This window comes from Thalassophryne amazonica, chromosome 19 (genome assembly GCF_902500255.1).
Source record: "Thalassophryne amazonica chromosome 19, fThaAma1.1, whole genome shotgun sequence".
NCBI classification, from domain to species: Eukaryota; Metazoa; Chordata; class Actinopteri; order Batrachoidiformes; family Batrachoididae; genus Thalassophryne; species Thalassophryne amazonica.
The window spans coordinates 50449208-50521296 of NC_047121.1; the positions used below are offsets into that span (position 1 = coordinate 50449208).

The 72089-nt window shown below is 40.8% G+C and overlaps 1 protein-coding gene across 1 annotated transcript; it reads left to right on the forward strand.

The window, feature by feature from the left end:
- The first annotated feature begins 5177 nt into the window (after positions 1-5177).
- gnmt (glycine N-methyltransferase) lies at positions 5178-51061 on the forward strand. The gene is made up of 6 exons (XM_034159563.1): positions 5178-5447; positions 15161-15288; positions 15371-15484; positions 15712-15854; positions 23545-23663; positions 50874-51061. Exons 1-6 carry the CDS (start codon positions 5221-5223, stop codon positions 51043-51045), a joined length of 903 nt encoding a protein of 300 aa, XP_034015454.1. The 5' UTR covers positions 5178-5220; the 3' UTR covers positions 51046-51061.
- Positions 51062-72089: the final 21028 nt, after the last annotated feature.

Genomic DNA, 72089 nt, shown 5'->3' on the forward strand with positions numbered 1-72089 from the left:
TTACATTTCGCACTTCAGGGCCACTGTCTATTTCAATTATTACTGCTGACACCAGCATAGGTCTCCAGCAGTATAATGGCCATGAAGTGCAAAACACTTAAAAAATTTTGTTGAAACCTTCCAGAAAACTAGTTTCTGTATTTTCCAGAGTATAAGGCCCCATCCACACAGGAACAGATTTAGGTGTATCTGCATAAGGTTTGTATCGTTTTGGCATTCCATCCACAAGTAAACGGCATTTTGGGCAGCCGAAATCTACAGTATATAACATACATATATATATATATATATATATATAACATACTCTGCCAGTATGCTAGCCATACGAAAGGGAAAATAAGTGCATCTTAAGTCTGGACTTGACAAGAGTCTGCAGAATCTGACTGTTTTATCATTTAGATCATTCCACAGAACAGGGGCATGATAGGAGAAAGCTCTGTGAATGATCAAAGTTCTTTCATATTTGAAAGCATTATGTAGGATGGTATCCTTTATTAACTGACTAAGTTTGATCTGGATCTGATCTAGATTACAGATTTTATGGCCATTTAATTTTAACATTGAAAACCCCATTTGACGTATTTTACATAATATCTTAAACAAATGTGCCCCAATCACTCTCATATTTGAAAGTGAGGTGCAAACTGGCACTCGCTATGACCTGACAAAGTCTGATCCGGATCAGATCTGGATTGTGGATTTTGTGGACATTTGAATGTAATATTGAAAAGCCCATTTAATGTATATTTTACATTACATCTCAGTCAAAAGTGCCTCAATCACTCTCATATGTGACAATGAGGTGCAGACTGACACACTCAATGAATAGCGTTTGATTCACATCTGATCCGTATTGCGGATTTAGCAGATATTTGATTCTTTTTAACACTGAAAATCCCTTTTAATCTATATTTTGTGTTATATTTTAGCTTGTGGAAAGCCACTTATAACAGGGCTTTAACTTTGAAAATTTTTTCTAAGGTAAAGATTTGTGGAATTGGAAACTAGTGCTGGCGGAGGTTTGCGCTCTATGAGTGCAGTGTTCTAGTTTTGCTCTAAAATTCTTGATAAAGTAGTTTCACAGCAGTTTGTGGACCATCTTATTGAGAATAACCTCTTTGATATTTGTTGGGAAAAGTGTCGGTACACGGACCCACAACAGGGGGCGCAAAGGAACGGACAATGGAGTAGGTCAAATAACAACACTTTACTGTTGTGAATGTGCACAACAAATACAACAGATTACAACAATAGATCAGAATCAATTCACAAAGGTGTCGTGTGGGCAGGCTCGAAGATAGGAGACACCTGTCCAAAGCAGAACCGGAACCACACGATTTCCTCCGCCACCAGACCCCGGGAATACTGGAGCCGCCAAGTCCCGAATTCCCAGGTGGCCACTGCCTCCGCGTGTCGGACCTGGTACTGCTGGCGAGGAACAAAAACACAATTAAAGGTGGGCGCGTTTGCACCCAGTAATCCGCACGGCAGGAAAGCTACCTCCACCTCTCGTTGGAAAAAAGGTCTGTTATCACTCACAAAATCACAAAAGGTTACTGTCAAGCAGTCAGCTGAGAATATTACCTTCCAGGTAGAACGATATCTCGGCAAAGAGGTGGAGACGTCGTCCTGCTGATGTACCCCTGCTGATTGGTAACAGCTGTTGCAGGTGATGCGTGACAGCTGTCACCCTGGCTGCTCCTGTGAGGCGGCTGCGCCCTCTGGTGCCTGGAGCCCGCACTCCAGGCAGGGCGCCCTCTGGTGGTGGGCCAGCAGTACCTCCTCTTCTGGCGGCCCACACAACAATATTACTGGATAGGCTTGAGAACTGCTTTGGGATCACTGGAAATGCCCTCATGTGGTTAAAAACCTACTTGCACTCAGTGTCTCTTGGACAATAAGGTAGTGTCAGATCTTGTCCCAATGAAATACGGGGGCCCACAAGGGTCCGTGCTAGGCCCCCTGCTCGTCTCTCTTTATATAGCACCCCTTGGGTAGATACTGCGAAGCTGTGGAATTATTTTTCACTGTTATGCTGAGAAACAGTTAGCTGTACATAATGGTAGCTGAACGTTTTGCGGCCAGCCTAAGGCACACCTGTGCAATAATCATGCTGTCTAATCAGCATCTTGATATGCCACACCTGTGAGGTGGGATGGATTATCTCAGCAAAGGAGTGTGCTCACTAACACAGATTTAGACAGATTTGTGAACAATATTTGAGAGAAATAGGCCTTTTGTGTATATAAAAAATGTTTTAGATCTTTAAGTTCAGCTCATGAAAAAATGGGAGCAAAAGCAAAAGTATTGCACTTATATTTTTGCTCATTGTATTTAAGGAATGGGAATGTTCACATTCAAAATGATCCACTACAACAACAAGATCATCTGCAGCAGCTTTGCTCACAGGGACACACACAATATTTAGCAAATGCTGCTCTTTCACGTACACCCTCCCAGTCTTAGTCTGTTTATCAGAGGATTTGACCAGCGGCCACCTAGTCACAAACGTCATTTGTCTGAACTCAGCACTTCCATTGCTGTCCTGCTTGTCCTGTGTGCTGAACAGCTGGCCTGATGTAAAGTATCGTGTAGACAAAACTGGCTGGTACAACTCCGACCTGGATGACACTGGTTATGTCTGATGTAGACCTGCTGTTAATGCGCACCTCAGTGAAGATAATCAGCCAATCACAGCAGGAGGAGTTCACCTGTTGGGAGGAGACAAAAACTTCTGTATGACCTCTAGTTAACAGTACAGCCTTAAATAAATAATAAAAATAAATACAAAAAAACACAGTCTCCAGTTAGCAGTACTACCTATATCTGTATCATGGTTGTAGCTGTTGCATAAATCTCTCAGTACATGTTAGAAATTTTGGAGAACATATTTTACATGTACTGAATGTTCCTGCTTCAAGATGATGAAATATTTGCTTCACATACAGTCTAAAGGTGGAAAGCATTTTCCCTGAGCTTATTCTTGCAGGCAATGCATGCGTTGTCAAAATACAGGCTCCTACTAAAAATCATAATTTATCAGTGAACGTATTTGATTCTTGAATAGATACATGAATTTATATGTCCTGGTGGCCTCCCTAGGGAGGTCTTCCAGGCACATCCAACTGGGAGGAAGCAACGAGGAAGACCCAGAACATGCTGGAGGGACTATATTTCCCAGCTGGCTCGAATGCCTCAGGATTCCATGGGAAAAGTGGCAAGACTTGGCAAAGGATAGGGAAGTATGACCTGAGCTGCTTGGTCTGCTGCCACTGCGACCAGTAGAAAAAATAGAATGAATGAACCAAATTTAAATTGGTTAACATGAAATAACAGCTAACATACCAACCAAAGCAAATTCAAGAGTGCCAATATGTGTTCTGGGTGGAACAGGGACTTTATTGTTAAGGATGTATCGATATTATTGTTGTGAATTGTAGCTAAACCATGCAAGTTTTCTCAAAATATTTTGAATGTTCAAATTTCATGAAACTGACAAAATTTAGTTTCTACTGAAATGCAAGCATTATAATGTTGGCTTTTTTTTTTTAATTGTTTCAATAATACAGATCATTTTAATGAAGAGAACAAATTTATCAGGAATCAAATATTTTATTTTTCTTTTAACAGTGTCTAAAGGAGGACATACATGTGTGCATGCATAAGGTTTTGAAATTGTGTACACAAGGCTTGCACCCGAACATCCGTAAGAGGTCCTATGAATCACTTCAGAGGTGTTATCTGGTTCCAAAAATATTTATAGATTTAGAAGTTTTATTTCTCACAAAATTTTACAAAACATATCAGAAACAGATTTATACATAAATAAGCTGTTTTGGAACTTTTTCCGCATCTAATAATAATAATAACAATAATAACCTTTATTATATGGTTGTGACGTTACGCGGGCTCTGACTGGCTGAATTACTGATTGGATATTTTCCCACATCGGACCGGTTTCCATAACAATCAGTCCAAAACGTGTATTTTCTTTACAAACCAGAAGCTAAAAACGCGATTAGAAAAAGCAAGTCAGACATTAACATACTCCATAAATATCTAAACAGCATCTGAAAAAACACAGATTGAAAGCTTTTTACCAGCTAACAACCAGATCATCTGGTAGCAAGTTCTTCGTGGAGGTGAAGCGAACAAGTTGGACTACGAGCTGTCAGCAGCTTTCATATTCTGGAGATATTGTAAGTTTGCCTGTTTATATATATAAACTAATATATATAATAGCTGTATAATAAACAAATTATTAACCTCACTTGCTCAGTCTGGGGATATCAGAGCTCCATGTTGGTCTGATATTTCCCTGTACAGACCTCAGTCGGTTAATAATCCTTTATTATTTACCCGATGGAAGCCCACTGACGTCGAAACCTCTTTTAGAAAGGTTATCTGACCAACATAAATCTTGATTTATGTTGTTCAGATAAGCAGCCAGTTGATGTGCATCATGGATTGGATGTTGTGGTGTGCTTCCCAGCGTCCCTTGCGCAAGTCGGGGGAAGCCACCACATGATCTGATGTTGCTGTCAGACTCTATGTGTCACTACCAAACATAGTCTAAGGCCGTCTATTCTTTTGAATTTTTTCCCCATCAGGGAAACTTTCTTTTTTCCTGACAATGTGAATTTTGATTATATTGGCAATGTAAAAGGTTAATAAATAAAATTATAGTGGTGCCAAAGAAAATCCGTTTTATGACTTAAATCTTAAAAAAGTTTAAAAAAACAAAGGCAGTACAGCTTTAACGCTCATGGTGTATGATCCAAGACTGATTGACTGATTTTTATTTGTATAAAATGTAAACGTGTAAGATAATACAGTATAAAAATGTATTAAACACAAATGGATATATAAATATACTGGGTAACACAAAAAAGCATAAAGCACTTGTTTCCATTGTGGCCCAACTGGAAATAAAACACACATTAACATAACAAACAAAGACAAAACGTGACCGTAAAAAGGTCCAACAAACAAAGCACAAAATGCAGCTGGTATAAAAAAAAAAATAATAAAAATCTACAAGACAAAATTCAGGGTGAAATCACAGAAGCAGCGGCTGTCTGCGGCCGCTTGGACCAATCAGAAAGAAGGCGTCAGCTCGGAGCAGCGCGTCACTGACTAACCGTCTGACCGCCAGCTACCGTATAAATATAGACTGAATCTGTCCTCGCATGTAAACAGAACCTGTGTTCGTCGGGCAGAATGGCCGGAAGCAGCAATGTGTCGGTCGACAGCGTGTTTCGGACCCGGTCCCTCGGCGTGGCCGCGGAGGGACTTCCTGATCAGTACGCCGACGGAAGAGCGGCCAAAGTGTGGCAGCTGTACATCGGAGACACGCAGAGCCGCACGCAGGAGTATAAAAGCTGGCTGGTGTCCCTGCTGAGAGCGCACGGCGTGTGCACGGTGCTGGACGTCGCCTGCGGAACTGGGTAAAAGGAAAACTCAACACCCGCAGCCACAGGCCCCCAAGTCACTGTTTGCACAAAAAGACAAAGACAATTTTATTTATATAGCGCCAAATCACAACAACAGTTGCCCCAAGGCGCTTTAAGGCAAAAGCCAAACAATAATTACAGAAAACTCCAAAGGTCAAAACGACCCCCTATGTTAATTTATAATATACATATTGCAATGGATTGGTCAAACATTTTCATTCCTTCTTATGAGTTAGATAATGTATCAGTAAAATTATGTTAACATCTCTTCATAATCTAATTTGAGGTTCAGATGCCCTGCACTCAATGACAGATATTGTGTTTGTGAATAGGTTGCGCAATGTTCGTGACAAGTTCATGAAAGTGGCACAAAATTAATGCATGCCAGAAATTTTGAACACTTCAAAATTTTCTTTGCTCGCTGGCACATAGCAGCACACAGTTTACAAGAGTTTACACTGAGTTTACTGATCAAATTCATGCAAATGTCACGGTGGCTTAAGACATCTTCGGACAGCTTACATGGTGTTAAACTTAGGTGTCACTGGTGTTGGATGCACCGCAGTGCAGAGCAACCCCCATGTCAAAATGTATGAAGCTGACAGATTAAATAAGATGTCAACAGAACTTCTGTCGCATAAAAAAGCGCCAACCTTTTAAAATTGGGCATGAAACAAAACCGTCAAATAAACAGCCCGCTTTAAAAATGTTTTAAAATGTGACGAACACTTTTGTAGGCCAGTAACAGCACCTCAAAGTCCGATCTTAAAGAGACAGGAAGCCAGTGAAGAGATGCCAAACCCGGGTGTAATGTGGTCAAACCTGCTTTGTGTCAGAAGTCTGGCTGCAGCATTTTGAACCAGTTGAAGACCCCTAATGCTGAACTGCAGTAAACCAGAAAATAGAGCACTGCAATAGTCCAGTCTGGAAGAGATAAAGCATGAATCAGGGTCTCGGCATCAGCCGTAGACAGGATGGGATGAACCTTTCTATATTTCACAGATGAAATAAAGCAGTCCTTGTACTACATTACCCCAAGGTTCTTCACTTTGTCAGTGTGATGTATGACACACGAACCAAAGCTAAGCACCAGCTGATCAAATTGAGGGTGATGTCTTGCTGGGCCAAGAACCAACATTTCAGTCTTATCAGTGTTTAAAAGTAGAAAGTTACTCGACATCCAATCTTCAGTTCGCCTTTGTCATAGTATCTTCCAAACTGTCATGTTTTGACCCTGATCGGGGCTTTGATCCTATTTTTTTTCCCTCTTTCTTTTTCCACCATCTGCTCCCACTTTGAGTTTTTAGTTGTTTATTTTCATGTGTTTATTCCGTGTTCTATTTTTCTTTGCCACCTTGTTTCAGCCATGGTTCAGTTCCGTGATAGTTTTGTTTTGTAGTCTGTCAGTTTATGTGTTCATTATTGATCTTTTGTTCTTCATGTCTTTATTTTGCTCATCTCATTTGTGTTATCAGTTATGCTGTTATGTCTGGTTTTGTTTTTTGTTATCATGTAGTCACTGTTTTTCTTATAGTTTGTTCAACCACTTTGTTTTCTTAGTCAGTTCCTGTTTAGTTTAGCTTTAGTATTTATTTTCCATGCATCCTCTGATTAGTTCTCATGTTCATGCCCAGTTCATTGTTATATTTTATTCTGTCCTTGGTCTCTGTTTATAGTTCCCTGTTTCCGTCACACCCCTCTGATTATGTTCTCACTCCACTGCACCTGCCTCGTGTCTCTGCCTCGCCTTGCTGTGTACTGTGTTTTTGCTCTGTTCTCCTCGACCATGCCTCTTGCCTCATCCCGGATGTTTGTGTTTGCTCGTGCCTCTGACCCCTGCTCAACCATGACTGCATGTGTGCCTGATCCTGATTGTACCTCTGCTCCGCAGATTGACCAAATGTGTACCATACCTGAGCCTGGAATAAAGACCATGTTTTCTCTTGCACCTGCATCGCGGGTCCAGCCACGACGGTTGCCGGGTAGCAGCCCGCCCTGACACAAACAGACCTTATTACGACAATAAAATCTTATGTTACATCATGAACAGAAGAATTTGTCTCACCAAACTCCATTACATACAATCTAATGCAGTGGTCTTCAAACTGTGAGGTGCTCCCCCCCCGATCATTCACACATTCAATCCACCGACATCAATAGCCTTTTTGCTTAACGATTCCCTTATCGGTCCTTTAGAGCAGCCATTGTTTTTGAGGGTGTTTTATCAGGAAAATTATAATTTCTTTACATTTTTTACAGACCCTGCAGCAGGTCTGTAATCAACCGCTTTTGTAAGGGCTCCGCTTTGAAACAACGAAACAGTGCTCTGATCCACTGCTTCATTGGTTCATTGCTTTGCTGCTTTTCAGAAGCGACAAGTCTGCTTCTTAACCCCTCTCAAGGCCATTTAAAAATGACAATCGTGAGTCACTTTGGTGCAGATTAAAGTCACTAACTGGGATCCTTGTCTTGTTGCAGGAAAAAAAAAAAGAGAATCATCCTCCGTTCTGTTTGCACAGCTCCAAACACTGCGCCGCTCTCTGCCAAGACAGAGTCCAGTCGGAATTAATAACTTCAAAGTGAATCACCGTTTAAATCAAATGACACCTCTTACCAAATGTTGTAACACAGTCAACAGACTACAATGTTTTTTTACCTCCCAAAATGAGATGTCCTGCATTCTTTATGAATTACAATTGACTTCCAGCACAGCTGGCTGCAAGAGCTCAGCTCAGAGGTATGGAGTGACGTTCATGCCATTAATATCTGAAAGGAAATGCTTTTGAGAAAAACTACAGATTTTGTTTATTTTTATTTACGTCCAGAGATCAAGGATCTAGTGACCAATTTCATATTTATTTAAGACTCGTCAAAATGTTATTGATTTAGAAAACCTGTAAAGCCTACTTTTAGTACACCGAAAATTCACAGGAGGTGAATTGATAAGGAATCGGCTCGATAAGCGCAATCGATCCAGTGCTCAGTGTCATTTATGAGACAGAGAGAGAGAGATTCATTACAGTCTGTTTTCTGCTGTTGATAAAATGTCTGTAGTCAAGGCCAAGAGGAAAACTTTTTAAGTTTTACTCGCATCCAGATAGGGATTCGTTCCATTGAAAGAATGTTAAAAACATTCATTATTTGTTTTATATAACGGCTAAAATAGATCCTTGTCATTTGATATTTTATTAATTTAGAAACAACAGAAAAGGGACTTACACTTTGGTGTTCCACTGTAACGTGTAGTCCAGTGATGCTGTGCACTGACTTCAGACTTCCATAAAAAAAAGACTTTGTGTCGTTCCTCTGTCCAGCCAAAAATCACGTCAGCGATTCATGTGAACAGGTCTTAATGCATCCAGATGGCTTACAGCGGAGTGGATTTTGTGTGTGTGCATACAACCCCTGGCAAAAATTATGGAATCACCGGCCTCGGAGGATGTTCATTCAGTTGTTTAATTTTGTAGAAAAAAAGCAGATCACAGACATGACACAAAACTAAAGTCATTTCAAATGGCAACTTTCTGGCTTTAAGAAACACTATAAGAAATCAGGAAAAAAAATTGTGGCAGTCAGTAACGGTTACTTTTTTAGACCAAGCAGAGGGAAAAAAATATGGACTCACTCAAATCTGAGGAATAAATTATGGAATCACCCTGTAAATTTTCATCCCCAAAACTAACACCTGCATCAGATCAGATCTGCTTGTTAGTCTGCATCTAAAAAGGAGTGATCACACCTTGGAGAGCTGATGCACCAAGTGGACTGACATGAATCATGGCTCCAACACGAGAGATGTCAATTGAAACAAAGGAGAGGATTATCAAACTCTTAAAAGAAGGTAAATCATCAGGCAATGTTGCAAAAGATGTTGGTTGTTCACAGTCAGCTGTGTTTGGGGATGATGAAATCATTTTTCAAGATGATAATGCATCTTGCCATAGAGCAAAAACTGTGAAAACATTCCTTGCAAAAAGACACATAGGGTCAATGTCATGGCCTGCAAATAGTCCGGATCTTAATCCAATTGAAAATCTTTGGAAGTTGAAGAAAATGGTCCATGACAAGGCTCCAACCTACAAAGCTGATCTGGCAACAGCAATCACAGAAAGTTGGAGCCAGATTGATGAAGAGTACTGTTTGTCACTCATTAAGGCCATGCCTCAGAGACTGCAAACTGTTATAAAAGCCAGAGGTGGTGCAACAAAATACTAGTGATGTGTTGGAGCGTTCTTTTGTTTTTCATGATTCCATAATTTTTTCCTCAGAATTGAGTGATTCCATATTTTTTCCTCTGCTTGGTCTAAAAAAGTAACTGTTACTGACTGCCACAATTTTTTTTCCTGATTTCTTATAGTGTTTCTTAAAGCCAGAAAGTTGCCATTTGAAATGACTTTAGTTTTGTGTCATGTCTGTGATCTGCTTTTTTCTACAAAATTAAACAACTGAATGAACATCCTCCGAGGCCGGTGATTCCATAATTATTGCCAGGGGTTGTATGTTACAAGAATTTGCAGCATCAGTTAGCTCAATCAAATCATCGTGTTGTTGTCCCCCGCGTGCTCACACACAAACACACACACAACTGGGTTGGTCAACTGTGTACGTCCTCAGTGGAGTGGACAAAAAAATCACGTCAGAAATGACTCCAGCTTTTCAGTCTTTTTTTCCTGCTAACAGCCTCCCAGATAGCACAGTGGATTTGTTTTGTGCACACGTGTGTGCGCGATCACATGTGCGCACGAGGACATGCGCGCGTGTGTGCGAAGAGTGCAACGGTACCAAACATATGGAACCAAATTTACACTCTAAATGGAACCAAGCCGCACTCTAAATGCAATGCAACACAAATGGGATGAATGAATCCATGTCATGTGACATACAAAGCATCAATCAAATGACAAGGATCCACTCATATAATATTATTACTATTATATCCACTTATATAATAGTTAATTTTTTGTTGAATGGCACTTGCATGCTTCTGAAACATCATGTTTTTTTTTGTCATTAATATATTAGTGGTAGTAATACTACAGTCTCTAAGCCAGGGCTGTGAAATGAAAATTGTGAAATCCGAGGAAAATTTGTAGGGGGTCTGGGAGGGGGTGGGGTAGCGTCTAGGAGCTGGGGTCTAGGGCCCTGTGGGGCCCTAGAATTAAATTTTTATCTGATACTTTTTCAGCATCTCCTGGAAGAACAAATCTCTTAAATGATCCTACATCAACCTTTTATTTGACCTGTAGATGATGTTGAAATAACAGAATATGATGTGGAAGTAGGACCTGGAATGATTTTCCTTTTAACTGTAAACCAAATTATGCATGAGAATGAGAATATGCAGAGAAAAATTCTTACCGTGTTTTCCTGAGAGGACACAGTTCACTTTTCCCGTTTCTTTTATCTTTCAGGTGTGTTGATGAAGCCAGCGACGATTCCACGGATTCTTGTCCTTATAAGACTTGTTCAAACAGTCTTTCTCGCCATCTTCTCTTTGTGCGACGTCGGTCTGTGACAGACATGCTGCACAAATCTTCTTTTAAAATCTTGAAAGCTCTAAAAGTTTGGGATGTCCACATGCTAAGTTTTAGCCACACAGCGTCACCGCAGCAACCAACCAGTCCTGCTTTACAACAACTGTCGTAACAGCTACACTTTGAGTGGCATTTTTCCGCCGTGAAACTCTGCGGATCTGAGGAAACTGATTTGTATCTGTAACACACAGATCAGTGTTGGCGGACTTATAAAACTTACACGATGTCGTAAAAAAAGAGAACGCTTTGCGATAAGCATTTTAAAAACAAAGGGGTGACCCTCTGCTTGGGCCATGCTACAAACATAAATTACAGAACAATTCACGGATGAATATAAAAGAATTGCTGTTGTTGCACAGGACAGGAGGGTCGCAAACACAAATACAACTCCCATCTCTGGATGGAGCTGCACCTTAAAGAGAGAGAAAAAAAACAATCAGGCATCAGAAAGACAAAAAATACTGTATAATTTGCCAGCATTAATCAACAAGAAAAACAGAAGAAATACTAAGGTGATCGCCGGCCGCTAGCCCAAAATCATTGTTGATCAATGATCTAATTATTGATCATCACTTAGATATGACTGGGCTATGTGAAACCTGGCTTAAACCTACAGCTGTCCTCCCCTTAAATGAGGCCTGCCCACCGACATGCACATTTAGTCACGTCCCTCGTGATGTGTAGCAAGATGGGGGTGTTGCTCTTATTTATAAATCTAGGTTTAGTTTATGAGCTGTTGGAGGTCACAAATCTAATTTGTTTGAACATCTGATTCTCCGCTCTGCCCATGATGCTACGTATTGCCAAGGTCAGAAGAATAGAAATCAGCCATATTACTTTGTCACTGTATATAGGCCCCCTGGCCCATATTCTGAACTCTTAGATGAATTTGGTGCGTTCTACGAGTGCAGATAACATTCTGATTATTGGTGACTTCAACATTCACTCTCTTCAACATTGACTCTCTTCCACAGCATGTCTTTTTCCTGATTCTCTCCCCTCAGCCCCAACCAGTACCAGCAGAAGACTGCCCCTCCCTGAGCCTGGTTCTGCTGGAGGTTTCTTCCTGTTAAAAGGGAGTTTTTCCTTCCCACTGTCGCCAAGTGCTTGCTCACAGGGGGTCGTTTTGACCGTTGGGGTTTTTCTGTAATTACTGTATGGCTTTTGCCTTACAATATAAAGTGCCTTGGGGCAACTGTTTGTTGTGATTTGGCGCTATATAAATAAAATTGATTTGATATAAATAAGCCTTCTGATCCCTCTGCAAATCATTTATGGAAATTGTGGATGCATTAGGTTTTCAGCAATGCATTCAGGATTCAACGCACATTAGTGGAAATACCCTGGATTTGGTTGTCACACATGGTATTGCTGTCATGAAAATTGACATCATGCTTCTTGCATCGGTGTTCTCTGATCACTCATTAGGTTTACATTTTCGCTGCTGTTTAGTGGAACAACAATCGTATTTATCACTGAGGTGATGCATCAACACCTCAACTATGGCTGAACTCAAAGCTAGACTGCCTGATATCTTAGCTTCACATTTGGAAAATGCCCAATCAGTAGACAGTTTAAACTCAGCACGCAAAACTAGTCGACATAATTGCGCCACCTATATTAAAACCACCACCCCCAAAAAACAGTCACCTTGGCTCAGTGATTACTTGCATGACCTCAAGCATAAGGCTAGAGGTCTAGAATGGAAATGACGTAGTTCAAAATTAGAAGTATTCCACCTCGCATGGCGTGATGCGATTTCAGACTATAAGCATGCACTACTGGCTACAAAACAGACCTGTTACTCTGATTTGATCAACAAAAATAGGCATTACTCAAAGTTCTTGTTTGACATGGTGGCAACACTTATTCATGGACAACCACCTGTAAGTGGCTCTCCTTTTACAGCACAAGATTTCTCGGATTACTTCAAGAAGAAAATAGAAGACATTAGGTTGAGCATATCCCAGCATGCCTTAACCCAGCCACTACACTCTGCTATTAAGGTGGGTGCCATTACTGACATATTACGTAGATTTACAGAATTTGATAGTATCTCTCTAGGCATGCTGACGAAACACGTAACGTGTACGAAAAGCACAACCTGCTTATTTGCTCCTATACCAACAAAACTGTTTAAGGACCTGTGGTCCACTCCTGGGCTGACTGTACTGGAAATGATTAATATCTCATTAACTTCTGGATCTTTTCCTAAATGTTTCAAATCTGCAGTGATTAAACCATTACTTAAGAAATCTAATCTTGACCCTAGTATATTGAAAAAGTATAGGCCGATAGCAAATCTATCATTTTGCTCTAAAATTCTGGAAAAGGTGGTTTCACAGCAGCTATTGAACCACCTTACTGAGAATAATCTTTTTGAGCCACTGCAGTCTGCTTTTAGAATATATCATTCCACAGAGACGGCTGTCACTAAAGTGGTAAATGATCTGCGAGCAATGGATTCAGACACCACTACGGTTCTGGTGCTGTTAAATCTCAGTGCTGCGTTTGATACGTGGATCATCATATTCTACTCGATAGGCTGGAAAATCATTTTGGGATTACTGGGAGTGCCCTTACATGGATGGCGTCATACCTGACCGCCTGTCGTTCTCACTGTTTTGTACAATAACACTACCTCCAACCTTAGTGACATGAAATTTAGGGTACCACAGACGTCTGTCTTAGGCCCCCTGCTTTTCTCCCTTTATATAGCACCCCTTGGGCACATATTGCGGCATTTTGGGATTACCTTTCATTGCTATGATGATGATACTCAGTTATACATGCAGATAACTACTGGTAATCTCATCTACATAAAATCCTTAGAAGATTGCCTTGCATCAGTGAGAAGCTGCATGTTTAGCAATTTCCTAATTTTAAACTCTGATAAGATTGAAATGATGGTTCTTGGTCCAGTGAGACATCGGCATCAATTTGACCAACTAACGCTTAGCCTAGGCTCGTGTGTCATCATAATGACAAAGTGAGGAACCTTGGGGTAATTTTTGATCCTATGTTGTCCTCTGACCTCCAAATTAGAGAGATTATGAGGACTGCTTTCTTTCACCTGTGAAATATAGTGAAGATTCATCAAATCCTGTCTATGGCTGATGCTGAGACCCTGATTCATGCCTTTGTCTCTTCTAGATCACCTTAGTATTTCTTCTGTTTTCTTGTTTAATGCTGGCAAATTATACTGTATTTCTTGTATTTTCTTGATGCCTGATTCTGTTTTTTTTTTCCTCTCTGTTTAAGGTGCAGCTCCATCCAGAGATGGGTGTGGCATTTGTGCTGGCAACCCTCCTGTCCTGTGTACCAACAGCATTTCCTGTATATTCATTTTGTGAATTGTTCTGCATGGCCCAAGCAGAGGGTCACCCATTTGAGTATGGTCTGCTTGAGGTTTCTTCCTCAGAGTGAGTTTTTCCTTACCACTGTTACTTTGGGGGTTGGTAAGGTTAGACCTTACTTGTGTGAAGCGCCTTGAGGCAACTCAGTTGTGATTTGGGGCTATATAAATGAAATGAAATTGAAATTCTAGATTGGACTACTGCAATGTCCTATTTTCTGGTTTACCGCAGTCCAGCATTAGGGCTCTCCAATTGGTTCAAAATGCTACAGCCAGACTTTTGACAGGAAGCAGAAAACAGGGCTCTCCCCAGAAAGTTAGGGTTAGGGTTGTAATCAAACAAAAAGCAAGGTCAATGAAACAAAAGAATGAAGGACAGACTGGGCTCAGTGAAAATGAAAAATGGGGAGGTTTGTTCAAAACAAAGTTGTAAATGTTGCTGTAAAAGGTAACCTGCATGTCTTTAAATGTGGGAGGAAACCAGAGCACCCAGAGGAAACCCACGCAAACATTGGGAGAACATGCAAACTCCACACAGAAAGGCCACAGATGGGAATCGATCCCACGACCTTCTTGCTGTGAGGCAACAGTGCTAACCACTAAACCACCATGCTGTCAAGAATAATAAATTTTAGTGTGGCTTACATTGCAGAAAATAGCGTAATTGGCACTGAATCACAAAAAAAAAAAAAGATCCTTGCAACAGATTTGTGTAGGTTTTTGGAATCCTTGTTTTTCTATACTGTAAGAATAATAATTATGAGGTTGTGAAGTGGATAACTGATCAAGGCATATATCTCCATTTTCATGTTTTGTAGCGTTGACTCCATTATGTTGGTTGAGGAGGGATTTAATATGGTTAGTGTGGATGCCAGTGACAAAATGCTCAAGTATGCACTGAAAGCCAGATGGGAGAGAAGAAAAGAACAAGCTTTTGACCAGTGGGGTATGACAACTCAAGACTGAGATGCTAATCAACAGGAGCCACAGTTTTCAAATCTGACCTGTACCTTTTCTCTTTTGTTCAGTGATTGAAGAGGCCAACTGGTTAACATTACCTGAAGACATTCAGAAACCAGGGGAAGGGTTTGATGCTGCCATCTGTCTTGGCAACTCATTTGCCCACTTACCAGACTTTAAAGGTGTGTGAAGGAGGATGCTACAGGTCATTTTCTCAAACAGATTGTGGTTAATTTATTTTTCCAGCCACCACTTAATTGTTTTGGAAGTTCAATGATAGGGTTGATTTGAAAATTATTTGAAAGTCAGTTAAAATATTAATGAATCATGCGTTTTATTCATTAAGTTTAAATGTGATTGAATCAAACATCTTTTTGTTAACTAACACATGATCTCTTATTAATTTTAGGAGACCAAAGTGACCAAAAGTTGGCCCTTCAAAACATCGCCAGCATGGTCAGACCAGGCGGGATCCTCATCATTGACCATCGCAACTATGACTACATCCTGGAGACTGGCAGGGCACCACAAGGCAAAAATATTTACTATAAGGTACAGAACTTAAGCACTAGTACAACCCCTGGCAAAAATTATGGAATCACCAGCCTCGGAGGATGTTCATTCAGTTGTTTAATTTTGTAGAAAAAAGCAGATCACAGACATGACACAAAACTAAAGTCATTTCAAATGGCAACTTTCTGGCTTTAAGAAACACTATAAGAAATCAGGAAAAAAAATTGTGGCAGTCAGTAACGGTTACTTTTTTAGACCAAGCAGAGGGAAAAAAATATGGACTCACTCAATTCTGAGGAATAAATTATGGAATCACCCTGTAAATTTTCATCCCCAAAACTAACACCTGCATCAAATCAGATCTGCTCGTTAGTCTGCATCTAAAAAGCAGTGATCACACCTTGGAGAGCTGTTGCACCAAGTGTACTGACATGAATCATGGCTCCAACACGAGAGATGTCAACTGAAACAAAGGAGAGGATTATCAAACTCTTAAGAGGGTAAATCATCAGTGTTGCAAAAGATGTTGGTTGTTCACAGTCAGCTGTGTCTAAACTCTGGACCAAATACAAACAACATGGGAAGGTTGTTAAAGGCAAACATACTGGTAGACCAAGGAAGACATCAAAGCGTCAAGACAGAAAACTTAAAGCAATATGTCTCAAAAATCGAAAATGCACAACAAAACAAATGAGGAACGAATGGGAGGAAACTGGAGTCAACGTCTGTGACCGAACTGTAAAAAACCGCCTAAAGGAAATGGAATTTACATACAGAAAAGCTAAACGAAAGCCATCATTAACACCTAAACAGAAAAAAAACAAGGTTACAATGGGCTAAGGAAAAGCAATCGTGGACTGTGGATGACTGGATGAAAGTCATATTCAGTGATGAATCTCGAATCTGCATTGGGCAAGGTGATGATGCTGGAACTTTTGTTTGGTGCCGTTCCAGTAAGATTTATAAAGATGACTGCCTGAAGAGAACATGTAAATTTCCACAGTCATTGATGATATGGGGCTGCATGTCAGGTAAAGGCACTGGGGAGATGGCTGTCATTACATCATCAATAAATGCACACGTTTACGTTGATATTTTGGACACTTTTGTTATCCCATCAATTGAAAGGATGTTTGGGGATGATGAAATCATTTTTCAAGATGATAATGCATCTTGCCATAGAGCAAAAACTGTGAAAACATTCCTTGAAAAAAGACACATAGGGTCAATGTCATGGCCTGCAAATAGTCCGGATCTTAATCCAATTGAAAATCTTTGGTGGAAGTTGAAGAAAATGGTCCATGACAAGGCTCCAACCTGCAAAGCTGATCTCGCAACAGCAATCAGAGAAAGTTGGAGCCAGATTGATGAAGAGTACTGTTTGTCACTCATTAAGTCCATGCCTCAGAGACTGCAAGCTGTTATAAAAGCCAGAGGTGGTGCAACAAAATACTAGTGACGTGTTGGAGCGTTCTTTTGTTTTTCATGATTCCATAATTTTTTCCTCAGAATTGAGTGATTCCATATTTTTTTTCCCCTCTGCTTGGTCTAAAAAAGTAACCGTTACTACCACAATTATTTTTCCTGATTTCTTATAGTGTTTCTTAAAGCCAGAAAGTTGCCATTTGAAATGACTATTTTTGTGTCATGTCTGTGATCTGCTTTTTTTTCTACAAAATTAAACAACTGAATGAACATCCTCCGAGGCCGGTGATTCCATAATTTTTGCCAGGGGTTGTATGTGCAGGTCTCCAAGCACAGATTTCAGTCATTGGGGTTGAGTTAGAGTTTCAATCCATTAAGACCTCTACCAAGAGACTGCATACAAAACACAATCACTGACCAAAGTTGAGATGAGGATGCACAAGTTCGCAGTGAACTGTATCTAAACTTTTGGTTGTGAAATTAGGCTGCCACAGGTGGATTAAAGTGAGAAAAGTGTTTTGTGTGGCTGAAAATAACATTTTAAAAATGCCATTCAGGGAATGCAAGACCCCTCAGACTCAGACAAATGTTACAGCTATGAGGTTGATGTGGAGCAGGGGTAGGCAACCTGTTCCAGAAAGAGCCATGAGGGTGCAGGTTTTCTTTGCAGCCATTTTACTGATTAATATCACTTTGAGCAGATGGAATCAGTTAATCAGTGAAATCACCTGGTGGAGTCAGTGGCTGCAAAGAAAACCTGCACCCTCATGGCTCTTTCTGGAACAGGTTGCCAACCCCTGATGTGGAGAGTATGTTCACTATTGCAGTGACACTATTGCACACCTGCAGAATTTTACATGAAAATCAGTTGTTGCAGCATTAACATGATTTTTATTTCTTCCCCCTGAAATGTTTTGACCAGTTTTCTATTTGATTATTAATGCATGTATGAATCACAGTAGAATAACTGGACAAAAAAAGAAGCTTTTAAAGAAGCTTAAGGCCCACTTGTACAGACTTTTAACAAGTTTTATGTTGCTGCTGTTTTAATTTCTGTGTTCCTATTTTATGTTTTCACTGTAATGCACTTTTGGGATTTTTTTTTCTTTAAAGGTGCTATACAAATAAACTTTACTTACTTAAAACACTCAGGAAGTGTTGAAGAAAATTCAAAGAAATAAACTATAAAATATCAACCAAAAGTGCACATAAAATCTTATTTTATTGTGCACATTATTAGGAAAACAAGATATGCATGTAATTTCATGGTTGCTCTGGTAAAATGAAAAGCAAAAATAAGCAAAATGTATTTAAAATGAACATTTCACAGACATACAGCATCAGCAAGGACAATGCTGCATTTTGTTAAAATACCAGATTTCGTTAGTCTTTCTTTTCACTCACTTTTTGTTGTTATAGCAAATTGTTTGGTGCAGACATCTGAAATTTAAGTCCCAATCCTTCAATTTCCAGTGTTAGCTTATTGGCAGATACTGAATGATATGAAATGGCAATGATGATGCAACAGCAGGTGCCAACAGCAATGGATTTTGATGTTATTTTCCTCCAAAACCATTTCCATACTCGCTAATCCAGTCAAAGTTTGAGCCATCCAGCTGGAAGGCTTAAAATAAATACTTAATCAACACTTACCTGCTTAAGATATACTGCTGTAATCCCAGTCTGCTCTTATAGTATGCATCTGCATAACAGCGAGCGACTTTTTTAGGCGTGTATATATATATATATATATTAGACTTCAGTTGTGATTCACATAAAAGCTCATTTTGTCATTTGTGAACTCTTTTCATTAAGCAACTTATGTAGTCTATAATATAGTGTGTGTGTATATTATATAGTTGTTTACATTCATTATTAAGATTCTGTTGTCTTACATACAATTTGTACATGTTCAATAAAGCCCCTCAATCAATCAACCATAAACAATATTTCCGTTTTTATGGTGTCTGCAGGAGGACATGCCTGGGCCCATACATAAGCTTTTGACAAGCGTGTGAGTTAGCCAAAGTTAGCGTGCACACTGACGTCTGCGAAATGCCGTGTAAATCACTCCAGAGGTGTTATCATGTTCCAAAAACAGTGTTTTCAGTTTTAGAAGTGTTTATTTCTCGCTGGCTTTTACACAATATATGACAAAGGGGTTATATTTACAAACTAAAAGGAGTTTGCAGCTAGCTACCAGCCTGTCATGTCACTACACTGTCTGCAAAATCTGTTGCAAATTACTTCAGAGGTGTCATCAGGTTACAATAACAGCTTTTTCAGTTTTACAAGTGTTTATTTCTCACTAGCTTTTACATAATATATGAGAAACATGTTATATAAACACACAAATTAAGTGGTTTTGCAGGGCTAGAGAGAGCAGCCACTCACGTCACGGTGCCACTCTGCTCTGATTGGCTGTCACCCTGCCACTCAAAAAATAAATAAAAAGGAGCAGAATGAAACAGAATATGACTTTTTAACTTCTTAAAATAGGTCAAAGTTAGCCATTTTTGAACTTTTCCAAGGTCTGTGTCCCAAGAATGTTCCCTGTGAATTTGAAGACTCTAGCAGTAATAGGACTGGGCTTACGCTGAGCACGGACGGATGCACGCAAACTCTTCACAATACCCCATGGCCATATTCAGTGGGCTTGTGTAAAAATCAAAATGATCAAACTACTTTTTCCAAGATCAAAACATCCTCATTTTGAAACCTCTGATGCTCGGACCAATGTGTCTGGCCACACGAGGGAGCCACTGTTGCTGTAGGTGTCCAGATATGCTTATTAGGAACACGTAAAAACAGACCTTGACTTTTGCAAAGGTTGTAGAAAAGCAAATCTGGGTTTGATTGACAGCTTGAGTTTTTGTTTTGTTTTTTAAACTTAATAGAATGTCCAGTCTTCATTAACTATCGCTGAGATTCCATTTTCAATGTGTTGACACCATCAGAGGAGTTTCAGTAGCTACAGTCGGCTGTTGCCATTATCAGGCTACTTTGCAAAATCAGACTTTCAGTGGCCTCAGAAACCATAATTGATCACTGATTCATACAGAATTGTTTTAAAAGTAATAACTACACAACTCTCGATGCAGGGTTGCAGTGAAAATAAAGCAGTTATGAACAAAGAAAAAGGAGAAGCTGCACGCTCATGTGAACGGAGCACATAGTCTTGTGCTATACTCAAAGCAGCCTGGGGCTCAATGCACTTTGGGTTCTAAGTATGGAAAGAAGCACACTGAAATATCAGGAGCTAAAACTGATGTTTGCGCACTGATATCAGGCAGATTAGCGAATGTACCTCTTCTTGATGCCATTCTGTGCTTTACGTCTTTATATGACTTTTACTCAGTACTGTGATGGCTCGGGCAAGTACTCATGTATCCTGAAAGTGGTATATAAATAAAGTTATTGTTTCAGTCTTCCCACAGCACCTCAGTGGGAATGCACATAAAGAGAAAAACTAGTAGAAACAGTGACTTGAGAGCAAAGTGCAACTTTAAAACAATATAGTCTAATTAATGATAATTATCCTAGAGTTTATGAACATTCAGTTATTAGACAAATAATATATGCTTGAACCTTAAGAAGATTGACTCTATTCAGTGTTTGTAAGTATTTCAGACATTTTCCACAATTCTCACACACACACACACACACACACTTCTTCAACCGCTTATCCAAGATTGGGTCGCAGGGTGCTGGAGCCTATCCCAGCAGTGATAGGGTGTGAGGCAGGGTTCACCTGGACAGGACACCAGTCTGTTGCAGGGCCATATACAAACAGGCACATTCACACCTATGGACAATTTAAAGTTTCTAATCCATCTAACCTGCATGTCTGTGGGAGGAAGCTGGAGCACCTGGAAGGAATAACCCACAAACACGGGGAGAACATGCAAAGTTCACACAGAAAGGCCGCAGGTGGGTATCGATCGCATGACCTTCTCGCTGTGAGGCAAAAGTGTGAATCATTAAGCCACTGTGCTGCCCCATTTTCCTCAGTTCTTCAGTAAAACTTGTAAATGCAAGTTTCCACAGGTGGGACAAGAGCATTTTTATGTGGGGTGGGTCACATTTAAATAAAATTTAAACAGTAAAAAATTCCTCCTCCTGGTATCCGTCCATCTACGGGAGAAGATGGTGTAGCATCGTTTGTTTTTTGCTTGTTTTATACACTTTTTCAATTCAATCTCAATTTATTTCATTTATGTAGCACCTAATCACAACAAAGCTGCCTCAAGGCACTTCACACATGTAATGTCTAACCTTACCAACCCCTAGAGCAAGCGTACAGGTGACAGTGCCAAGGGAAAAACTCTGATTTGAGGACGAAACCTCAACCAGACACCTCATATGGTGGCTGTTGAGCTTTTTCTCATGTCTGGCATAGGGGGTCCATGCCTCGCTACCGCAGAGGAGTACGCTGAGCACGCAGGTCTGGTAGACGTGCAGTTTTTCTTGTCACTGAGGCTGGAGTTGTTCCAGACTCTGTGGCTTAGTCTTGCCATAACTGCTGCTGCCTTCACAATCCTGCTGTTCATCTCTGCATCAATGGAGAGTGAGTTAGAGATGGTTGATCCAAGGTATGCAAAAGTTTGGGCACCCCTGATAATTTGCATGATATTCCTTTATAAATCATTGGTTGTGTGGATCAGAAATTTCAGTTAAATATAAACACACTGATATATGAGAAGTGAAATTAAGTTTCTAGGATTTACAGAAAGTGTACAATAATTAAACAAAATTGGGTAGGTGCATGGTTTGAATACGTTTGACACTAATTATTGGAACACAAAATGGGTTTTGGTAAGCTCACTGACCCTTGACCTCCTTACACAGGTGAATCCAATCATGAGAAAGGGTATTTAAGGTGGCCATGGGAGCCTCTAAACAGCCTTTTCTGTGTACATTGAAGTCAACCCACAGACCTGCTCCAAAGACCTACAACATGATCTTGCTGCAGATAGTGTCTCTGTGCATTGCTCATCTATACAGCGCACTTTGCACAAGGAGATAATGTAATGCAGAGGAAGCCTTTTCTGTGTACACGCCACAGAGTTGCCTGAGGTATGCTAAAGCACATTTGGACAAGCCAGCTTAATTTTGGAATAAGGTGCTGTGGACTGATGAAACTAAAATTGAGTTATTTGGACATAAGCAGGGGAGGTATGCATGGCTGAAAAAGAACACAACATTCCAAGAAAAACACTTGTTCCTACAGTAAAATTTGGAGGTGGTTCCATCATGCTGTGTGGCTGTGTGGCCAGTGCAGGTACTGGGAATCTTGTTAAAGTTGAGGGTCACATGGATTCCAGTCAATATCAGCAGATTCTTGAGAACAATGTTCATGAATCAGTGACAAAGTTGAAGTTGCGCCAGGGCTGGATCTTTCAACAAGATGACGACCCTAAACACTGCTCAAAATCTACTATGCATTCATGCAGAGGAACAAGTACAACATTCTGGAATGGCCATCTCAGTCCCCAGACCTGAATATTACTGAAAATCTGTGGTGTGATTTTAAGTGGGCTGTTCATGCTCAGGAAACCACCAAACCTGAGATGTTTTGTAAAGAATAATGGTCCAAAATACCTTCAACCAGAATCCAGACTCTCATTGGAAGCTATAGGAAGCATTTAGAGGCTGTTATTTCTGCAAAAGGAGGATCTACTAAATATTGATATATTTTTTCTGTTGGGGTGCCCAAATTTATGCACCTGCCTAATTTTGTTTAAAGAATTATTACACACGTTCTGTCAATCCTATAAACTTCATTTCACTTCTCAAATATCAGTGTTTGTCTGCTATATGATATATTTAACTGAAATTGCTGATCCAAACAAGCAGTAATTTATAATGGAAAATCATGGAAATCATCAGGGGTGCCCAAACGTTTACATACCACTGTATGTGAAGTGCTCCATGACTTCCAGGCTGTACCCATCAATGTCAATGTTAGGGGGAGCAACTATGCCCTGCGCCATGACGTTTGTCTTCTTCAGACTGATGGTCTGTCTGAACTCCTTAGTGGTCTCATACTCCGTGGTCACATAACGGCCGCAGTAAAAAATATGCAACCATTACTTTTTCCATTTTAATCACATTTCTAATCTCAGAAGATAAACTGTGATGTAGAATTAATAAGCCATTATAAATATGACAAGTGTTTTTTTTTTTTTTTTTAATGGCATCACTCTCATGATCACCTGCATATTCGATGAGAATTAATTAGGTTATTGAGAATTGAACATGTCAAAACTGTTTAAGATAAAGAAAACTGCCTGCTCTGTTTCAGAGTGACCTAACTCAGGACATCTCCACTTCAGTGTTGTGGGTCAACAGTAAGCCTCATATGGTCACTCTGGACTACACCATCCAGGTGCCAAACAACACCCAAAGTGCTCCTGATGTCAGGTAGGATGGTAATGCAACATGAAGCACAGAGTTGTGGGTATTTGAATCTGCAGCAGGATGCCAGATTGTGATAATGTCCCTATAATCATCATTTAAGCAACAATCAAGAGGCATCACTTGTTTGATCCAGTTCAAAGGTAGTTTGTTAACCCACATTACCACTATCAGACTGAACACCTGCACAAGATTTCCTCCTGTCACTGTTGGTCTGAATTTGATATTCGAGATATGCTGCATTTGCAGAATAAAAGCAAAAAATGATAATTATGAAACAGACCAACACCTGAGTGATAAATTCACAGCAGCCTTAATTATATTACAATATTGCCAGCAATCCAGCTTCTGACTGATTTACTCACATCAATATTTTAATTTGAGGGGAAATATCTTGGATACTTAATCCATCAGAGCCAATAAAATCCAGTAGGTTGCTAACAACCTACTTATTAAGACTGGCATCATGCTAATGGTAAATGGACTGCATTTATAAAGTGCTTTTCCATCTGCATCAGACGCTCAAAGCGCTTTACAATAATGCCTCACATTCATCCTGATGTCAGGGTGCAATAGGGGATTAAGGACCTTGCCCAAGGGCCCTTAGTGATTTTCCGGTCAGGCTGGGATTTGAACCAAGGATCCTCTGGTCTCAAACCCAACATCTTAACCACTAGACCATCACCTCCGCTAATCACCTAATGGTAGAAGATTGTAGATATATGGTCAGGTTGGTCCATTCTTAGTTCTAACACACTAACTGGCATTTCCCTCAGGCACTCCGGTGTCCTACCACAATCCAAAACAAACAACAACAACAAAAAAAAACATGCTTATTAAGAATGTGCTCCTTTCTCTGGGGCTGTTAAGCTCTAATTATCATAAGAATTGTGCACAAAATGAAAGAAGCATGAAACTTTCAGGGTTTTCTCTTGATGCCATAAGCTTTGATTTAGGATGTGGAGGCGTTCGCAGTTTGAACCCTGGGGTCAGCTAGAGGCCATTGACCTGTAGGGTATGAAATTTCTATGTATTATATTAGAAACTGATGTCTTAGGACCTAAATGTGATGGAAATGTAAACTAAATGTATATTTCCATGTTTCTGAGCATAAAAACTCATTTCTGATATGTCCAATATCCCCAGAGGTAATTAACAGTCAAAGGTCAAGGTCGCTTGAAAAGATCCCACGTTTTGGTCAATCTAAATATAAAATGTACAGCTTTGTGTTTTATCAAACAATTACATTTAAATATGAGCCAGGCAAAAGAACAGACCTATGAACATGGATACAACATAAATGTACAAAAATATAGGCCTAACCTCAACACGTTAGAAACAACAGACTTGAACTCATAAGAAGGGTTTACAACTTGGTGTGTCCACAACATCTGTCATCATAAATGTTGTTTTCTAAATATAGTTCAGGAGGAGCCCGTAGGATGACTGACAGCCATCAACTCACCTGTCTCCCATCTTCCAGGAGATGTAAACCCACCAGCTCATCCTCATGTCATGTGCCCTCGCCCCCTCCTCCTCCATTTCACTAGTGGTTTTACTTTTATATCCATAGGGGGTGGAAGCGGACACCGTTCTCTATGATCTCCACTTCAATCATTCCAGGACCAAAACCAGCTACCAAGTCAAACATGCGCACTTACATAAGTCGAAAGGGTGAACTAGTAGAACTAGTGAACAATGTTTTAGTCACTGCAGTCACCAGAACATGTGCACAGTGCTGTGCATTTTAATGCTGCCTTTTTACATTTACGGTGCCCAACACAGCCCTTTTTGCAACCACAGTGCACAAGTTCAAAGCAAGCCTGTGATGCCTCAGGGAGGGCTGTCCAAAGTGGCTGCCAAACAACATATGTGTTAATCCATCCCCAGTCTGAGGGACTGGGCAAATGTGGTTGAGGAACCAAGGCAAGGTTCCATATGTTAGCTTGGTACATTGCTCTTTTGATGTGTTGTCTCAAAGCATCTTGTGTAGGGGGGATGTTTTCCAGTGATCTTGACCTCTGGGTGAAAAGATGCTTTCTTGCCTCATTGACTTCTGAGTGTGCACTCGTTCTGCCATAAATCAGTACAGGGTGATTCTTTAGCTACGGGCACTATTGGCCTTGTAAATGTAATTTCCACCACACCATTGCCTTACAATATAAAGCGCCTTGGGGCAACTGTTTGTTGTGATTTGGCGCTATATACATGTGCTCTGATGTCATTGTTTATCTCCATAGAAACTACCCAAACAATCTTTCATACAAACTGTTTAAAGGGACACAGAGACTACCTGCTGCTTTGGACTTGAACTAACAGTCTTTTTCAAGACTTTTTTACTTTTTTTACTTTTTAATTTTTTTTTAACTTTTTACTGTGCTCCAACGCCTAAGGAAGACCTCTAACGGTCGAAACATCGCGACGGAGCACTTTTATCAGCTAACTTTCATTAGCGTTGGCAGGCTAACTAGCTTGCTAACGCTTTCGTTTTTATTTTTATTTTTATTTTATTTTTATTTTATTTTAGCACCGTTGTCGTGTGTTGCCTGTGCTGCTTCATGGCCTGTTTGGTGCCTTGATTGGGGCACTCCTTCTGCTGAATCACCTCTGGATTATTTGCACATTATTCACTTTGTGTGTTTTTAGGAATCCGCTAGCTTAGCGTAGCTACTAGCTCTTAGCCGATTTAGCATGGCGGCTTCTCCTGTCTCTCCCGCACTTTTCTGCTCTGGGTGTGAAATGTTTAGTTATTCCTCGGCCTCCTTTAGCAGTAACGGTACTTGTAATAAGTGCAGCTTATTCGTAGCTTTGGAGGCCAGGCTGGGCGAAGTGGAGGCTCGGCTCCGCACCGTGGAAAATTCTACAGCTAGCCAGGCCCCTGTAGTCGGTGCGGACCAAGGTAGCTTAGCCGCCGTTAGTTCCCCCCTGGCAGATCCCGGGCAGTCGGGAAAGCAGGCTGACTGGGTGACTGTGAGGAGGAAGCGTAGCCCTAAACAGAAGCCCCGTGTACACCGTCAACCCGTTCACATCTCTAACCGTTTTTCCCCACTCGACGACACACCCGCCGAGGATCAAACTCTGGTTATTGGCGACTCTGTTTTGAGAAATGTGAAGTTAGCGACACCAGCAACCATTGTCAATTGTCTTCCGGGGGCCAGAGCAGGCGACATCGAAGGACATTTGAAATTGCTGGCTAAGGCTAAGCGTAAATTTGGTAAGATTGTAATTCACGTCGGCAGTAATGACACTCGGTTACGCCAATCGGAGGTCACTAAAATTAACATTAAATCGGTGTGTAACTTTGCAAAAACAATGTCGGACTCTGTTGTTTTCTCTGGGCCCCTCCCCAATCAGACCGGGAGTGACATGTTTAGCCGCATGTTCTCCTTGAATTGCTGGCTGTCTGAGTGGTGTCCAAAAAATGAGGTGGGCTTCATTGATAATTGGCAAAGCTTCTGGGGAAAACCTGGTCTTGTTAGGAGAGACGGCATCCATCCCACTTTAGAGGGAGCAGCTCTCATTTCTAGAAATCTGGCCAATTTTTTTGGATCCTCCAAACTGTGACTGTCTAGCGTTGGGACCAGGAGGCAGAGCTGTGGTCTTATACACCTCTCTGCAGCTTCTCTCCCCCTGCCATCCCCTTATTACCCTATCCCCGTAGAGACGGTGCCTGCTCCCAGACCACCAATAACTAGCAAAAATCTATTTAAGCATAAAAATTCAAAAGAAAAAATAATATAGCACCTTCAATTGCACCACAGACTAAAACAGTTAAATGTGGTCTATTAAACATTAGGTCTCTTTCTTCTAAGTCCCTGTTGGTAAATGATATAATAATTGACCAACGTATTGATTTATTCTGCCTAACAGAAACTTGGTTACAGCAGGATGAATATGTTAGTTTAAATGAGTCAACACCCCCGAGTCACACTAACTGTCAGAATGCTCGTAGCACGGGCCGGGGCGGAGGATTAGCAGCAATCTTCCATTCCAGCTTATTAATTAATCAAAAACCTAGACAGAGCTTTAATTCATTTGAAAGCTTGTCTCTTAGTCTTGTCCATCCAAATTGGAAGTCCCAAAAACCAGTTTTATTTGTTATTATCTATCGTCCACCTGGTCGTTACTGTGAGTTTCTCTGTGAATTTTCAGACCTTTTGTCTGACTTAGTGCTTAGCTCAGATAAGATAATTATAGTGGGCGACTTTAACATCCACACAGATGCTGAGAATGACAGCCTCAACACTGCATTTAATCTATTATTAGACTCTATCGGCTTTGCTCAAAAAGTAAATGAGTCCACCCACCACTTTAATCATATTTTAGATCTTGTTCTGACTTATGGTATGGAAATAGAAGACTTAACAGTATTCCCTGAAAACTCCCTTTTGTCTGATCATTTTTTAATAACATTTACATTTACCCTGATGGACTACCCTGCAGTGGGGAATAAGTTTCATTACACTAGAAGTCTTTCAGAAAGCGCTGTAACTAGGTTTAAGGATATGATTCCTTCTTTATGTTCTCTAATGTCATATACCAACACAGAGCAGAGTAGCTACCTAAACTCTGTAAGGGAGCTAGAGTATCTCGTCAATAGTTTTACATCCTCATTGAAGACAACTTTGGATGCTGTAGCTCCTCTGAAAAAGAGAGCTTTAAATCAGAAGTGTCTGACTCCGTGGTATAACTCACAAACTCGTAGCTTAAAGCAGATAACCCGTAAGTTGGAGAGGAAATGGCGTCTCACTAATTTAGAAGATCTTCACTTAGCCTGGAAAAAGAGTTTGTTGCTCTATAAGAAAGCCCTCCGTGAAGCTAGGACATCTTTCTACTCATCACTAATTGAAGAAAATAAGAACCCCAGGTTTCTTTTCAGCACTGTAGCCAGGCTGACAAAGAGTCAGAGCTCTATTGAGCTGAGTATTCCATTAACTTTAACTAGTGATGACTTCATGACTTTCTTTGCTAACAAAATTTTGACTATTAGAGAAAAAATTACTCATAACCATCCCAAAGATGTATCGTTATCTTTGGCTGCTTTCAGTGATGCCGGTATTTGGTTAGACTCTTTCTCTCCGATTGTTCTGTCTGAGTTATTTTCATTAGTTACTTCATCCAAACCATCAACATGCTTATTAGACCCCATTCCTGCCAGGCTGCTCAAGGAAGTCCTACCATTATTTAATGCTTCAATCTTAAATATGATCAATCTATCTTTGTTAGTTGGTTATGTACCACAGGCCTTTAAGGTGGCAGTAATTAAACCATTACTTAAAAAGCCATCACTTGACCCAGCTATCTTAGCTAATTATAGGCCAATCTCCAACCTTCCTTTTCTCTCAAAGATTCTTGAGAGGGTAGTTGTAAAACAGCTAACTGATCACCTGCAGAGGAATGGTCTATTTAAAGAGTTTCAGTCAGGTTTTAGAATTCATCATAGTACAGAAACAGCATTAGTGAAGGTTACAAATGATCTTCTTATGGCTTCGGACAGTGGACTTATCTCTGTGCTTGTTCTGTTGGACCTCAGTGCTGCTTTTGATACTGTTGACCATAAAATCTTATTACAGAGATTAGAGCATGTCATAGGTATTAAAGGCACTGCGCTGCGGTGGTTTGAATCATATTTGTCTAATAGATTACAGTTTGTTCATGTAAATGGGGAATCTTCTTCACAGACTAAAGTTAATTATGGAGTTCCACAAGGTTCTGTGCTAGGACCAATTTTATTCACTTTATACATGCTTCCCTTGGGCAGTATTATTAGACGGTATTGCTTAAACACACCAATTAGCTAAACTGCAGGATTGTCTTACAGACATAAAGACATGGATGACCTCTAATTTCCTGCTTTTAAACTCAGATAAAACTGAAGTTATTGTACTTGGCCCCACAAATCTTAGAAGCATGGTGTCTAACCAGATCGTTACTCTGGATGGCATTTCCCTGATCTCTAGTAATACTGTGAGAAATCTTGGAGTTATTTTTGATCAGGATATGTCATTCAAAGCGCATATTAAACAAATATGTAGGACTGCCTTTTTGCATTTACGCAATATCTCTAAAATCAGAAAGGTCTTGTCTCAGAGTGATGCTGAAAAACTAATTCATGCATTTATTTCCTCTAGGCTGGACTATTGTAATTCATTATTATCAGGTTGTCCTAAAAGTTCCCTAAAAAGCCTTCAGTTGGTTCAGAATGCTGCAGCTAGAGTACTGACGGGGACTAGCAGGAGAGAGCATATCTCACCCGTGTTGGCCTCTCTTCATTGGCTTCCTGTTAATTCTAGAATAGAATTTAAAATTCTTCTTCTTACTTATAAGGTTTTGAATAATCAGGTCCCATCCTATCTTAGGGACCTCGTAGTACCATATTACCCCATTAGAGCGCTTCGCTCTCAGACTGCGGGCTTACTTGTAGTTCCTAGGGTTTGTAAGAGTAGAATGGGAGGCAGAGCCTTCAGCTTTCAGGCTCCTCTCCTGTGGAACCAGCTCCCAATTCAGATCAGGGAGACAGATACCCTCTCTACTTTTAAGATTAGGCTTAAAACTTTCCTTTTCGCTAAGGCTTATAGTTAGGGCTGGATCGGGTGACCCTGGACCATCCCTTGGTTATGTTGCTTTAGACGTAGACTGTGGGGGGGTTCCCATGATGCACTGTTTCTTTCTTTTTTGCTCCGTATGCATCACTCTGCATTTAATTATTAGTGATCGATCTCTGCCCCCCTTCTCGGCATGTCTTTTTCCTGGTTCTTTCCCTCAGCCCCAACCAGTCTCAGCAGAAGACTGCCCCTCCCTGAGCCTGGTTCTGCTGGAGGTTTCTTCCTGTTAAAAGGGAGTTTTTCCTTCCCACTGTGGCCAAGTGCTTGCTCATAGGGGGTCGTTTTGACCGTTGGGGTTTTTCATGGTTATTGTATGGCCTTGCCTTGCAATATGGAGCGCCTTGGGGCAACTGTTTGTTGTGATTTGGCGCTATATAAGAAAAAAGTTGATTGATTGATTGAAGGGACATTACATTGTTGTGGTGGAAATTACGGCAATAGTGTGGGACAACTACATTTTGTTTAAAAAAATCACAACAGTTGTATGACATTGAATACCCCAATTATGTTTTGATTATTTTACTGATATTTTATTCAGAGATATTTTAAAACATTAGAAAAAACATTTTGTTTACCATTCATTTTTATCATTGAAGATCAAAAGTCTGGGTGTGGGACAAGCACAAAACAGCAATATTTGCATATAATGATGCTGAAAAAAGGTGAAAAAGTCATCATAGACTACTAGAACAAATTTCTTAACACACTTTCATTGTAAAGATAACTATAAAAGTGTGAAATTTCCCCTTTTTTCTGTTTTTCATACAATATGACCAAAGGACATAAGTGCCCGTAGTCTAAGAATCACCCTACAACAAAACGTTCAAGCTGAGACAAGGAAAGATCACTCAACTCTTGAGGCATCGGCAACATTTCATGGAAAGCCTCTGTAACCTCTGGATATACGTACACGCCATGTATCCCAGGCAGTCTTTTTACCACGACCACAGAATGAAGAAGTTGTATCACAGCCAGTAAAAGAATGAAATGCTAGCAGTACAGAGCTAGTGGAAGGACCCAGTGCAGCAACCACCTTGTGAATGGCTATATAACAGAAACTGCTACGAACTCCAAAGGCAATCCACATTTCCTTCAGACTGACTTTCTTGAAGACATCCACTGCCAAGATGACCACATCAGAATCAACAGTTCGCACCATCACTTTCTTGGTTCTCTTGTTGGCTGCATCTGCCACATGAAGAAAGAGACAAGTATCAGCTTCCTCATGAGTGCATGGACACAGGAGACTCACGGCACAACCCCCAGGAGAACAGAGGACAGTACTATTGTTTGTGGCATACACTTCTTTGTCAAGATGTAATGGTGTATTAAGCACTTGGATAGAGAGAAATTGAAATAGCTCAGCTTTGTTTTCCTCCACACACAAGAAATCTTTCAGGTTCTTTAGCATCAGAGTGCCTGGTTCCACTCTTGCACTCCGAGTTCTCTTTCCTCTCCTCTATCTTGCCATGGCTTTTAGGCTATTTGTTTGGTACACATCCCAAACAATGTCGATGTGTCTTGTGCCTTTTAACTGTGACACTATGTATGCTATAAAAACACTGTCAGCATAGTCCTGAAAGGTTTTAGCAGTGCCTGGCTTGAGCATATGCCCAGCTGCAGCACCATCAATTAATACAGCTTCAACATAACCAACAGTGGTTTCTGACAAGCTAATATGTGTGAGAAAATGTTGTAGAGCATGTTCACCTCTGCATGAAAATAAGTCTGTCTGTGCCTCCAAATTATGCCTATTATTTAGATCAGATAGCATAGATATTGTAAGGACAACACACTAAATGAAAGAAAATGAACAAGAAACTATATTTTAAGTTTGGGTGATGCATAACAGCATTGTTTGCTAAAATACAAAGAAGCTGTACATTATATATTTAGATTGACCAAAATGTGGGATCTTTTCAAGCAACCTTGACTTTTGACCCACGAGAGTGACTGTTAATTACCTCTGGGGATATTGGACATATCGGAAATGAGTTTCCCATGCTCAGAAACATGGAAATATACATTTAGTTTACATTTCCATCACATTTAGGTCCTAAGACACATCAATTTGTAATTTCATACATAGAAATTTCATATCCTACAGGTCAATGACCTCTACCTGACCCCAGGGGTCAAACTGCGAATGCCTCCAAATCTTAAATCAATGCTTATGTCATCAACAGCAAATCCTGAAAGTTCCATGCTTCTTTCATTTTGTGCACAATTCTTATGCTTAACAGCCCCACTACAAGGCAGAGTCTTTACAACTGGAGTTGGTCCCTTGGTGCCGGACTGTGGCTGCTCACTGCTCCTAGTGGTTGGATTGTGTCTAACTGTAATTTGGATTTAGTTAAATGCAGAGGACAGATTCTGTTGCATGTATATGTACAATGACAAATTCTTCTTCTACTCCTGCACTGGTCTTAGATGTTGAATTATAAATGTGATGCATGGCAAATAGTCTCTTCAGATATTTCCTAGAGTTTTGGCAGAAGCAGTGACCCTGCAAATTGCAGTGAGTCAGTGAATATACACTGAACAAAAATATAAACGCAACACATTTTTGCTCTCATTTTCATGAGCTGAACTCAAACATCTAAAACATTTTCTGTGGACACAAAAGACAATTCTCTCAAATATCGTTGACAAATTTGTTTAAACCTGTGTTAGTGAGCACATCTCCTTTGCGAGATAATCCATCCCACCTCACAGGTGTGGCATATCAACATGCTGATTAGACAGCATAATTACTGCACAGGTGTGCCTTAGGCTGGCCACAGTAAAAGGCCACTCTGAAGTGTGTCGTTTTATCACACAGCACAATGCCACAGATTTCACAAGTTTTGAGGGAGAATTTGGCAGTACATTCAACCGGCCTGACAACCATAGACCACATGTAAACATACCAGACCAAGACCTTCACATCCAGCATGTTTACCTCCAAGATGGTCTGACACCAGCCACCCAAACAGCTGCTGGAATAATCAGTTTGCAGAACCAAAGAATTTCTACGCAAACTGTCAGAAACCATCTCAGGGAAGCTCATCTGCTGCTTGTCGTGCTCATTGGGTTCTTGATCTGACTGCAGTTCAACATTGTAACCAACTTGAGTGAGCAAATGCTCACATTCAATGGCGTCTGGCATGTGTGAGAGGTGTTCTCATCATGGATGAATCCCGGTGTTGCCGATCTTACGGTCACCCTAAAAATCAGTCCACCCTGCCTTCACTGCACATGCGTCATTTCTAAGCATCAGCAGCGATTTACCGATTATCACCTCGTTTCTGCTTCAGACTGCCCTCCAGTCATCATCTGTCTCAGCGCCCAATATCTGAAGCTTTTGTACAACATTCCTTTCCATATAAATTCAGCATTATTTCATAATAAAAGATGGGGGAGCAATCAGAGTGCCACAGCAGCATGTCTGAGTCTGACATGCTGATGCTGCACCTACATCATTTCGGAGCATCAGTAGGGATTCACAGATTATCGGCTCATTTCTGCTCAAAAACTGACTTTAGAATGATTTAAGAGGTTTTACCTTGTCACCTGATGGTTAATAATCACATTATTCCCTTTGATTGCTTTGGGGGTAGAGCAGACGTCTCAAACTGATTCCAGGAAAGGCTGAGAGGGTGCAGGTTTTCTTTGTAACCACCCACTCCACCAGGTGATTTCATTGATTAACATCACTTTGAGCAAATGGAATCAGTTAATCAGTAAAATCACCTGGTGGAGTGGGTGGTTACAAAGAAAACCTGCACCCTCTTGGACCTTTCTGGAATCAGTTTGAGACCTCTGGTGTACAGACTGAGTCACTCTCAGACGCATGCGCAGTGAAGCAGGGCGGATCTATTGTTAGAGGGGACCGTTAGGTCGGGAACACCAGTTTAAATTTTTCAGGGCAGATGGCATACAGCATGTGTGGCGTTGTGTGGGTGAGCGGTGTACTGATGTCAGCTTTGTGGAGCGAGTGGCCCATGGTAGTGGTGGGGTTATGATATGGGTAGGCGTATGCTGTGGACAATGAACACAGGTGTATTTTATTGATGGGATTTTGAATGCACAGAGATACTGTGATGAGATCCTGAGGCTCGTTGTTGTGCCATTCATGCACAACCATGACCTCATGTTGCAGCATGATAATGCACTGCCCTATATTGCAAGGATCTGTACTCAATTGCTGGAAGCTGAAAACATCCCAGTTCTTGCATGGCCAGCATACTCACTGGACATGTCAGCCATTAAGCATGTTTGGGATGCTCTGGATTGGTGTGTAACATTGTGTTCCAGTTCTTGCCAATATCTAGCAACTTCACACAACCAATGAAGAGGAGTGGACCAACATTCCACAGGCCATAATCAACAACCTGATAAACTCTATGCGAAGGAGATGTGTTGCACAACATGAGGCAAATGGTGGTCACACCAGATACTGACTGGTGTTCTGACCGCCCCCCCAAAGCAAGACTGCGCATTTCAGAGTGGCCTTTTATTGTGGCCAGCCTAAGGCACACCTGTCAATCAATCAATCAATCAATTTTTTTATATAGCGCCAAATCACAACAAACAGTTGCCCCAAGGCGCTTTATATTGTAAGGCAAGGCCATACAATAATTATGTAAAACCCCAACGGTCAAAACGACCCCCTGTGAGCAAGCACTTGGCTACAGTGGGAAGGAAAAACTCCCTTTTAACAGGAAGAAACCTCCAGCAGAACCAGGCTCAGGGAGGGGCAGTCTTCTGCTGGGACTGGTTGGGGCTGAGGGAGAGAACCAGGAAAAAGACATGCTGTGGAGGGGAGCAGAGATCGATCACTAATGATTAAATGCAGAGTGGTGCATACAGAGCAAAAAGAGAAAGAAACAGTGCATCATGGGAACCCCCCAGCAGTCTACGTCTATAGCAGCATAACTAAGGGATGGTTCAGGGTCACCTGATCCAGCCCTAACTATAAGCTTTAGCAAAAAGGAAGGTTTTAAGCCTAATCTTAAAAGTAGAGAGGGTGTCTGTCTCCCTGATCTGAATTGGGAGCTGGTTCCACAGGAGAGGAGCCTGAACCTGTGCAATAATCATGCTGTCAAATCAGCATCTTGATATGCCACACTTGTGAGGTGGGATGGATCATATCGGCAATGGAGAAGTGCTCACTAACAGATTTAGACAGATTTGTTAACAATATTTGAAAGAAACAGGTCTTTTGTATAGATTAAAAATGTTTTAGATCTTTGATTTCAGCTCATGAAAAATGGGAGCAAAAACAGTGAAAAGCAATGAACAGATTACAATGAAATTTGGTGAGCAAATACAGTACAACCCCAATTCCAATGAAGTTGTGACGTTGCGTGAAATGTAAATTAAAAACAGAATACAATGATTTTCAAATCCTCTTCAACCTATATTCAATTGAATACACCACAAAGACAAGATATATAAAAGAGAAAAATAACTGGTGCAACACAGAAATAAGTGCCAGAAAATTTAATAATGTGCTGAAAGCAAAAATGTTCAATGGGACTAACATTTCGATGTGAGAGTCACATCTTCCTCAGAGTCCTGCACAAAGAGAGATGGTACAGCTTAAATACTAATAAGAAGCAGGTGTCCTAATGCTTTCAAAGGGGCATGACCATCCGTCAGACACAACACTTACTCAATTAGTAATCAGTTCATGATTAGAAACACACTGTCCCAAAACACACAAAACTAAAACCAGACTAAAAAACAATTATTAGAGAAAACAAGTAAATTTTAGATCTCCATTCAGACCAAAAGGTTCCAAGGTGCCTAAAGTGTAAATCCAAAATGCTTCTCTACATAAGAGTTTTTTAATAATATCACCACCTCTGGGTGGCGCTATGATTCTCTCATTCCCTCAAAATTTTAAAGATGCTGGAGAACCATGACCGTTTATAGTGCCTTGCCATGGCATAGGTTAAATTCTGAGTACGGATTGCTGTTTTATGTTCAGCTATCTGTAATTTAAGTTGACGTTTTGTTTGGCCAATATATGCCAATCCACAAGGGCATTTTAAAATATATACTACATGAGTGGTATTACAATTGATAAATGAAGAAATAGGATATTGCTTACCAGTGTGAGGATGAGAGAAACATGAAGCATTAGTGGAATTTGAACAATGTGCACAATTACCACATGTGAAGAAACCTTTTGGTGGGCTGGAGAGCCAGGCAGTTGAGACGGGACTGATCATATCTGAATGAACAAGTCTATCACAAATTTTATGGGCACACCTAAATATAAATTTAGGTGGTTCAGCACAGATGTCTTTAAGTGTGGGATCACTCTTCAGAATGTGCCAATATTTATAAATTATGTTTTTTATTCTTCCCACAAATGGAGTATAGCAGGTAGAAAAAAAAAACAATTTAGATGTTGAAGAAGATTTAGATTTTTTTTTTCTTAAGTAAAGAGGCACGATCAGTATTTAGAGCTCTGTCCCATGCTTTACCAATGTTAGTTCTACTATAACCATGTTGTTCAAACAGAGTTGCTAGATAGGCTGCTTTTGACATAAAGACCGTGATAGAACTACAGTTTCTTCAAACTCGCAAGAACTGACCCACTGGTATGTTGCGAACTCGTAAATGTGACTACAGTCACTATAGTAGGATTTAAATTTGAAGATGGCAAAAAATTTGATTTCTTTTTAAAAGGAGTAACTTCTCTTAGAGGCTCACTAATATTAGAATCCAAATCCCTTTTATTAGACTCATTATTAGATTTGGAAAAAAAATATTTCAAATGCAGCTGTCTAAAGAATTTGAAAGAATCAACTATAAGAGAAAAAGAGTCAAGGTGGTTAGACGGGGCAAAGGAGAGTCCTTTCTGAAGAACCGCTGTCTCAGTAGCTGTAAGGACAGAATCAGAGATGTTAATCAGTCTCCTCAGATGCATCCGCAAGGACCAGCGAGTGGGCAGCGGGGGCTCTCTTCTTCTTCCCCCTCGAGCCCCGCTGCGTCTTACTGCTCGACGAGTGGGGCCTTCATCCAAAAAAGAGGAACTGCTGGATTGAGAGGCACCACGACCTTAAAAAGAAATCAAGTTTTTTGCCGTCTTCAAATTTAAATCCTACTATAGTGACTGTTAGCCAGGTAGGTGAGTGGGAACTTGCTAAATTAGGGGCTTTATGTCCATCTAAAAATAAGAATATGACAAAGAGTGAATTGGATGTATTACGATCTTTGGAATCCAGACGGGATATCATCATTCGCCCCGCCGATAAGGGGGGTGCTGTTGTTGTTATGGGGTTGGAGAAGTATGAAAATGGTATATTGAAATGGTTGAATAATGCCAAACACTATCAACTTTTATCTTCCAATCCCACCTCTAATATTAATAGTATGATTCATGAATTTATTGACTCATCTCATAAGAAGGGCTGGACAACAGAAAAAGAGACGGCCTTCCTTTTAAGTGAATACCCTCGTTGTCCAGTATTTTATGGTGTACCCAAAATTCACAAATTGGATGATCCTCCATTACGGCCCATTGTTTCTGGAATAGGGAGTCTTACTGAGCCCCTTTCACAATTTGTTGACTTCTTTCTGGCAAAGTTTGTTCGTAAATTACCTTTGTATCTTGAGGATACCACTGATGTTCTAAATCTAATCAATAACTGGAATTGTGCAAGTGATGATATCCTTGTGTCTTTGGATGCACAAAGTCTATATATACTCAACAAAAATATAAACGCAACACTTTTGGTTTTGCTCCCATTTTGTATGAGATGAACTCAAAGATCTAAAACTTTTTCCACATACACAATATCACCATTTCCCTCAAATATTGTTCACAAACCAGTCTAAATCTGTGATAGTGAGCACTTCTCCTTTGCTGAGATAATCCATCCCACGTCACAGGTGTGCCATATCAAGATGCTGATTAGACACCATGATTAGTGCACAGGTGTGCCTTAGACTGCCCACAATAAAAGGCCACTCTGAAAGGTGCAGTTTTGTTTTATTGGGGGGATACCAGTCAGTATCTGGTGTGACCGCCATTTGCCTCATGCAGTGCAACACATCTCCTTCGCATAGAGTTGATCAGGTTGTCAATTGTGGCCTGTGGAATGTTGGTCCACTCCTCTTCAATGGCTGTGCGAAGTTGCGACGACGAACTGGAGTCAGGTCGAGACCCCGATGAGGACGATGAGCATGCAGATGAGCTTCCCTGAGACGGTTTCTGACATTCCTGCTGTCAGCATGCCAATTGCACACTCCCTCAAATCTTGCGACATCTGTGGCATTGTGCTGTGTGATAAAACTGCACCTTTCAGAGTGGCCTTTTATTGTGGGCAGTCTAAGGCACACCTGTGCACTAATCATGGTGTCTAATCAGCATCTTGATATGGCACACCTGTGAGGTGGGATGGATTATCTCAGCAAAGGAGAAGTGCTCACTATCACAGATTTAGCCTGGTTTGTGAACAATATTTGAGGGAAATGATGATATTGTGTATGTGGAAAAAGTTTTAGATCTTTGAGTTCATCTCATACAAAATGGGAGCAAAACCAAAAGTGTTGCGTTTATATTTTTGTTGCGTGTACATGCATACCTCACCACGCAGGCTTAGAAGCCATTTCCATCTATCTTGCCGAACGTCCTATTGATGTGCTGCCACCTTCAGAATTTTGATTAAATTGGTTGAGATTGTCTTATCGAATAATTTTTTTTAAATAGACAAATTTTATCTACAACTACAGGGGACTGCTATGGGGAGTGCTTTTGCTCCATCATACGCCTGTTTAGTGATGGGCTTTTGAGAAGAGAAACATATCTTTAGTACTGAAAATAACCCTTTTCACTCAAAAATATCATTATGGCGCAGATACATTGATGACGTACTCTTAATTTGGAGGGGCACATATGATGACTTACATCAATTTTTGAATTATATTATTCCACCACGGATTATTTATCTTTTACTATGAACTATAATCCTCATTCCATAGATTTTATTAGATCTCACTATTTATAAGGATGTCAATTTTTTTGCAATCAACTATTTACCACAAACCTCTTAGTAGAAATACTTTATTGAGAGCTGATAGTAATCATCTGCCCTATTTAGTTCGCAACATACCAGTGGGTTAGTTCTTGCGAGTTAGAAGAAACTGTAGTTCTATCACGGACTTTATGTCAAAAGCAGCCTATCTAGCAACTCTGTTTGAACAACGTGGTTATAGTAGAACTAACTGATAAAGCATAGGACAGAGCTCTAAATACTGATCGTGCCTTTTTACTTAAGAAAAAAATCTAAATCTTCTACAACATCTAAATTGTTTTTTTTTTCTACCTGCTACACTCGATTTGCGGGTAGAATAAAAAACATAATTTATAAATATTGGCACATTCTGAAGAGTGATCCCACACTTAAAGACATCTGTGCTGAACCGCCTAAATTTATATTTAGGCGTGCCCGAAATATTCGTGATAGACTTGTTCATTCAGATATGATCAATCCTGTCTCAACTGCCTGGCCCTCCAGCCCACCAAAAGGTTTCTTCAGATGTGGTAATTGTGCACATTGTTCAAATTCCACTAATGCGTCATGTTTCTCTCATCCTCGCACTGGTAAGCAATATCCTATTTCTTCATTTAGCAATTGTAATACCACTCATGTAGTATATATTTTAAAATGCCCTTGTGGATTGGCATATATTGGCCAAACAAAACGTCAACTTAAATTACAGATAGCTGAACATAAAACAGCAATCCCTACTCAGAAGCATTCTGGATTTACACTTTAGGCACCTTGGAACCTTTTGGTCTGAATGAAGATCTAAAATTTACTTGTTTTCTCTAATAATTGTTTTTTAGTCTGGTTTTAGTTTTGTGTGTTTTGGGACAGTGTGTTTCTAATCATGAACTGATTACTAATTGAGTGAGTGTTGTGTCTGACGGATGGTCATGCCCCTTTGAAAGCATTAGGACACCTGCTTCTTATTAGTATTCAAGCTGTACCATCTCTGTTTATGCAGGATTCTGAAGAAGATGTGACTCTCACATCAAAACGGTCCCTTTGAACATTTTTGCTTTCAGCACATTATTAAATTTTCTGGCACTTATTTCTGTGTTGCACCAGTTATTTTTCTCTTTTACAAATTAGTCCTACCTGGTTGCACCAGATTTGTTTGTGCTATACAGAACCGCAGTGAACTCTTTGTTTTTGCTCATCAAGATATTTAATGTTCAAACTGATAAACTTTATTGTTTTTGTGCAAATATTTGCTCTTTTTGAAATGGATGCCTGAAACACATTTAAAAAAAGCTGGGACAGTGGTATGTTTACCACTGTGTTACGTCACCTTTCCTTCTAACAACACTCAATAAGCGTTTGGGAACTGAGGACACTAATTGTTGAAGCTTTGTAGGTGGAATTCTTTCCCATTCTTGCTTGATGTACGACTTCAGTTGTTCAACAGTCCGGGGTCTCCGTTGGTGTATCTTGTGCTTCATAATGCGCCACACATTTTCAATGGGCGACAGATCTGGACTGCAGGCAGGCCAGTCTAGTACCCGCACTCTTTTACTATAAAGCCACGCTGTTGTAACACGTGCAGAATGTGGCTTGGCACTGTCTTGCTGAAATAAGCAGGGACGTCCCTGAAAAAGACGTTGCTTGGATGGCAGCATGTGTTACTCCAAAACCTCGATGTACCTTTCAGCATTGATGGTGCCATCACAGATGTGTAATTTGCACACGCCATGGGCATTAACACACCCCCATACCATCACAAATGCTGGCTTTTGAACTTTGCGCTGGTAACAATCTGGATGGTCTTTTTCCTCTTTTGCCCAGAGGACACGACATCCATGATTTCCAAAAACAATTTGAAATGTGGACTCAGACCACAGCACACTTAACACTTTGCATATGTCCACTTCAGATGAGCTCAGGCCCACAGAAGGTGGCGGCATTTCTGGATGTTGTTGATGTATGGCTTTCGCTTTGCATGGTAGAGTTTTAAATTGCACTTGTAGATGTAGCGATGAACTGTGTTAACTGACAGTGGTTTTCTGAAGTGTTCCTGAGCCCACGTGGTAAGATCCTTTACACAATGATGTCAGTTTTAAATGCAGTGCTGCCTGAGGGATCGAAGGTCACGGGCATTCAGTGTTGGTTTTCAGCCTTGCTGCTTACGTGTAGAAAGTTCTCCAGATTCTGTGAATCTTCTGAATATATTATGGACTGTAGATGATGGAATCCCTAAATTCCTTGCAATTGAATGTTGAGAAACATTGTTCTTAAACTGCTGGACTATTTTCTCACACAGTTCAATTCAATTTCAATTTATTTTCATTTATATAGCGCCAAATCACAACAGAGTTGCCTCAAGGCTCTTCACACAAGTAAGGTCTAACCTTACTAACCCCCAGAGCAGCAGTGGTAAGGAAAAACTCCCTCTAATGAAGAAACCTCAAGCAGACCAGACTCAAAGGGCGGACCCTCTGCTTGGGCCATGCTACAGACATAAATTACAAAACAATTCACAAAATGAATATACAGGAAATGCAGTTGGTGCACAGGGCAGGAGGGTCTGCAGCACAAACACCACACCCATCTCTGGATGGAGCCGCACCTTAAACAGAGAGAGAAAAAACAGAATCAGGCATCAGAAAGACAAGAAATACAGTAAAGTTTGCCAGCATTAAACAACAAGAAAAACAGGAAATACTAAGGTGATCACCGGCCACTAGCCCTAAGCTTCACTAAAAGACCCAGAATTCAGGTAAAGTTGAGGCTGCGGTACGCTCCGTTTCCTAATAAAATGAATTAAAAGAGTAAAAAGCGCAAAACTATACTATGCCTATATGCTAGCCATACGAAAGGGAAAATAAGTGTGTCTTAAGTCTGGACTTGACAGTCTCCACAGAATCTGACTTTTATTGACGCAGGGAGATCATTCCACAGAACAGGGGCACAATAAGAGAAGGTTCTATGACCTGCAGACTTTTTATTCACCCTAGGGACACAAAGTAGTCCTGCACCCTGCCAATGCAAAGCCCAGGCCGGTACGTAGGGTTTAATTAGGTCAGCTAAGTAGGGAGGTGCTAGTCCATGAACAATTTTAAAGACTAGAAGCAGAACCTTAAAATCTGATCTCACTGGGACAGGAAGCCAGTGAAGAGATGCCAAAATGGGTGTAATGTGGTCGATCTTTCTGCTTCGTGTCAAACATCTGGCTGCAGCATTTTGAACCAATTGGAGAGCCCTAATGCTGGACTATGGTAAACCATAAAATAGAACATTGCAGTAGTCCAATCTAGAAGAGATGAATGCATGGATCAGGATCTCAGCATCAGCCATAGACAGGATGGGACGAATGTTGGCTATATTTCACAGATGGAAGAAAGCAGTCCTCGTAATATTTCTAATGTGGAGGTCAAAGGACAATGTAGGATCAAAAATTACCCCAAGGTTCCTCACTTTGTCAGTGTCATGTATAACACAGGAGCCGAGGCTAAGCATTAACTGGTCAAATTGATGCCGATGTCTCACTGGACCAAGAACCATCAGTTCAGTGTTATCAGAGTTTAAAAGTAGGACATTTCTAGACATCCAACTTCTCACTGATGCAAGGCAATCCTCTAAGGATTTTATGTGAATGAGATTACCAGCAGTTATCGGCATGTATTACTGAGTATCATCAGCATAGCAGTGAAAGGTAATCCCAAAACGTTGCAATATGTGCCCAAAAGGTGCTGTATAAAGGGAGAAAAGCAGGGGGCCTAAGACGGACCCCTGTGGAACCTCAAATTTCATGTCACTAAGGTTAGAGGTAGTGTTACTGTACAAAACACAGAACAACTGGTCAAGTATGACGTCAACCATGCAAGGGCACTCCCAGTAATCCCAAAATGATTCTCCTCTCTATCAAGTAGAATATGAGCCACAATATCAAATGCAGCACTGAGATCTAACAGCACCAGAACCATAGTGTTGTCTGAATCCATTACAAGGAGAAGATCATTTATCACTTTAGTGAGAGCCGTCTCTGTGGAATGATATTTTCGAAAAGCAGACTGTAATGGCTCAAAGAGATTATTCTCAGTAAGATAGTCCACGAGCTGCCGTGACACCACTTTTTCCAGAATTTTAGAGCAAAATGATAGATTTGCTATCGGCCGATAGTTTTTCAGTACTCTAGGGTCAAGATTAGTTTTCTTAAGTAATGGTTTAATCACTGCAGATTTGAAACATGTAGGAGCAGATCCAGAAGTTAAAGAAAGATTATTAATTTCCAGTAGGGCTGCAGCTATCGATTATTTTAGTAATCAAGTATTCTATCGATTAATCTGGCGATTAATCGAGTAATCGGATAAAAAGTACTTTTGCGTTTTTAAACAACATCAATAGTCCAGGGTTCTCCCTAAGCAATGGCACAGTGTCACTGCACCAAAGTGTTGGCATTTTGCTGAAATGGAGATGGGATGTGGCTTTCGGTTTTGTTTTTAAAAATTTAACCATTTTTAGGGCCCGAGTAGGCAACGTCCTACGAGGACCCTATTGTAATTGCGCTGTTTATTATTAAGTTTTGTTTTTGTTTTTTAATCAAGGTTGATGGACTGGGTCCCTGCGTGATTTCTTTTATCCCTCTTTCTCTGCAATTCAGCAGATGCATTTCAGCTGGAGGTTGAACATGCAAGACCCGCAGTCAGTTTTTTACTATTATTTTAAGTTACCATGTGAAGTGTTGTGTGTTGCCCAAAAAAGCAAAATTTAAAAAGTCAAACACTCAGTGTGAGTCTGAGGGAAACACAGAAGAGTGGTCTTCTGCTGTTTGTCAATGTAGCCGGGGGCAGAGCTGTGACTCGCCCGGTTTGACAGCCCCTCACACTGAGCAGAGAGAGACAGCAGCTGGCCACCGTGTCAATAGTCCCTTCCCACGTAGAGCAGACCATGTGTTTTTTAAAAATAGACAAACACACTGATTCACTTTAAATGCACAGTAAATCTATTTCAGATGATCAGCGTGGACCATCTTTATCTTAAAAGGCTTTATTTTACTCTGTGTCACTTTGGAAAGCGGTATTTATCGTTGCTAATTTGATTAGCTATTATGCTCCAGTCGTCTTCTGTTTTTTTTTCCTGCGGATGTTGCAGCGCCACACACAGGCCTGGCATATGTACTACAATGTTAAACAAAGCTTCGAGGCACAGAATTTGCCTCAAACATTTTTTGTAATCGAATTATTCGAGTTACTCGACTAGTGTGACGAGTTTTGTCAGCATGCCTAGTGAGACACTATCAAATTCTGTAAATCTAGGTAATACCTCAGTAATGGCGCCCACATCAATAGCAGGGTGTAGTGGCTGGATTAAGGCATGCTGGGTTATGTTTAACTGAATGTCTTCTATTTTCTTCTCAAAGTAATCCAGGAAATCTTGTGCTGTAAAAGGAGAGCGAACTACAGGTGGTTGTCCATGAATAAGTGTTGCCACCATGTCGAACAAGAACTTTGAGTTCTGCTTGTTTTTGTTGATCAAATCAGAGTAATAGGTCCGCTTTGTAGCCAATAATGTATGTTTATAGTCTAAGATAGCATCATGCCATGCAAGGTGGAATACTTCTAATTTTGAGCTATGCCATTTCCATTCTAGACCTCTAGCCTTATGCTTGAGGTCACGCAGGTAATCACTGAACCAAGGTGACTGTGTTTTGGGGGAGCGCAGTTTTAACACAGGTGGTGCAATCATGTCAACTGTAGTTTTGAGTACTGAGTTTAAACTATCCACAAGACTGTCTACTGATTGGGTATTTGCCAAATGTGAAGCTAAAACATCAGGCAGTTTAGCTTCGAGTTCAGTCTTAGAGGAGTTAATGCATCGCTGCAGTGATATATAAGGTTGTTGTTCCACTAAACATGGCAGAGAAACTGTAAACTTAATAAGTGAGTGATCAGAGACCACTGATGTAAGAGGCATGAGGTCAATATTCGTGACAGCAATACCACATGCCAGAACCAAATCCAGGATATTTCCACTAATGTGCATCGAGTCCTGAATGCATTGCCGAAATCCTAATGCATCCACCATTTCCATAAATGATTTGCAGAGTTGATCAGAAGGCTTATTTCTAGGAACGTTAAAGCCACCAATGATCAGAATGTTATCTGCACTAGTTGACAAGTTAAAGATGAATGCACCAAATTCATCTAAGAATTCAGAATATGGGCCAGGAGGCCTATATACAGTGACAAAGTAATATGGCAGATTTTTATTCTTCTGACCTTGGCAATGCATAACATCCTGAGCAGAGGGAAGAATCAGATGCTCAAACGAGTTATATTTGTGACCCCCAACAGCTAATAAGCTAAACCTAGATTTATAAATAAGAGCAACACATCCATAAGAGCAACACAACCTTGCTACACATCACGAGGGACGTGACTAAATGTGCATGCTGGTGGGCAGGCCTCATTTAAGGAGAGGACAGCTGTAGGTTTAAGCCAGGTTTCACAGAATCCAATCATATCTAAGTGATGATCAATAATTAGATCATAACCAACAATGATTTTGAGGACAGTGATCTTATGCTAATGAGACCCAGACTAAGGACCTCAGTGGGGTTGACAGTTGAACTGTTTGGGTTTAGGGGTGGTTCCAGAGTAGCATATATATAAGGTGCCTAGAAGGTTTAGGTTTGAGACATTCCACGCGTGTTGTAGGTAGCAGACACAAAATCTTTGATATTGTTGTAACAACCACCGGGCCATCCTCAATTTCAACATCATCCAATGTAGTAATGGTCATTAAGTTTGCAAAGCATATCCCTCTATGATTATTATGGACACATCTATGGAAGCAGGCCACAGTCTCCTTATTGAATTTCCTTCCCTGGCAGATAAACTGCACGATCACCACAGTGGATTTTCTGCACTAATTTCCCCGCTAAGCTAATGGATTCCACACCCACATTTGTCATAGGCCTTGCAGGGTCTCTAATCACCTGCTCTGTGGCCTGCTGTAAATTCCTAATGTTACCCTCCCTGTAGAGCTCTATCTATGTTCGCAGACAAGATGGTGGCGCCTTCCCCAGTAGGGTGGAGGCCATCCAGCATCAGCAAGTCACGGCGGCCCCAGAACGAGGGCCAGTTATCAATAAAGCTAAAGCCTTGCTGTCTACAAAATTGCGCCAGCCACCTATTTAATGATGTCAGCCTGCTAAACGCCTCATTATTACCCTGGGAGGGGAGGCGACCAGAGACTATAAATCAATGCCAACACATCTTTCTGGCAAGGTCACAAGTCCTCTCTACATCCATTTTTGTGACCTGAGTGCTTCATCTTGACATCATGGTGCCGACGTGAAGAACTATGTGACTGTATCTCGTCATGTTCCTTAGTCTGTCTTCCCTTCTGCAGCGTCAGCATACTAAGGTGGGAAGCAATGTCAGGAGCTCTGACCCCAAGAATACATTTAAAGTCAGCTGGCCTTGCGGATGATAGAATCCCCTATCACTAAAGTCCAACGTTTCAGCCTGGAGACAGGAGTGGAAGTCACTCGTGGGCTCAGAGAATTCACATCAAGCAAATCCAAGGGGGAGAACCGATTTGCAGTTCGCAGTGGTGAGGGTGAATGGGGTACCACAACCGGGCACCAAGCCCTACGGGGCTTCCTCCGCCTAGCCAGTCTGAAAGCTGTCCTCCACAGCCTGTGTTTCTAGGCTGATGCTAATGGGCTCGCTAGCCGGCCCAACACTAACCTCATCTAAATTGCCCGTAACATCTAACTCCACTGAGCTAAGAAGCTGCTCTAACTTACGGACACGGCTCTCAAAGAGAGCCACCCTATCTTCCAACATCACACAGGATTTACAGAGGGTGTAAAGTAGTGTACTTTGTGCACCAAGAAATTCAAGAGTATAGCCAAGCAAGCACGAGCTAACCAATAACACTATGTAACACAATTTTTGTTCCTGGCTTCTAAGTGTTATATTTCAACTGCTTATGTCTAAAGTCTATGGAAAAATGACTACATTCAGCACAAACTTTGATTTTATTTTTTTCAACGTTCTAGAAAGTTCTAAAAGTTTCTTGAAATTTCTAGATAATTCTGGAAACTTCTAGAAAATTCTGGACAGTTTTAGCAGTTAAAGAATATTGTAGAAGACTACTCAGTATTATTATCACTTTACCGGGGCATTGCTAGGCCGGTATCGTAGATTTACATCGACGGTATCTGGCTATACCCACCCGCTGTGCGTAAACAAATGATGTCATAGTGCGCGCGCAGCCCAAGAACTGTCCGCAGAGGAAAAGATTAAAAGGCGAGAAGTGTGTTTTGGTCCCAATATGGATATTCCGGATGATTTTCTCATGGATAGGTCGACAGTGAACAGCAGCAGCCAGCTTGATGAGGATGCACTGCTGAATTTCAACAGCAGCGCACGAGCCAGGCGGCAGAAGTTAAGTGAGCCAACTTTTTATGTACGCGTTACGTGTTGTGTATCTCAGTAAAAAGTGATAATAATGCAAATAACATGCTGTTGTCGTGCGGCATGCATTTTCTGCGTCCCTCCGTTCACTGCCAGTCACCCGCAATGACAGCTGCTGTCATTTTGGGCGACTGGGCGTGAACATCGGGCCTCTGAAAATGCATACCGCCCTACAAAAGCATGTTATTGTATTAGTAGTGAAGGCGAATCAAGAATATTCTTGAAAACAGACAAATTTCAAAATATCATTGTCCTGATCACAGAAGCAAAGTTTCTGTGGAATAACAGCTATTTTCTATTTATTTAAGGCATAACAGGTTAGGAAAACACACTGTGTACCCAGGAACAAAACAAAAATAAAAATTTGTTACATAGTGTAATGAATAAGCTAGGCAGGGCTGGTGGCCAAGTGGTTAATGCGTTTGGTTTCAGTTTGGAAGGTTCTGGGTTCAAATCCCACCCCTGCCACATTTCTCCATGTAATGTGGAGTTGCATCAGGAAGGGCATCCGGCGTAAAACCTGTGCCAAATCAACATGCAGATCCACCTTGGATCTGCTGTGGCGACCCCGAGTGCAAACAAGGGAGAAGCCGAAGGGAATTACTAGTGTAATGAATAAGCTAACCACTACTCAGGCTCACACAGGATTCACACAGATGTAAATAAATGAATTAAAATTTACAGCAGTTCAACTGAAAATGTAGCAGAAATATTACACTTGTAGGAACAGTAAAAACTAAACAAAACAATAAACTTCCTACAAGTAAACCACTCCTAAGATTAACACAAGAATAAAGTACAGTTGTTCACAAAGTGGTGACCCTCGCCTCATCTTTGCTTGTGAATGGATGAGCCTTTTGGGGATGCTCCTTTTATACCCAATCATGACACTCACCTGTTTCCAATTAACATGTTCACCTGTGGAAAGTTCTAAACAGGTGTTCTTTGAGCATTCATCAACTTTCCCATTCTTTTGTTGCCCCATCCCAGCTTTTTTGAAACATGTTGCAGGCATCCATTTCAAAACGAGAAGATATTTGCACAAAAACAATAAAGTTTGTCTCCCTCCCTCCATCCTTATCCCCCCCCCGTGTCTCTCCACTCTCCTCACCCTGGACACTCCCTGCCACCTCAAAGGCAGCATGGTTTTTAATGCTGCAGGGGCACGGGCCCCTCCTGCTGTAGCCTTCACCCACTGTACCTCAATTCGGATGACGGACTGCTTCAAGTTTAGTGCACATAAACAATGTCAAATGTATTTGTGTTGTCTTTAATTCTGATGTGTGCCATTATTACGGTAAACAAGTAATAATTGTGGATAAATTGCTGTATCTTGTCTGAGGTAATTGGAGTGTAAACGTAATTTCATTGTTGTTGCACTCGTTTAATGACAATGAGAATAAATCTCATCAGTTTGAACATTAAATATCTTGTCTTTGTGGTGTATTCAATTGATAGGTTGTTTGCAAATCATTGTCTTCTTTTTTTATTTACATTTTACACAATGTCCCAACTTCATTGGAATTGGGGTTGTAGACCATCCATTTTCTCAACTTGCTTATTCCAATTAAGGGTCACGGAGAGGCTGGAGCCTATCCCAGTGGTCTCTGGGTGAAAAAAAAACTGATTTAAATTTTGGAGGTGAGCTGGAATATATTCTTGAACTGAGATCCAGAAGAATGGCACTTAGCAAAATTTAACTTTAAAAAAATTGACGTATCCCATAATCCCTTGCGCACCAGAGAGTCGCTGCAGTCAAACATAGAGAATCCACATGATGACAACTGTAAATGAATATTATACTACAAAAATGTAATTTTTTTATGCTTTTCGTCACATTAAAAAGAGACTGCATGGATGATACCCTGAAAACTCGCTAAAACAATTATAACAAATAATCCGTATCTGCTATGTTTAATCTGCGTGGAATTTAATAAACACAAACCGAATTTCAGACATATATATTAGTCTGGAACAAAGAGGACAAACAGTGTTGTAAAGAACAATAATCAAGACGTTAAAGAGCAAACTTCACTTTCCCCCAGAACGACATGATCAGGAAGCGAGCGGAGCTCACAGCAGCTCCCACTGAAAATAACGGAGAGACAGACTGTGATTCTCATATGTTTACATAAACCAAACGCAATAACAATGTCTATAAACCCAGACAATATATTCATGAGAGTTTTAGGCACAATATATAAATAGTTTTATGTTGCATTGTTAATGCTGTTGTCCGTGTGCAGCGGTTAAAGTACAGCCCAATTAGAGCATGTTAGTGCAGTTCTCAATGTTACTGAGATCTCGCAGAGCAGCGACCTCTTTGAAGTTTTGCGGGATTTGAAACATCAATAGGGCGAATTGCCTGTTGATGAAATGTAGTGAGTAGATGTATATTGTCTGAGAAAATAAGGAATTTTATTTTGAATTTGATCTGGAACATATTTTGGATCCAGGATCCACATGAGGTTTTAAACAATATATGGCCTTGATGGAGGCAAGGCGAAGAGTGCCTTCTTGCTTTGCCTATGCTAGAGTTCTTGGTAATGTTGTACCTACATTATTGGTAAATGTCCACCAGGTGGAGATCTTTCTCCATTTTAAGAACCTTGCATATAGGCTGCTGTCGGACACAACCAATTGACACCCAATTTGTTGCTTGTATTAATAGATACCAGTCTGCGACCTACTGGACATGTCTGGGCTTGTTGCAGAGAATTTTATTATCCACATGTATGACTAATAATAGGATCAGGTGTAAATTAACTTACACATAGCTTGAAATAAGCTTGTTTCTTGTATTTCCTATGAGCCTAAACAAGGCCACTGCTGCTTGTTTATTAATATCACCAGAAATATGATAATCATACAATTCACAAGCGCATGAATGACTATATTCTACAAGTTTAAGGTTTAGAAAAAAGTGGTTTGAGTTAACTGCCTGGTAAAATAAGTATGACCAGACACACAATAAACCTTTCTGCCACACCTTCTCCACACAGACTGCACATCAGAATATTGAATAAAGTCGAGAAAACCATAAAAGCTGAACACTGTATTTTGCACCATTTGTATTATTGGGTTGTTGCATTTCCTAACTGGACACAATGAGGTCTCATGGATGTTTGTGTGTGTTCCTAGTAAGTTCCGTCTGTCCTACTACCCTCACTGCCTGAAGAGCTTCACTGCTTTGTTGACTGAGGCCTTTGGCAGCAAACTGGAGCACAGCGTCTACGGAGACTTCAAGAAGTATGACCCTGGCCAAACCAATGCCCCATGCTACTTCATTCACGTGTGTAAGAAATTGGCCTGAGAGTCTGAACCCATGGGAAAATGTTCCCACAGCCTGATGTCTTATTCTCTGACCTTCAGATGTGCCCCAAAAATACACATGCTGACATTTTAAGATTATTTCATCTACTTGCTTGCTCTACTTGCTTGTAAATCTGTTGAGAAAAAAAAAAAAAACTGAAATAACTGAGTGGTGGAGGGAGTGACACTGGTTTTGGTAGATTGGCACGTCATCCATGTGTGCCTCGAAAATTGTTGACCTCCTGTTTCAGGCATCAGGTATCAAGAGACATAGTTGGTTTTAATTGTAGTCTAATAAGTTGTCTTTAAAAAAAAAGTGTTTTTGCTTAACACTTAACAAATGTTGGTTGAAATAGATGGCATTTAATTTCTAAAGCAAGTTAAAGTGCTAGGTCCTTCAATAGTGTCACTTGATGCCAACAACAGCCAGCAGCCTGGAGAAACTGGGTTTGCAAATTGTGAATCCAAGTCACCCAAGATTTCATCTTGGTGAATAGTTTTTGCAGTCTCTTCATTCAGTTTTTTAACATATTCATAAACACGTCTTGGGTAGAAAATGATTAAAAAGAATTCTAATTTTGTAGTTTAGATAACAGCTGTTCCCCTAACCTAAGTGTTCTGGAGCACATACGAATATTTAATCATAACTTTCATCAACAAATGACAAATGTGAATACTTATTCATGGACAACCACCTGTAAGTCGCTCTCCTTTTACAGCACAAGATTTCTTGGATTACTTCAAGAAGAAAATAGACGATGTTAGGTTCAACATATCCCAGCATGCCTTAATCGAGCCACTACACCCTGCTATTGAGGTGGGCACCATTACTGAGGTATTACCTAGATTTACAGAATTTGATAGTATCTCACTAGGCATGCTGACGAAAATCGTAATGTCTACAAAAAGCACAACCTGTTTATTTGCTCCTATACCAACAAAACTCTTTAAGGACCTGTGGTCCACTCTTGGGCCGACTGTGCTGGAAATTATTAATCTTTCATTAACTTCTGGATCTGTTCCTAAATGTTTCAAATCTGCAGTGATTAAGACATTACTCAATCTTGACCCCAGTGTATTGACAAACTATCGGCCGATATCAAATCTATCATTTTGCTCTAAAATTCTGGAAAAACTGGTTTCACGGCAGCTCGTGGACTATCTTATTGACAGGGCTTAATTTGAGGGGGAGCAAGCCGGAGCGTGCTCCGGAACCTCAGACGTTGGCTCCGCCAGCTATTTATACTGGATCCGGTGATCTGCCACCTCTCTTCAATATATATATATATATATATATATATATATATATATATATATATATATATATATAAATAAAAAATCACCACGATTGCTCTCACTGCCTCCGATGCGCTTTCTGCAGGCTTGGTAAATGCAGCAGCGGGCCGCCACCTCCTGTTTGCTGTGCGGAATTGCGCCAAATCTGGCAACAGGTCCAGAGGCTACGCTCGCTGTTTTGATCCGGATGTTGACCGCAGCCGCAGAGCTCCGTGGCCACCGAGAGAGGACTTGGATTCTTTGCGGGTCCCGCATCCGTACCCCCGGAAGCAGTGAGTGAAGGGAGAGCCACACATTGTGTTCTGCGTGTGTCTGTTTATAATCTTCTTGCACAAAAGAAAAAAGAGTGTGTTTACACAAGAGGGAAAAGTGAGAAAATGTGATGGATTTCGTTTATCGCGGGTTATTTTTAGAACGTAACTCCCGCAATAAACGAGGAACCACTGTACATCATTAAACAGGAATTTGTACTCTATCCGGACTTGGTGTGACTAGTGTTATTAGGCCTACAATACATGCCCAGTTTATTTTTGGTGTGGCGCACAGCGTTGTTCGCAAGCCCCCCCCCGCCCTTCTTTTTTTTTTCCTGCACCGGAGCCACCCATCCTCTGTGCTCCGGGACCTCCCACTTTACAAATTAAGCACTGCTTATTGAGAATAATCTCTTTGAGCCACTGCAGTCTGCTTTTAGAAAATATCATTTCACAGAGACGGCTCACTAAAGTGGTGAATGATCTTCTGCTTGCAATGGATTCAGACACCACTACGGTTCTGGTGCTGTTAGATCTTAGTGCTGCATTTGATACCATGGGTAATCATATTCTACTCAATAGGCTGGAGAATCATTGTAGGATTACTGGGAATGGCCTTGCCAGGTTGACATCATACTTGACCAGTCATTCTCACTGTGTTTTATACAATAACATTACCTTCTAACCTTAGTGACATGAAATTCTGGATTCCACAGGGGTCTGTCTTAGCCCCCCTGCTTTTCTCCCTTTATATAGCCCCCCTTGGGCACATATTGCAGTGTTTTGGAATTATCTTCCATTGCTATGCTGATGATACTCAGTTATACATGCCAACAACTGCTGGTAATCTCATCCACATAAAATCCTTAGAAGATTGCCTTGCATCAGAGAAAAGCTGGATGTCTAGCAACTTCCTACTTTTAAACTCTCATAAGACTGAATTGATGGTTCTTGGTCCAGTGAGACATCAGCATCAATTTGAACAGCTAACGCTTAGCCAAGACTTGTGTGTATACATCACACTGATAGAGTGAGGAACCTTGGGGTAATTTTTTGATCCTACATTGTCCTTTGACCTCCACGTTAGAGATATTACGAGCGCTGCTTTCTTCCACCTGCGAAATATAGCGAACATTTGTCACATCCTGTCTATGGCTGATGCTGAGACCCTGATTCATGCGTTTGTCTGTAGAAGAGACAAATGCATGAATCAGGGTCTCTAGAAGAGACAAACGCATGCATGAATTGCAGTAGTCTTCTGGACTACTACAATGTTCTATTTTCTGGTTTACTGCAGTCCAGCATTAGGGGTCTCCAATTGGTTCAAAATGCTGCTACCAGACTTTTGACAGAAAGCAGAAAGTTTGACCACATTACACCCATTTTGGCATCTCTTCACTGGCTTCCTGTCCCTGTGAGATCAGATTTTATGGTTCTGTTACAAGCCTATAAAATTTTTCACGGACGAGCGCCTCCTTACTTAGCTGTAGATTCCTGTAGATTCGTTTGTGTCAATTGTGTTGGTAGCATGGCCCAAGCAGAGAGTCACCCCTTTGAGTCTGGTCTGCTTGAGGGTTCTTCCTCAGAAGGAGATTTTTCTTACCACTGTTGCCTGTGTGCTTGCTCTAGGGGTTGGTAAGGTCAGAACATACTTGTGTGAAGCGCCTTGAGGCAACTTTGTTGTGATGTGGTGCTATATAAATGAAAGGAAATAAAATGAAATAATGAAATTTACTTTGAGAGAGTGTGAATTTGGAGCTGGAGTGTGTGTGTGTGTTGCTCAGCACGCCCTGTTTCAGTTCACGCCTTTCATCTGCATGAATGGTTTTTGTCCCTGGCAGCAGATATTTTTTCTTTTTTTTAGATTTTAATAACAGCTTGGAGCAGGCTAATAAACAGACTGCCTTTATGGCTCATGGACGCAGGTGCGTGAAACTTCCTCAGGGCTGCAGCTTTTACTGTGACTGCATCAAAATGAACAGTTATCACTTAAAAACGAAGCATCATAACACCACATCACACTTAAGTCAACTCTGGAATTCATCTGTGCCTCAGTTCTTAATGTTTCAGAATCAGAAAAGTTTTATTGCCATATGAGTGAACAAGTTCACAACATTAGGAAATTGCTGCGGTACTCGGTGCTAACATAAAAGACAAAATTCTGTGCAAAAAAAAAAAAATAAAATAAATATATATATATATATATATATATATATATATATATATATATATATATATGTATGTATGTGATCCGTGCAAACAGAGTGCATAACACAGGGTCATTAGTGGTGATAGCAACAATCTAGAGTTCTAAAAGTTCTTGTTGATGGGGCTAACGGCAGAGGGGAAAAAACTGGAGGGAGGTTCTGGTCCAAAGGGACCATAGCCTCCTGCTTGAGGGGAGGAGGTCAAAAAGGCTATATCCAGGGTGAGAAGGATCGGCTCTGATCCGGCCTGAATGCCCCAGTGTCCTGGAGATGTACAGGTCCTGAAGAGATGGAAGGTTGGAGCCAATCACCTTCTCAGCAGAGCGTACAATGCGTTGTAGTCTCTGTATGTTCCTGGTGGTGGCTCCAGTGTACCAAACGGTGATGGAGGTGGTGAGGATGGACTCGATGATGGCAGTGTAAAACTGCACCATGATCCTTGCAGAGCGTACAATGCGCTGTAGTCTCTGTATGTTCCTGGTGGTGGCTCCAGTGTACCACACGGTGATGGAGGTGATGAGGATGGACTTGATGATGGCAGTGTAAAACTGCACCATGATCCTTGCTGGCAGGTGGAATTTCTTCAACCGCCGCAGGAAGTACATCCTCTGCTGGGCCTTCTTGACAACAGCAGTAATGGTGGACTCCCACTTGAGGTCCTGGGTTAGAGTGATTCCCAGGAAACGGAAGGTGTCCACTATGGTGAAGAGGAGCAGAGGAGAGAGGACACAGCCCTGAGGAGTACCGATACTGGTAGTCCGGGAGTCCGAGACATTCTTTCCCAGCCTCACTTGCTGTTTCCTATCCTTCAGGAAGTTGGCAATCCACCTGCAGGTGAAATCAGGCATGTTCATCTGGGAAAGCTCATCCTGGAGAAGATCTGGGAGGATGGTATTCTCCAGCATACATTCCACTTTCCAGCTACATTCCACTGAAGTGCACGCTGGAATGCTTCTAATAGCTACGTCACCTGTCAGAAACTCATGAGTACTTGGTTTTCGGAAGTCTTCATAGCTGTTTGCTGAAAATGCCGTATTCTTTGAAACTGGCCACAGAAGTCCACAAAGTAATCCCAGTGGATCATCGGATGGTCACTAACAGGCTAAATCTAAATTGTTATGATTTTGGTGCGACATGTCCTTTAAGTGATAATTGTTAATTTTGATGCCATCATGGTAAAAGCAGCATCCCTGAGAAGGTTTTCTACACCTGCACAGCCATTAGTCTGTTCAAATCAAAACAAAATGCTTTTAAGTGTTGTGTGCGTCTGTGAAAAAAAAAAAAAAATCTGTGCAATCATGTTGCCATGTTAAAACCCGCATGTCAGCTGTTTATTGCCGCTTTGTACGTGGATGTGAAATGTCACAGATCTGATCAGACAGAAGTGATAAGCTCTGTGACAATTCATGTCCATGTTCACAGCAACAGTAAAACAGCTGCTGTGCATACACACACATCCACAGACTCTCTCAAAGTGAAATAAAAAATTTTTACTTTCATTGAAAGCTCCATTGAAAGGAATGCAAAGCAAAAGATGAAAAAAATGAACATGCCACTCACCCAGTTGTAAAGATTTCCAAATAAGAAGTCCACAACATCAAAGAAGCCCCCACGCACACATCGCGATCACACGTGTGATTGCCAGCCAAGGCGGTCCGCTAGTCCTCACTCAGATCGACAGCCAGAGTCCTCAGGTACAGACAGCCAGCCAGAGAATAATGTCCAGGTCCACTTGCCCCCAGGTTCCGATCACAGCTCTGCCTTCAGCTCAAGTTCTTTCACAATTGTGGCACGTTGGATAGAGAGTACATTATCTGCTGAAAATAGCATCTTCTGAGTTTTTCTAATATGAGACATACATCTGCATGTCCAGGCAGTCTGTAAAAACAGCGTGGTGGAGACCATCCATGTCCATGTATACGGTGGCAGTAAACCATCATCCTGTGACACAAACAGCAATGTCACAACACTTTAAATCCAACAGACTGAAAAAGTTAAGAGGTTTGGGGTGAAGTGTATCATCTCCTCTGTAAATCTGAGCTGTGCCGAGAATTGCTGAGTGAGACGTTTTCCAGAAATGCACCTGTTAACTTGTTCAGGGAGAGCAATAAAAAACATGAGAGACTGCAAATTATGAGCACACGTGCATGGAGAGACTTCAAATCATGAATACTTTGATGATGTGTTGTTAATTGGGACGTTAAAAACGTGCAACATGTCCTTTAACTAACTTGCTGCATATCAATCAATCAATCAATCAATTTTTTTTATATAGCGCCAAATCACAACAAACAGTTGCCCCAAGGCGCTTTATATTGTAAGGCAAGGCCATACAATAATTATGTAAAACCCCAACGGTCAAAACGACCCCCTGTGAGCAAGCACTTGGCTACAGTGGGAAGGAAAAACTCCCTTTTAACAGGAAGAAACCTCCAGCAGAACCAGGCTCAGGGAGGGGCAGTCTTCTGCTGGGACTGGTTGGGGCTGAGGGAGAGAACCAGGAAAAAGACATGCTGTGGAGGGGAGCAGAGATCGATCACTAATGATTAAATGCAGAGTGGTGCATACAGAGCAAAAAGAGAAAGAAACACTGCATCATGGGAACCCCCCAGCAGTCTACGTCTATAGCAGCATAACTAAGGGATGGTTCAGGGTCACCTGATCCAGCCCTAACTATAAGCTTTAGCAAAAAGGAAAGTTTTAAGCCTAATCTTAAAAGTAGAGAGGGTGTCTGTCTCCCTGATCTGAATTGGGAGCTGGTTCCACAGGAGAGGAGCCTGAAACCTGAAGGCTCTGCCTCCCATTCTACTCTTACAAACCCTAGGAACTACAAGTAAGCCTGCAGTCTGAAAGCGAAGCGCTCTATTGGGGTGATATGGTACTACGAGGTCCCTAAGATAAGATGGGACCTGATTATTCAAAACCTTATAAGTAAGAAGAAGAATTTTAAATTCTATTCTAGAATTAACAGGAAGCCAATGAAGAGAGGCCAATATGGGTGAGATATGCTCTCTCCTTCTAGTCCCCATTAGTACTCTAGCTGCAGCATTTTGAATTAACTGAAGGCTTTTTAGGGAACTTTTAGGACAACCTGATAATAATGAATTACAATAGTCCAGCCTAGAGGAAATAAATGCATGAATTAGTTTTTCAGCATCACTCTGAGACAAGACCTTTCTAATTTTAGAGATATTGCGTAAATGCAAAAAAGCAGTCCTACATATTTGTTTAATATGCGCTTTGAATGACATATCCTGATCAAAAATGACTCCAAGATTTCTCACAGTATTACTAGAGGTCAGGGTAATGCCATCCAGAGTAAGGATCTGGTTAGACACCATGTTTCTAAGATTTGTGGGGCCAAGTACAATAACTTCAGTTTTATCTGAGTTTAAAAGCAGGAAATTAGAGGTCATCCATGTCTTTATGTCTGTAAGACAATCCTGCAGTTTAGCTAATTGGTGTGTGTCCTCTGGCTTCATGGATAGATAAAGCTGGGTATCATCTGCGTAACAATGAAAATTTAAGCAATACCATCTAATAATACTGCCTAAGGGAAGCATGTATAAAGTGAATAAAATTGGTCCTAGCACAGAACCTTGTGGAACTCCATAATTAACTTTAGTCTGTGAAGAAGATTCCCCATTTACATGAACAAATTGTAATCTATTAGACAAATATGATTCAAACCACCGCAGTGCCTTTAATACCTATGGCATGCTCTAATCTCTGTAATAACATTTTATGGTCAACAGTATCAAAAGCAGCACTGACGTCTAACAGAACAAGCACAGAGATGAGTCCACTGTCCGAGGCCATAAGAAGATCATTTGTAACCTTCACTAATGCTGTTTCTGTACTATGATGAATTCTAAAACCTGACTGAAACTCTTCAAATAGACCATTCCTCTGCAGATGATCAGTTAGCTGTTTTACAACTACCCTTTCAAGAATCTTTGAGAGAAAAGGAAGGTTGGAGATTGGCCTATAATTAGCTAAGATAGCTGGGTCAAGTGATGGCTTTTTAAGTAATGGTTTAATTACTGCCACCTTAAAAGCCTGTGGTACATAGCCAACTAACAAAGATAGATTGATCATATTTAAGATCGAAGCATTAAATAATGGTAGGGCTTCCTTGAGCAGCCTGGTAGGAATGGGGTCTAATAAACATGTTGATGGTTTGGATGAAGTAACTAATGAAAATAACTCAGACAGAACAATCGGAGAGAAAGAGTCTAACCAAATACCGGCATCACTGAAAGCAGCCAAAGATAACGATACGTCTTTGGGATGGTTATGAGTAATTTTTCTCTAATAGTTAAAATTCTGTTAGCAAAGAAAGTCATGAAGTCATTACTAGTTAAAGTTAATGGAATACTCAGCTCAATAGAGCTCTGACTCTTTGTCAGCCTGGCTACAGTGCTGAAAAGAAACCTGGGGTTGTTCTTATTTTCTTCAATTAGTGATGAGTAGAAAGATGTCCTAGCTTTACGGAGGGCTTTTTTATAGAGCAACAGACTCTTTTTCCAGGCTAAGTGAAGATCTTCTAAATTAGTGAGATGCCATTTCCTCTCCAACTTACGGGTTATCTGCTTTAAGCTACGAGTTTGTGAGTTATACCACGGAGTCAGGCACTTCTGATTTAAGACTCTCTTTTTCAGAGGTGCTACAGCATCCAAAGTTGTATGTTGGATGTAAAACTACTGACGAGATACTCTATCTCACTTACAGAGTTTAGGTAGCTACTCTGCACTGTGTTGGTATATGGCATTAGAGAACATAAAGAAGGAATCATATCCTTAAACCTAGTTACAGCACTTTCTGAAAGACTTCTAGTGTAATGAAACTTATTCCCCACTGCTGGGTAGTCCATCAGAGTAAATGTAAATGTTATTAAGAAATGATCAGACAGAAGGGAGTTTTCAGGGAATACTGTCAAGTCTTCTATTTCCATACCATAAGTCAGAACAAGAGCTAAGATATGATTAAAGTGGTGGGTGGACTCATTTACATTTTGAGCAAAGCCAATAGAGTCTAATAATAGATTAAATGCAGTGTTGAGGCTGTCATTCTCAGCATCTGTGTGGATGTTAAAATCGCCCACTATAATTATCTTATCTGAGGTAAGCACTAAGTCAGACAAAGGTCTGAAAATTCACAGAGAAACTCACAGTAACGACCAGGTGGACGATAGATAATAACAAATAAAACTTTTTTTGGGGACTTCCAATTTGGATGGACAAGACTAAGAGTCAAGCTTTCAAATGAATTAAAGCTCTGTCTGGGTTTTTGATTAATTAATAAGCTGGAATGGAAGATTGCTGCTAATCCTCCGCCTCGGCCCGTGCTACGAGCATTCTGACAGTTAGTGTGACTCGGGGGTGTTGACTCATTTAAACTAACATATTCATCCTGCTGTAACCAGGTTTGCAGTTGAAGGTGCTATATTATTTTTTCTTTTTGAATTTTTATTGTTAAATAGATTTTTGCTGGTTATTGGTGGTCTGGGAGCAGACACCGTCTCTACGGGGATGGGGTAATGAGGGGATGGCAGGGGGAGAGAAGCTGCAGAGAGGTGTGTAAGACTACAACTCTGCTTCCTGGTCCCAACCCTGGATAGTCACGGTTTGGAGGATTTAAGAAAATTGGCCAGATTTCTAGAAATGAGAGCTGCTCCATCCAAAGTGGGATGGATGCCGTCTCTCCTAACAAGACCAGGTTTTCCCCAGAAGCTTTGCCAATTATCTATGAAGCCCACCTCATTTTTTGGACACCACTCAGACAGCCAGCAATTCAAGGAGAACATGCGGCTAAACATATCACTCCCGGTCCGATTGGGGAGGGGCCCAGAGAAAACTACAGAGTCCGACATTGTTTTTGCAAAGTTACACACCGATTTAATGTTAATTTTAGTGACCTCCGATTGGCGTAACCGGGTGTCATTACTGCCGACGTGAATTACAATCTTACCAAATTTACGCTTAGCCTTAGCCAGCAGTTTCAAATTTCCTTCAATGTCACCTGCTCTGGCCCCCGGAAGACAATTGACTATGGTTGCTGGTGTCGCTAACTTCACATTTCTCAAAACAGAGTCGCCAATAACCAGAGTTTGATCCTCGGCGGGTGTGTCGCCGAGTGGGGAAAAACGGTTAGAAATGTGAACGGGTTGGCGGTGTACACGGGGCTTCTGTTTAGAACTACGCTTCCTCCTCACAGTCACCCAGTTGGCCTGCTTTCCTGGCTGCTCGGGATCTGCCAGAGGGGAACTAACGGCGGCTAAGCTACCTTGGTCCGCACCGACTACAGGGGCCTGGCTAGCTGTAGAATTTTCCACGGTGCGGAGCCGAGTCTCCAATTCGCCCAGCCTGGCCTCCAAAGCTATGAATAAGCTACACTTATTACAAGTACCGTTACTGCTAAAGGAGGCCGAGGAATAACTAAACATTTCACACCCAGAACAGAAAAGTGCGGGAGAGACAGGAGAAGCTGCCATGCTAAATCGGCTAAGAGCTAGCAGCTGCGCTAAGCTAGCGGATTCCTAAAAACACGCAAAGTGAATAATGTGTAAATAATTTAGAGGTGATTCAGCAGAAGGAGTGCTTTAGTTAAGGCACGTGAAGATTACACTGGGAAACAAATCGTAATCTAGATAACTAGATCAATCTAACTGCGCAGATTAAACAGCTAACAGATACAGAAAAACACCGCTGTGCTCCGGAACAGGAAGTGATACAATACCGCAGTGAGAGCCAACCACCAGTAGAGGCAAGCTACATGCAATAAATGGGCAGGTGCGCACTGCATATCCTTTCCAGCTCTGTCCCTTTGTCTGGTCAATCGGTACAAGTCCTTTTCTCCTTCCTTACTATGCAACTTCTTGACAGATCAATAAATTCCTTTTCCTTAGATTTTGCTGCTTCACTTTTTGCCCTGAGCCACATCTCCTTGTACTCCTGTCTACTTTCTTCATCTCTCTAAATCTTTTTTGCCAGCCTCCTTTCTTTCTACTTCCCTGGACATCTTCGTTCCACCACCAAGTCCCCTTGTCTTCCTTCCATTGTCTACATGTCTCATCCAGTACCTTCCTGTCTGTCTCCCTCACCACATCTGCAGTACTTTTGTAATTGTCCAAAATCACTTCCCCTCTATCCAGTGTCTCTCTCACCTTTTCACTGAATTTCACACATCGATCTTCCTCTTTCAGCTTCCACCATCTGATCCTTTGTTGAGCTCTCACTCTTCTTCGTCTTCACCTCTAAAGTCATCCTAAAAACCATCCTATGATGTCTAGGTTACACTCTCTCCTGCCACCACCTTACAGTCTGTAATTTCTTTTAGCTTGCATCTCCTACACAGAATGTAGTCCACCTGTGTGCACCTTCCTCCACTCTTATATGTCACCCTTTGCTCCTCCCTTTTCTTAAAGTAAGTATTCACCACAGCCATTTCCAATACATACGTGACATAAATAATACCTGGTTTGTCTATGAAATAGGTACAAAAAGCAGTATATTGAACATCTAGCCATTGCGTAGGATCATTTTTTCCATCATCCAGCTTACAGTTGATATGAAGATGCCAGTCCTGCTGCTGATCATTTGGATTTATATCGCTCCCAGGCAATATTATCCAAGCCCTCTGAATAGATGAAGGCTACACTAAGGCCCCAACAACAGAAATATAACTAAATTCAAATAAATAATTACTTGCTCTGGGATTCAAGAGCAAATACCACTCCCAAATACACACAGTTGTCTCTATGGTAAAACACGTGGACAACCGTGTATTGTCACGTCGGCGACTGATCTGAGCAGAAGTGACATTGGTAAATGGACTGCATTTTATATAGCACTTTTCCATCTGCATCAGATGATCAAAGCACTTTACAATAATGCCTCACATCCACCCAGATGTGAGGCGGCTGACATACAAGGCGCTCACTACACACCGAGAGTAATAGGGGATTAAAGACCTTGCCCAAGGGCCCTTAGTGATTTTCCAGTCAGGCTGGGATTTGAACCGAGGATCTTCTGGTCTCAAGCCCAATGACTTAACCACTAGACCATCACCTCCCCCAAGACAGAACTGCCAAGACAGAATCTTTTTTTTTTCTTGTATGACCAAATCAATTCCCCCTCCCCAATGCTATTTTAGATCACATCATGTGACATTCGGTTCTAGGGTTACTCATGGTGGATACATTGTCCAATCCACCCAGCTATAAATGGTTACTAGCCTCAGCTGGGAAAGTAGCTTGTGATGGACTGGTGTCCATCCAGGGAGAGTCTTAGGATCTTGACGACTTTATCCTACAGTATCAAAGAATACACACTGACTCAACTGTGCACATTGGTTGAAGTTCCTGCAAAACTAAGTGAGCAGTTGGTTCTCTGCAGTCTTTAAAGTGATGAGTCATTAAAGGAAGAAACTGGAGCATCATGGGAATGTCAATGTCCCAAGAATGTCAACACGGTCAGTATTCTGTCACAGTTAGGTCTGACTAGCGCTTGGATGTCACCTGAGAAAATCCTTTAAGTGTTGTAGTTTCCAACTGAAATATCTGAATTTAAGATAAGTAAAGCCTTTATTCATCCCTCAATGGGGAAATTTCAGTGTCACATCACAGCATAGAACAGTAGGAGTAGAAGGGCAGGCAATAAAACAGACAAGTATCTCTTAAAAAACAAGAACTAAAAAAAGCACTGAGTGCCGGGTAAAGCTAAGGCTACCATTGTTCAGTTCAATGCTGCACTGCCGAAAGGAGTCGAGAGCTTGATGGTTGAGAGGAGACTGATTAAACCACGGTGGTGTGGTTATAGCAGCTAACGCTATCTAAGCACTACTTTTAAACCCCTTAACACCTGAATTTATATAGCTGTATATAAAAAAATGTTTTGTGTGTGTTTTTGCCTTTAAGTAGATGGTAAATAATGTTGAGATTATTAATTTCACTTTTGCACAAAAACTAAATAGTAATTTTGGTATTTTGGTAATGACTATGTTATAATGTTATAATAATAATAATGGTATGTTGCAAATTTGCGACAACAGGCATACTGGTCAATTTGGTATGTTGCATATTTGAGTCAAATATTGTAGCATATATGCAACGATAGGCGTTAAGGGGTTAAACTGTCAGTTATGAAATCCTGTTCACCACTCTGTCGTTTCAGTGGAACACCAAGTTCAGGCAAATATTTGCTTATCACAGCATGATCCCTGTTTCACTGTCATTTGTTAAACTGTAAGCTTCTGCAGCTTCTGCCATTTAAATAATTATTACCTCTGTACCTTGGAGCCGGTTAATACTGGTGCTAGTTTAACCCATTCTAAGCCTGTATATCCCATCGATTGGAAATTTCATTTATTTGTCAGATACTGACAAGCCAAAATGAGGCGGGTAGTAGGGGTTAACCCTCTTAATGTGTCACAGAGAACAAATCAATTAGGGTGATTTTGTCTGTTCATCAGTGGAAAAGTCGATGTCTAAACTCTAATAAGGGTAATTAGAATTCACAAAAATAATTGCGCTTTTATTTAACCTACTTTTAAAACAGTCAATTCAAGTTTTTCTTATGTACTTTCTTAATTTAAGCTTTGTATGTTGTACATCTGAGTTTAAAATATTGTCTTTTTCTTCTTCTTTCTTCTTCACCACACAGACAGCAGTGAGGTTTTTTCCTTATTTTTTTATTTAGGTGACTGTTTAAAACTGTTTTGGGAATTTATCAAGCTCATTTTAGCAACTCAAATGGACCCTGTGCAGTCACCTGAACTTCAGTGCTCATGGTGCCATTTTGGAGTGCCAAAAAAGTGCTGCATTCATTCACTCTGCATCCAGGTAGCTATTTTTCTGAAGCTGTTTTACATGTCTTCTTCAGTCCTGTATATGTGGAGCATAGCAACAGTCTTGCATAGAGTGACAGATTGATGTGCACTATTGAGGAACACAGCGTTGAAAGTTGTTTAATTGTGACTACGCAAATGTGCTGACACTTGTATGTGCAACGAGTGAGTGTGTAGACTGAGACTCACAGCGGCGGAAAGGCTAATGTTTAGACAATATGCTGTACAAAAAAAATTCAAACATGCTTGGGAAAATGTCTGCTTTCAAATGAAGTTCTCTCCTGTGCTGTAAAATCAACTGAAGTCCCAGGTCAGAGCAGCTGAAGTCGCTAATGACATCACTATTGCTAGCAGAGTTCATCAATGGAAGCTGAATAAATGTTACATGGCACCACCAACAGTTCTGTTCTGAGCATTGCACTGCTGATAGTGCAAGGCCACATTAATGTGAATGCATCTGACAGAATGCAAAGCACAACGTGAATATGCTGCTCTTTGAATATGTTAAAACACTTACCTGGTGAGGCTAATTAATGATAATGAAAATCAAATGTTTGGAATGGAACCATAACTAACCTTGAGATAGAGCTGCAACAATTAATCACTGATTTATCAAATAATACAAAGTCCAAATTCTTTGATTTCAGCTTCTTAAAAGGTGACTATTTTTCTTTCCTTCTCTCTGGCAAGAACCTGAATACAGTGAGGTATTGGATAATATCAGGCAAATAAGTATTTGATCCACTGTTGATTTTGACCATTTTCCCACCTACAAAGAATGGAGAGGTGTCATTTTTTTAATCATAGGTACACGTCAACTGAGAGACAAAAAAAAAGTCACATTGTATGATTTTTACATAATTAGCATTTTATTACATGAAATAAATATTTGATACAATAGAAAAACAACCTTAATATTTGTTACAGAAACCTTTGTTCGCAATTACAGAGGTCAGATGTTTCCTGTAGTTCTTGACCAAGTTTGCACACTGCAGCAGGGATTTTGGTCCACTCCTCCATACAGATCTTCTCCATATCTTTCAGGTTTCCAGTTTCAACTCCCTCCAAAGATTTTCTATTGAGTGCAGGTCTGGAGACTGGCCAGGCCACTCCAGGACCTTGAAATGCTTCTTACAGAGCCCCTCCTTAGTTGCCCTGGCTGTGTGTTTGGGGTCATTGTCATGCTGGAAGACCCAGCCATGACCCATCTTCAATGCTCTTACTGAGGGAAGGAGGTTATTTGCCAAAATCTCCCGATACATGACAAAATCAATCCTCCCTTCAATATGGTGCAGTCGTCCTGTCCCATTTGCAGAAAAGCACCCCCAAAAATGATGATTCCACACCCATGCTTCATGGTTGTGACGGTGTTCTTGGGGTTGTTCTCATCCTCCAAACATGGCGAGTGGAGTTGATACCAAAAAGCTCGATTTTGGTCTCACCTGACTACAACATGTCTCCTCTGGATCATCCAGATGGTCACTAGTGAACTTCAAACGGGCCTGGACATGTGTTGACGTGAGCAGAGGGACCTTGCTGCTCTGCAGGATTTAAAGGATTTTAGTGTGTTACTAATGTAATCTTTTTGACTATGGTCCCAGCTCTCTTTAGGTCATTGACCAGGTCCTCCCGTATTGTTCTGGCTTTTCTCAGAATCATCCTTACCCCACGAAGTGAGATCTTGCATGGAGCCCCAAGGTGAGGAAGACTGACAGTCATCTTGTGTTTCTTCCATTTTCTAATAATTGCACCAACAGTTGTTGCCTTCTCACCAAGCTGCTTGCCTGTTGTCCTGTAGTCCATCCCAGCCTTGTGCAGGTCTACAGTTTTGTCCCTGGTGTCCTTAGACAGCTCTCTGGTCTTGGCTATGGTGGACAGGTTGGAGTGTGATTGATTGAGTGTATGTACAGGTGTCTTTTATACAGGTAACAAGTTCAAACAGGTGCAATTAATACAGGCAAAGAGTGCAGAATAAGAGGGCTTCTTAAAGAAAAAATAACAGGTCTGTGTGAGCCAGAATTCTTGCCAGTTGGTAGGTGATCAAATATTTATTTTGTGCAATAAAATGCAAATTAATTATTTAAAAATCATACAATGTGATTTTTTTGTGATTTTTTTTTAAAAATTATATTTAATTTTATTTATTTTTTAGATTCTGTCTCTCACAGTTGAAGTGTACCTATTATTATTATAAAAATTACAGACCTCTCCATTCATTGTAGGTAGGAAAATCGGCAGTGGATCAAAAAATGTATTTGCCTCACTGTATCTTTGGGTTTTGGACAGAAAAAAAGACATTTGAGAGCATTATCTTGGGGTTTGGGAAACACTGGCTGACATTTTTAATAATTTTCTGACAGTTTATTGACAAAATAATCAATTAATCAAAAAATAATTAAGCAACAAATCAGTCAGATGTGGATAAATGTGACTCAAGAAAAAGGTTAAAGAATTATGACAGCATTTTACTCAATGATCAAAACAATTCTGTTTAATATGTACTGTATACGTCTCTGACATGAATGAGCAAAGCTCTTCAGCATCTCACCATGTCACTGAGGTCCTTCAGACTGTTTTTTTTTTTTTTTGAGCAAAGCCTTCAGCTACTTGACAGTTGGGCTGTACAATATGGCCAAATTATCATATCTCAATATGACATACAGTACAATATGACTATGATTTCACACAAAGTGCAGCAGCAGTGAAAATTAAACATTCTTATTATTCATTTTGCTCTTATCATAAGGTTTGGATACAGTGCCCTCCAAAAGTATTGGAACACTTGGTATTTCACACATTTTAATTTGTTTACGCCATTTCAAATACAAAAAATACACACAAAAAAAAAAAGAACAAGAATTTCTAAAATGATCTTCCTCAAAGCAAATCTCTAAAACTTGATAAAACCTGTAAATAATAATCAGTTTTATTGCCAGTTTTCTTCAGACAAGTCAGGGGATGGAAACATGAACATTTAGAAGTCACTGAATGTGTCTTGGACTTTATTTACATCAATTATGAAGAAATACAAAAGTTTCTTTCACCAAAACATCAAATCTTGTCTTTCATCTCAGATGTACTTTCTGGGAAATTGTAGCTGAACTACCGGTCTTCTTTTTAAGAAAATCCTCCTCTACACCACTTCGTCAGGAAGCTGGATTATATATTTTTAGTTTATTTATATCAAGTTGTAGAGATTTGTGTCAGTTTGACTTTAAGGAAGATAAATTTGGATTTATTTATCTAAAGTTGTGTCACTGGTATGTCACTCAGACAGCAAAATTAAGAGACTATTTAATCAACAGCTACCTGCTCGTTTAAAAATCACTGGAAAAACAGGTATATATAAGGCAACCCGATTTAAAGGAGAAACACCGCTTTTAACAACCTGGACCTCATTTCTGCCATAAAATCCTAAAGCCTGATTTATGCTTCTGCAGCTTTGTAATTCCATATCCATGCAATGACGTTGATGTGTGCGTTAATCTTCTAAAGTTCTCCGTTGCGTTTTTATGCAGTTTGCCACAGGAACGGTGGCTTTTTCTGAATTAATTTGTCCCTCAATTTGTCCCTCAACATAAACTTCTTTATACAACCATCAATCTACAAAGCAAAGTGAGTGTGTCAAAGTGGCGAGTGTCAGTACTGAGCCTCATTTCATACCTCTGTTACTGGGCATGTCCAGACTGCTGTGTCCAGTACATGAGGGGTTTTTAAATGGAAATGCATTGCAATGGGGTGGGACATTCTGCCCGATGTGAGTGAAAATCCGTTACACAAAATCCGGTATATACGGTGTTTATTACATGGAAAACTATACAAAAGCAATGGGACTTTTGCTTTTGTCCGGTTTATACGATGACCACCGGCTCGGCGAGTTTTACTGTATTTTTTTTTAAGACACAGACCGAGTCAAAGAATAACTGCAAAATAATTACATCCAGTCTGGAATAGCCAGAGGACAAATGGAGCCAATTCAAAACACAGTGGAACAGAAACAGATCCTGGATCAGCCTTTAAGGAGCAGCAGCAGCCAGTGTTCAAAATGGGAGAATATTTAAGAACATGATTAACTGGTTACACTAACTTCATCGAGCCTTTGTTGCCCTCCAAAATAGCGATCACATGACCTAATGACCTCTGCTGCACGGGGTCTACAGCTAAACATGCTGTGAAGTGACGTCATGTTCACACACCTCTACCTGCAGATGCAGGTAGTCTTATTGCAATAAATACATTTACCAGACTGTTCAATGGTTTCATCAACCAAAGATCTTTGTAGAGAGGAGGGGAAAAAAGTTTGCTTGGATCAATTTTGTAGATTCTGCTTAAATATTAAACTTGAACAGTAGTCAGCTGTGCCAACAAATCAAGTTTTGCCACACAATTCCAGGAAATAAGTTTTGTTTAGTTTTTTTTATTATTTAAATATTATTGAATATGTGGCACATAGTACATTACGGTTTAAATGGGTGATTGTCATGTTTGAATGGGTTTGAAAGAGTCAGAAGTATTTACAGAATTCTTGTTTAAAAAGTTGTAAAAATTCCCTAAAATTTGTTGCTTTATTGGAAATATTTTCTGAAATGAAAGATGTTTATAAATAATAATCTTGCTTTAATTATTTGTGGCTGTGGTGTTTTTATGCTGGTGTCTCAACTGAATGTATTACAATGAATCTCTGGAATGTGGCTGTGCAGGAGTAACACCCAGTATAAAGTGTTGCGTCTTTGGAGTGTGCACTGGGTACACATTTGCAAGGTTACATGGTGAGTCTTTGGTATTAACTTGAGCTCTTGGTGAAAATCTGTTTACCTTGCATGTCTTGGAGTGTTTTCAATGACAAAACTGTGCACGTACAGTACAAACCTCCGCCAACACTAATTTCCAATTCCACAAATGTTCAAGGTCAAAGTCCTGTTAGAAGTGACTTTTCATAAGTTAAATTAGATGTGATCAAATGTCAGGAGGGTGTATTTAGTTCATGCACTTGAATCAAAGGGTTTTTTTTTTTTTTTTGTGGTGTTGCCAGGCTTTTTTCCCCCCAACTTTTTGTTTCTGAATTCTTTTTCAGAAAATTTTCACAGAACATTGGTTATCTCTGCTATACACAGTTTGTCATTGTTTTTTGGCACTTGGTTGCTGACTGATAGCAGGAAAACAGACAAACATGCATAAAATTGGAACCTCCATCCACTTTTGGTGGTGTAAGTAAATCCATAACAGAAAAATTAGAGTGATTGAGGCACTTTTGACTGAGATAATGCACAATGTACACCAAACTGGCTTTTCAAAATAAAATTCAAATGTCCACAAAATCCACAATCTGGGTCAGACTTTGTCAGGCGATAGTAAGTGCCAGTCTGCACCTCTCTTTCAAATGTGAGAGTGAATGGAGCATGTTTGATTAAGATGTAATGTAAAATATACATTAAATGGGGTTTTGTTATTTGCTATTTGGAAACGCTGCCGACTGGCCACTCAGACCGCATCATGTCCATGAATCTACCACTGGATAGCAAACATCATCTTATGCTCTTCAGTGTCTATGCCCGACCCGTTTGGCAGATCCTGCAGATATAGACAGTTTCTATTCTGATCTGTTCATACAAGTGACCAACACTCCCACACGCGACAAGGTCGCAATCCTCGGCGACTTTAACGCAAAAGTGGGTAGGGACTCCAACGCCTGGAAAGGAGTCCTCGGAAGACATGGCACTGGAAACCGTAACAACAACGAGCACCTTCTGCTCGAGTTCTACGCAGAGTACCAACTTGTCATCACCAACACCATCTTCCAAAAGAAAGACTGTCTGAAAACAACATGGATGCACCCTGGCACCTACTTGACTATGTGCTCGTGTGCCAACGGGAAGTCAGAGATGTCCTACACATGAGAGTGATGCCCAGTGCAGAATGCCACACTGACCATCATCTCATCCGCCATATGCTCAAATTGCAGTTCAAGGCTAAACCCATCAAGAAGAGCAACCTGTAAAGAAATCTGATATTGGCAAACTGTGCTAAGGGATGGTGAAATCCAAGTTCCAAGAAGACCTGCAGCAAAAGCTCGAATCCCCCTGCAATGACATCCCCACTCCAAACACCCTGTGGGAGAACCTGATAACAGCCATACTGACAATGTCCAAAGAAGTCCTCGGGCACATAAAGAAGAAAAACCAGGACTGGTTTGATGGAAATGATAAGGAAATCCAGGACTTAGTAGCAAAGAAGAGGGCAGTTCATCAGGCCCACCTCGCGCACGGCTTAGGGTTAGAATGGGGAGATTGCCTGGCAAGGAGAACTCAGCTGTGTGCTGACTTTGGCAACTATAGAGGCATCTACGAAGCAGTGTATGGCCCCATCCATTGGGTTCAGAGTCCCCTCTGTAGTTCAGATGGACAGGACCTCCTCATCGAAAAGTCATCCATTCTTGCCCGCTGGTCTGACAGTGAGCAGGACAGGGTTGTGGCTTATCCTGGAACACCTCGGTTGCCCCCCTAAATTCCTACAGATGATGATCCAGCTGCATGAAAACCAGCGGGGCCAGATTAGACTCAGTGGAGACCTGTCCTAGCCTTTCACCAACTCCAACGGCGTGAAGCAAGTTACAGAAGACCTGGACCATGAGGATGGGATATATGTCAACTACCGTCTGGATGGCAGCCTCTTCGACCTTCAGCACCTCCAAATCCACTCCAAGACACAGGAGAGACTGATCCAGGACCTCCTGCTGTCATCACCCACACAGAACAAGGTCTGCAGCGCATCACGTCCTGCTTTGCAGATGCCTCGCGGCTCTTTGGTCTCGAGGTCAGCCTCAAGAAAATGGAGGTTCTCTGTCAGCCCGCCGCACAGGACAATTACCACCAGCCCCACATAACTATTGGCGATACAGAGCTGATATCAACTCAGCAATTCACTTACTGGCTGCATCATCTCATCTGATGCAAGGATGGATAAAGAAATTGACAACAGACTGTCTGAAGCCAACAGCTCCTTTGGCAGACTGTACAAACGAGTTTGGAACAACAAAAACTTGAAGAGAAAGACGAACATCCATGTCTACTGGGCTGTTGTTCTCACCACCCTTCTCTATGGCTCAGAGACCTGGGTGACTTATCGCAGTCACATGTGTCTCCTCGAGTGCTTCCACCAGCGCTGTCTGCGCTCCATCCTCAACATTCACTGGAGTGAATCATCACAAATGTTGAAGTTCTGGAGCAGGCTGAGATCCCCAGCATCGATGTAATGCTACTGAAATATCAGTTCCGATGGGCAGGTCATGTCTCCAGAATGGAGGACCATCGCCTACCAAAGACTGTACTGTATGGTGAACTCTCCACCGGCCATAGAGAGAGAGGTGCCCCCAAGAAACAATACAAGGACTGCCTCAAGAAGTCCCTCATCGCATGCCATGTTGACCACCATTGTTGGTCAGACCT

Bases quoted from the DNA above. Each gene is read 5' to 3' on its own strand.
- gnmt (XM_034159563.1), top strand. From the start codon at position 5,221: ATGGCCGGAAGCAGCAATGTGTCGGTCGACAGCGTGTTTCGGACCCGG. The intron at 15,289-15,370 runs GTATGACAACTC...TCTTTTGTTCAG, and splicing joins ACAAGCTTTTGACCAGTGGG to TGATTGAAGAGGCCAACTGG. The intron at 15,485-15,711 runs GTGTGTGAAGGA...TATTAATTTTAG, and splicing joins CCACTTACCAGACTTTAAAG to GAGACCAAAGTGACCAAAAG.